Consider the following 72,089-nt stretch of genomic DNA (forward strand, 5'->3'; position numbering starts at 1 on the left):
AAGAGACTGATGGAGATATTAGCTAATCATATCACATCATATGAATTTATCAATCAATACCTTGTACACCTTACTCTTAAACACAATGTTACATGTCAATTATATCTCAATAAAACTGAAAGGAAAAAACAACCTTATTTCAACTTCTTCATCAGTAACTGTTCCTTTAATTTACATTTCTTTGTAGTAAAATGCCTCACATGAATCGTTGGGCATCACTAGCTCTTAATCTCTCTTTTCCATGATATCTTAAATTTGTCCAAGTCAGTCCTTTTTTCCTCGTTACTCCATTGAAAATGCTCTTGTCAGAGTCAGCACTGACTTCCACATTGCCAAATCCAAGACTTAATTCTCAATTTTTGTCTCATATGACATAGGGGCAGCATCGGATGAAGCGGTCTCTCTCTTTTTGAAATTGTATTCTCTTTGCTTCTAGGTGACTATATTCTCTTGGTTTGCCTCCTATAACACTGCCCATCCTTCCCAAATTGATTGGCTGTATCTCATTTGTAATTCCCAACATTGACATTAGAGTACATTGATGTCTCGGTTTTCAAGGCTCCTAGCCCTCCAATTTATTTAATAAAACCTACATTGAGACACCATTATCACCCAGACTTCATAATGTACATCAGGGTTAACTCTTAGTTTTTGTACATTCTATGGGTTTGGACAAACGTGCAATAACATGGTCCATCATTACGGTATCACACAGAGCATTTCCATTATCCTAAAAATCCCCTGTGCTTTGCCTCTCCATCTTTCCTCTCAAATCTTGACAACCACTGATCTCTTTACTATCTCCATAGTTTTGTCTGAAACAATAGTAATTTTACAGTAGGAAAATCTGGTAGATGTTACCTTAACCAAATGTTCAAGATTAATACCACAAATTAGAAAACATGTTGACATCATGCACTGGGAAGAGCAGTTCACCCCTGATGTTATTCTTTTCCTAAATGTGTAACCATAATCTACTCTTAACAAAAAAGAATCAGACAGATCTGAATTGAGTGACATTCTACATAATACCTAAGTGTCTACTCTTCAAAAGCATCAAAATCATGAGAGATAAGGAAAAGTCTAGAAAACCATCACAGATCAGAAGAAACAAGGAAATATCTATAAAAATAAATATATAAGTGGAAAGCTTGCCAAATTATTCCAAGGTGACCCAAGTTTGAGAACCAATGATACAATCTGAACTCTAATCTTACAAATAAGATAAACATCAAATAAATAACTTGCTCAGTTTATACAGCTTGATATTTGAACCCAGATTTCTTGATCCTTGCAAGTAATTTTTTTTTTTTACTTTGCCAATTCCTGCAGAACTCATTTAAAATAAAGTACATTCTTAGTACATATGGTTGAATGGTAGTTTTGTTTAGAATGCTTCCTACTATCCACCTTTCAAAACAAATTAGAAGACGGACTTGAATACCTTTTTAGATTTTTAAGAACATACCCTTAAGATTTTGTTGTTGTCAATTATCTATTTTTATAACAGAAGAAACTATTTGTCATGGCAATGCCCAGATGATTTGACTTTGTGTGTGTGTGTGTAACTTTAAAATCACTTCCTCATTATTTAGTATTCACTTAGGAGTGAACTGAATTAGTACCTCTTAATTACACTAAAGATAATTCAATCACAAAATATTGAGCATTTGAAAATGTAACACTCTAGAACACATTAATGAATCCCTCACATATTTTTAAATATGTTTTAGACATAAGTGGCTGAATCAGTTAGCTAGTGTGCAATGATTCAATCTTCTCTTTGGTATTTATTATCAATTTCAGTTAACATTCTTGAATGCACCTCCATTTTTTTAGCTGGGGAATACTAAGAACTGAATCCTCCCATTAAGTCTTGAAATTAATGAGTTAACCACCTTAAAATTTCAAATAGTATTCCATTTTATCCATTCTGTCATTCATTCATTCAATAAATATTTTAATGAGTATTTACCATGTGGCAAAATCAGTTTTCTAAGGCTATCTGCAATTGCATGACAGACACTATAGATAAAATATATGTTCATTTGAAATATGTCAAAAATATTTGCTTATGATACTATAAAATAGCTTTCAATATCATTTGTGTTGTTATTTTTATGGAAATATTGGCTTCTTTTTTCCACAGGAAAGATCATTATGTGAACTTTTAACCTCTTCTGTTGTAAAAATTTGAAGACAAACAATAATACATGAACAACTGGAGCCAAATATGTCATCATTATTGATTTTGATGTTAAAATATGCAAAGGACTTTGCATATTTCATTGATTTATTGTCTGGTTGTGTTTTAGCTTAAAAAACAATTGATTTTTGGGTCTTTGGTTTGTTTAGGGTCCAAGTGTTAAAATGCGTATTCCAGAAAGGGAAAGAGATATATATGCAAAGAAGACAACGTTTATGAAAGTCAACATCTTCCAGGATAATTCCAGAGTAATACTTTGTCATTTTGAAAGTCAGCAGGAGGAGTCTAGAGCTGGAAATTGTTTTACTGGGGACACAGCAATCACCTGTTAAATTGAGAGGTACTTCCTATCACATCAGGAACTGAATGTTTATTATTCCCATTATTTTTGTTTTTATGATGCATGTACTTGTTTATTTATTTTTGGTAGATGCTAGAGTAGTGATGTCAGAATCACTTTGAATTTAAGATATTTGCCAAGTCAACATTCTCTAAAATATTACTTTCCAAGAAGATAGGAGGGATGGGTCTTCTCCTTTCTGGGACTGAGTAACCACTAAAATGGAATATGAATGCCAAAGAAAGTTGGGTTAGTGCTAGACATAATTCCTTACATCGGAAGCCTTTTTTCTTTGCTCAATGCTAAACCTAGAACTGGGTATTTTCAGAAAGTCCTGTAAAAATAATTTAGTTTCCAGGCCTAGAGCCAGCCCAGATAACATTACCCTGATCCTGAGTTATTTCCTTAGCCATATATCAGGATTCTCTGAATTCCTGGAAGAGCATCACTTAAAGGGAATAATCAAGTGGAAAATTAGTGGCATGGTCAGTGAAAAATTGACATATTCTCAAAAATTATTGCAAAACTTACTTTGGATAGCAGTAATTCAATGATTCATATTTTAGGGTGCCAGAGAAAAGCTCAAAGAACAAAAGCGATTATGATAAGTATCATATGTAAGGGGGGAAATGCCATCTATACCATTAAGTAGTATACAAGATATCCTTAGCTGTCATTGTCATCTTGAAGTTAAAGATGATTTATTCAACATGGTCTCACTCCCATGTGGCACTTCTGCTTCCCGCAGGAGTTATGTCAGTAGAATTCATTCCCATGGACAGGAACGTCTGCCTATAGCTCCTGTGCTATGGGAGGCCCAAGAAACTCACACCATCACAATGAACTTAAAAAGGAAAGAGCCATTAAAAGATCCAATTCATGTACTATATAAAGTGGACGCACAGAACAATATTCACATTTTTGTGAATATGAGGTTATGGTAGGTTATACAAGCTTTTGATCACAGAATCTATTACAGGACTAATCCTGGAAGTCAATTCTATTAGTAAGTCGGTTCTTTGTAGTATCTCTGTTAATAACAAAAATGTACCACACATTCAAAGGCAAGCTGATTTTTTAAGGGGGGCCCTGAGTAGCTCAGTTGGTTAAGCCTCTGACTTTTGATTTTGACTCAGGGCTTAGGTCAGGTCATGATCTTGGGGTCATGAAATGGAGCCCTGCCTCAGGCTCCCCATTCAGTGGGGAGTCTGCTTGAGATTCTCTCTTCCTTTGCCCCTCCCTTCTGCTTGTTTGTGCCCCCCCTTCTCTCTAAATAAAAGCAAAGTTGATTTTTTTTAATGTTGAGTATATGTGTCTATGTTTCTCATATACACTTTTCCCAAGTAGAAACGAAGATAACTTTTTTACAAATACTTTTAGCAGAAGTACGCAACATAATCTCAACGTCAAGAAACTGGCTCTTAATTATTTGAAAACTGAAACAAAAAATGCTCTTTGGAGTATAGCTTTTTATATTTTTAAATTAAATTAGTCTAATGGAATTTTAAATATCTTAGAACAATAATGTTTCTACCTAGAGTTGTTAATATAGGATATTCCATGGACTTAAAATGTAATGAAAAGAAAAATAGCAAAATTATGTGCTCAGAAGAAAACTATTTAAGTAAAATGTATGAGCATTTCTGGATCTATAAAAAGAAGAGGGGGAAGGAATTAATATTTTGGGTGCATTTACCATTAAACTGTAAAAATGTAATTGGCCAAAGTGTGTGTGTGAGTGTGTGTGTGTGTGTGTGTGTGTGTGTGTGTATACACATCCATGCAACCTTAGCCAATTACATTTAAGGTATTATATATATTATATATTATATATATATGGGGTGAAATACTATATTTGTAATTTTCATGTTAGAAAAAGCAGCGTTATTCTTTGACAAGATATGAAAGGGATCCTGCTTGGTGTCTGAAAAACAATATGTAGATTTAGTTCATTTGAATTCATTGCACTTTTTAATCCATGGACTTTTTTTTTTAATTCCAGCAGAAAAGAAAATATGCATTATAAAATGACTAGGAGCTAATGAACAAGTTCTAGGTATCTTTCCATCAGAGAGAGAAGGTAGGTAGGGACTTCAGCAAATTAACTTGAGAATACAACCAAATTTTTTTGATTTAAAGGTGGACGACGTATGTGCTCCATTGTTATGGTGAATTAGACAATGCATATTTCACTTCTTTTACAAACAATAAAAAATACTGAAACAAAATGTAATCTATATGGAAATTCATTTCAACAAAAATGTATAAATATTAATTCTAAGCTTTCATTATGTTGTAATTGATAAACTGACATAATATGATTTCATCTAAATATACAAAAGGTTGTTAGAACTTCTTCATAATGAACATGAAGAAATAGGACTGAGTGTTTCTAACTTTCCCCAGAGCTATTGTATTCTAGAGTCACTGACTTAAGCAATAAACTAAAAAGGTCATACATTGAAGGTATTGTATTTTAAAGCAAACTGCTTCTTTTTATTTTCAAAATGGAATAATTCTTTCCCTCTCTGAGTTCACTCAACCCATCACTGAATTTACTTGTTGAAATAAAAAATCGTAAAAGCATAAAAAAAAAAAGATGGAGAGTTAAATCTAAAGCATTTTCTAGATAATTTTCTAGTCCAACAAATGCCAACTCTCTGCTAAACATTAGCACATAAATAGGGTTTGTAACGGAGGACACTTTTCTAAATACGAACAGAAACAACTTAGATGCACCCATGATATCTTCAAGTTGGCAATTTCCCTCAAAGAGCAAACATGTTAGTGCTGGACGAAAAAATGAGGAAAAGGTGAGGTATTTGAGCGACCAGGACAGAAAAACTGGAGACCTACGTGTAAGGAAACAGTTACATTATTCCTTTTCATTATTTCTGGATCTTGATAACTTTTCTATTAGTCAGCCAGTAAAGTCAGGAGTCGTCTGCTTTTCCATGTGCAATCATTTTATTATATGCAAATAATATTGTCTAAGTTAGATTCTGTGAATATAAACATCAGCTAATAATAAAATTTAAGGAAGTTCTCACTCTTCCCCTTAGGAAAAAAAACCTATGTGAGTCAAGTATGTCATGTTTGAGTAAATAAAGAGAATCACTATGGTTTGGTGGCCAACGGATAAAGATTTTGAATGTTTGTCAGTTTTGTTTTTCTGCAAAATTGAGAGCTCGATTTCGGACAAAAGTATAATTGATCTTCTACTTTCTACTTCTGGACCTAAAGAAAAGAGAAATGCTTTAGTTTCTAATCTATTATTTCTTATGGGAGATCGGGGTGGGGGAGAGGTGGGAGACAGAAGCATAAGGAGGTGTGGAGACTCTCAGAGATAGGCTTCCTCTCCTTTCTGTTACGCTTTCCTGGAGTTAATCCAGGCAACTTCCTACCCTGGGAGTGGCAAAGAGATAAATCAGCAAGGAAGCATTGACCACAATGACTGGCATAGAAACAGAACTCTATTTTTTCATTCATTCTTTCATTGATTCATTCAAAATTCCTGTAATACTTAGGAGGACAGCATCTTTTTCTTAAGTTTTAATAAAACCATGCCATAAAACTGGAATAATAGATTTGTTAAAAATTCCCCTTGAGACAGATACCTTTGAAGATTAATGGTTGCTAGATATTACGATATATGAAATCATTATTGATCATTACAAATCTGAAGATACAACGAGGAATCTTCCAAGTTTACGATCCTGCGTGAATTCAATCTTATCTCACTGGAGTTGACAGAGGATAAAATAAAACAATTTTAATAGAGAACATTCTATAAAATATAAAATGTAAGGCAAATATTTGTTTGTATTAATTCCTTCCTAATCATTCACTGACCGATTCATAGGACATCATCAGGAACCATGTGACATACCAGTGCAGAGGGTCTTTTTTAATATAATGGTCCAGACTCCATTTTCATGGAGTCTGACTGGATATTACTAGTCAGAAGTTACAATCAGAATATGGACACCCCTGGAAAACCCATGATAATGGCAGACTCACAAGCTAGTAGTCTTTCCCAAAACATTGCAGTGAATCCAAAGTGGATAGAAGGCTTTTGAAAACTTTGTTAGCTGTTAGAAACAGTGAAGCAATGACAGCAGGTTTGGTTTTCCTGAGGCCTCTCTCCACGCCTTATGGAAGGTCACCTTCTTGCTGTGTCCTCACATGGTCTTTCTTCTGTGCGCGTGTATCCCTAGTGTCTTTCTGTCCAGATTTCTTCTTCTTATAAGGACATTAGTTATATTGGATGAGAGCCCACCCTAACAGTCTCATGTTAATTTAATTACCTCTTTAAAGCCCTGGTCTTCAAAAACAATCGCATTCTGAAGTAGTAGGGGTTAGGGTATCAGCATAGGAATTTGGGGAGACCTAATTTCTCCCATGACATCTGTAAGAAGGAAGGGCAAAGTCCATGAAAGAAGTGAGTCAGAGACTGTCGAAAAGCTCTTGGTCTGTCTCAGAATACACACTTTTTTTTTTTTTTTTTTTTTTTGCTCATGCCTAACTTGAATATCAACTCCTCTAAGAAATAACTTGTTCTGGAAAATGAGGTTTGGAAATGATGAAAAACATCATCTTGACAAAATAAAAACTGTAATATCCTTATTGACTCAACCAAATGGAAACATCTCAGGGTCTGGCAAAACCAGCTCTACTTTAATCAACAGTAAAAAGGCAGAACCACATTATGTATTTGGAACTCTGAAAAAATTATCATCATCATACTGTTCTGTCATTATCTATAAATCCGATGAAAACCCTCAGAACCATCTAAAGATGAGCACGATCATTCTGTAATCCTGCTTGTGAAAGGGACTCTCCAGGTCGTGAAACACAATCACTTACCTTCCCGGAACCTGGCAAAATCCCTGATAAATTATGCAGTTCCATATGGTCTAGAATGGCTCCTATTACTTTCCTCATCTTTCCAAAATGAGGCCAATTTTGGAAAGTGATTTTTAATAGACATTATGAGCAATTTGATTTGTTCTTGACATATATATACACACACACACACATCAAGAAATACAAATAGATATATTGTGTATATATACACACACTATTTTTGTTTTCTTCTTTCCTATTATTTCATCAAACATCATATAAGTCAAGAAATTATTCCTCTATTTCTAAACTATCATAATTTTTTTGTAAAAGCAAATGAGCTGAATTCCTTGCCAAGGATGAAAAAGCTGTCATTTGAGGAAATGCTAGCATCTAGAATGGGTTTGGGACAAACAGATTATGTATTACAGATGCATAAATGATGGTTAACCTTCAAAAGCTACAACATCTTAGGTAGAAAAGTTTGTTGTCTAAAATCAGATGAGAAGTTGGTTTGGTTAGGCTTATGCAGAAGGCTCTCACAGTGTATCTACTAGGGATATACTTGAGAAAGTGTGTGCCTCATTTTGAGTTGGGGCCTGCACAGAATGGCCCACCCAGTCATGAGTCCGATTACCAAGATTCACCTTCTACCTGAAGGCGACTAGAATCACCATGAGACTCTAACATGATCTGAGAATTGTCTGATCAGGAACACGGTCTGAATATTCTCATCAGTAATTTTGTCTTAGTCTTTAATTGCCTAAATCCAAATCTTAATCTTCAATGTCTTCACGCTCCATATTCCTGCTATGCACATACTAACAGTTTTTACTGAGATATAAATCAGATAAGCAATCTCCAGTACCTCTTGGAGAAGTCTTTCTTTTATTACCCCTTTATTTATTTTCACGTATGGTATTATCTACTTTTTTCATCATTCCCTTTTAAAAATTGAGAACAAAAGTGTAAGTTTAGGAAGAGTGATGGATACAATCTGTTCCCTACATAAAAAAAAGTCAAAACAACCCCCCCAAAAAAAATCTTGGTAAATTTTTAGAACCCTAGTATTACGTAAATTAAGAATTTTCTTTCTCACTCAAAATGAAGGTCTTGAAACAAACCAAACCTAAGGACAATTGGACTACATTGTTTTAAAACCACAAAACTGTGTAAGTCAGGGAACCACAAGCTGTATTTCCTCTGAGACGTATGATGATATGCGTCTCAGAATGTTCCAAGGAAAAGGCTAGGGAAAAGCAGCATCAACTACTCTTTTGAGCAATTAAATATAGTGTGTGTGTGGGGGGGGGGGTGATGATTACTGTCCTGTGCATTACCCAGAGTAACATCACCCCTACCATATTCTTTTTTTGTATTTATTTTTACTAAATGACATACAGAAAATAGTATGTGTTCTATCTGGGCATGTTTCTGAATGCTCACACAGTAGCTCACCTGTATAACCATCTCCAGAAGATCAAGAACAAGAACAGGTCCAATACTCAGGTGCTTCTTTTGCGCCCTCTTCCAATCACTACCCCTCCTCTTGACATGTACCAGCAGACAGTGGTGTTTCTTGGTTCATGTAAATGTATGTAGGTAAATCAGATCATACCGTATTTGCTCCTTTGTATGTGGTTTCATTCATACTGGTGCAGAGAGCTGAAGATTGCACATTCGCAGGGTCCCCAGGTGTTCCATGACATAAATATACCCTTACACTGGTGATGGGTATTGGTTCAGTTTCCAGGTCTTCAATGTCGCAAATATTGCCACTGTAACATTCAACAGTATGTGTCTTTGGTACACATAGCTATGCATTCTTGTGGGTTTCTATCCAGGAATGGAATTGCTGGAACATGTCATATGCTTTAGCAGACATTGCCAGTTTTCCAAGTGTGTTCAAAGGGGGTTTTACCAATTAATATTTCTTTTTTTAAAAAGATTTTATTTATTTATTTGAGAGAGAGAGTAAGAGAGAGAGGGAGAGCACAAGCAGGGGGGAAGGATAGAGGGAGAAGCAGACTCTCTGCCGAGCAGGGAGACCCACAGGGACCTGATCCCAGGACTCTGGGATCATGACCTGAGCTGAAGGCAGACGTTTAACCGACTGAGCCACCCAGACACACCAACTAATATTTCTGACGGCAGTGCCAGGGACTTTCAGTTTGTCCATAGTCTTGCTAACATTTTGTGTGATTCCTTTGTTTTTGTTTTTGTTAATTTTGCTTCCTTCTCCAAAGCCGTTTGACGCTACATGGCAGGATTGTCTTCCAGTTCCGGTTTGCATTTCACTGATGGTTAATGTCTATTTTGACTAATACTTCCATGTTTTACCCTCGCCCCAGCCCCTAACAAGCACCAGTCTATCCTCTGCTTCTATGAGTTCAGACCACTTAGGTTTCTCAAACAAGTAATGTGATGTACTTTTTTGTCTTTCTGTGTCTGCCTTTTTTCACTTAACACATGTTCTCCAGGTCCATCCATGTTGTCATAAATGGCAGGATTTCTTTTTATTTTTGAAGGCTAAATTTTATTCCATTGTATGTATTACTACAAGTATGTATTACTGATGGATATGTTTGTGACATAGATTGTGATGATGGTTTCATGGACGCACACTTAGCTCTAAACTCATCAAGTTGTGTACGTTAAATATGTACAGCTTTTCATATGTCAATCATACCTCCATAAAGGGGTTTTAAAAACCAAGAATCCATTTTCACATATTTACTGATCATATGGTTATCTTTTACAACATGTGTGCTTACGTCTTCGATACTTTTCTAGAAGGCAGTCTGCCCTTATTGATTTGTAGAATTTTACTATATATTCTGGGCATGTACATTTGTTGAATAAATGCATTGGGAATGTTTTCTTTCACTGTGGGTTGCTTTTTCAATCTCCTCTTGGTGATTTCTAATGGATAGAAAATTTGAATTTTAATATAATTCAGTTCATCATATTTTCCTTTACAGTAAGTGATTTTGAGTTTTATTGGAGAAATCTTTGCCAACTTTGAGATTGGAAGATGTTTCACATTTTTGTCTTTTGGGGTTTACCTTTTACGTTAATATCTGGATGCCATCTGGAAGTGATCTTTGGTATGATTGAGGCATATCTGATCGACTCAGTACCATTTATATAAAAGACTGCATTATTCCCACGGAGCTGAAGTGTTAAACCTACATAAAATCCAGGCAAATCTTTATAGACATTATATATGAATAGGTTTGGGTCTGGTCTCTCTCTTTTATGTCAGAGATCATTTTTTCTACTCATGTTACATTACCACATTGTCTTAATAATTATAAATGCATAGTAATTTTTTAGTATCTGGAAATGTACATATATTACAACTTTGTGTTCCTTTCAAGATTTCTATTGGCTACTCTTGGCCCTTTGCATTTGTGCATGAATTTTAGATTCAAACTATTGTATGGCTTTACTCCCAAACAGATTTTAATTTGATTTATTTTGATGTCACTTATTATTTCTGTTCAATAAATTACACATGCTACTTAGTGATGTTATTTCTATAAGCTCCAAAAATTAAATTGGTCTTTTTTATTATTATTATAATATATATAAATACATAAATGTTATATATACTATGTATACATATACACACTATATATATATATATACACATTTTATATTAAATACACACACACTTTTATTTCTTTAAATGGTTAATTCTTATTGCAGGATATCCTATTTTTAAATGGCTAAAACCAAAACTTTATATGTGGAATTTTTCTGCCTCCACAGAAAAGGAATATAAGGGTATTTCCTCAAGCTGATATAACGCATCAATGGGAAAACCACATGCTTAATGATGAACTCCTTAATGGTGAAAATCCAAAAGCTTTCCCACCAAGATGAAGAACAAGACAAGAATGTCCATTCTCAGCACTTTTATCCAACATCATACTGGAGGTTCTAACCTGGAAAATCAGGAGAAAAAAATAGAAATCATCCAGATTGGGAAAGATAGTAAGTAAGTCTACCTGTATTTACACAGGACATAATCCTGCATAAAGACTCATAAGGAATATACTAAAAAAATCTGTTGCATTTTAATAGATAAGTTCAGAGAGTTTGCAGGATTCAAGATGAACATTTTAAAACAGCAATTGTATTTCTTTTTTTAAAAAAAATATTTAATTTATTCTTAGAGAGAGAGAGGGGGAAAATGAACAGAGGGAAGGACAAAGGGAGAGGGAGAGAGAGAATGTCAAGCAGACTCCACACTGAGCATGAAGTCTGATGCACAGGTTGATCTCGACCCTGAGATCATGACCTGAGCCAAAATCCAGAGTCTGAAACTTAGCCGACTAAGCCACCCAGGAACCTCAGCAGTTTTATTTCTATACACTGCATAAAACTATCTGAAAATAAAATTAGGAAAACCATTTCATTTATTACAACATCAAAAAGAATAAAATATATAGGGTCAAAATTAACAAAAAAAATGTAAGACTTCTACAGTAGAATCCACAAAATATTCTTGAAAGATATTAAATAGTTTTATATGTGGAAAGATATTTCATGTTTATGGATAGGAAGACCTAATATTATCAAGATGACAATACTCCCCAAAATTCATCTACAGATTAAACACAACACCTTCCAAAAGCCCAGCTTGTTCTTTTGCAGGAATTGACTAGTTTAATCTTAAAATACACAGAGAACTACAAGTGACCTAAAGAGTGAATGATTTTGAAAAAGAACAAATTTGTAGCACTCCTATTTCCTGATTTTAAATTTAATACAGAACTAGAGTAATCAAGATTATGTGGTCTTGGTATAAAGTTAAGCATATAGATCAATGGAATAGAATTGAAAGTACTGTAATAAAACACTGTGTTTATGGTCAATTGATTTTTTACAAGGGCACTAAGAAAATTCCATTGGAAGAATAAACTTTTTAAAAAATGACTCTGGACAAATGGATATCTACATGCAAAGGAATGAAGTTCTTTACTCCCTATTAAACACATTTAACTCAAAATTGATTAAAGACATAGATGTATAAACTGAAACTCAAGACCTCTTAGAAGGAAACATAAGAATAAATATTCATGACCTTAGTTAGAGAATGTTTTCTTAGGTATTATGCCAAAAACACAAGAAACTAAAGATGAAACTGATAACTTGGATTTTATCAAAATTAAAAACTTCTGTATTATAAATTTAAACATCAAGAACATGAAAGACAACCATTACAAATATTTTTAAATAATTTGTTTGATAAGGGACTTGTATCCAGAATATATAAAAGGTTTTAGGACATCATCATCATAACAACAATAAATAACCCAATTTAAATAGGGGTAAAATATTTGAATAGATATTTCTCCAAAGAAGACATATGAATGGCTGTTAGGCACATGAAAGTATGCTTAACATCACTAGGTAATACAGAAATGTAAATCAAAACCACAATGAGATCTCACTTCCTATCTAATAAGATGGCTAAAATAAAAAAAGATGGACAGAAACAAGTGTCGACTAAGATGCGGAGAAATTATAAACTTCATACAATACCGTTGAGAATGTAAAATGTTGAAGCTACTTTGCAAAACAACTAGAAATTTCTCAAAATGATAGCCATCATTACAATCTAAGCCAGCAATTACACTCCTTAGTATCTATCAGTGAAAATATATGTCCACTCAAAAACTTGTATAAGAATGTTCATAGTGACATTATTCAAAATGATCCCAAAGTGGAAACAACTCAAATACCTATTAACTGACAAATGGATGAACCAAGTAGATCCACACCATAGAATATAACTCAACAACAAATAGGAAGCAAGCACAGACGCATGCTGGAGCGTGCATGAACCTTGCAAATAACGCAGTCTCCAAGACCACATACCATACGATCCCTTTTTACAAAAGGTCTGAATAGGCAAAGCTATGGGGACAGAAAGATTATCCATTGCAGATCTGGGAAGCAGGGCGAGGAGAGTGGAGGGACTGCTAATGCTTGTAGGATTTCTTCCACAGTGAAGAAAATATACTAAAATGAGATTGTGAGAATAGTGGTCGGACTCTGTGACTATACTAAAAACTACAATTTACACTTTAAAGGGGTGAATTTTATGATATGTGAATTATATCGTAATAAAGCTGTTAAAATACATGAAGTAAAAACTGATAAAACTGAATCGAGAAGTAGAAAACTGACCAATTATTCTTGAAGATTTTTAACACTCCCTCACAGGAATTGGAAGAAGAAGCGGACAATAAATCATTAACCACATAAAAGTTTGAAAATATTCTGGACTAATCTAACCTAATTGGCATTTATAAAGAAAGCTACAGCAGCACATCAGATTACACATTTTCGAGCTAATACAGTGTGCTTACTAAGATAAATTACATAGTAAGATATAAGACAAGTTTCAGTATTTTTAAAAGTATCTACATCATATGTAGTATGTTTTATTTATTTTGGATTTTACCATAATTAAGAACTTCTGCTTTTTGAAAGACAGTTTAAGAGGCTGAATAAACTAGTTATTTACTTGGGTAAAGTATCTGCAATTTACACACGCAGAGTATATAAGGAACTCACAAGCTCAATAATAAAACAAAAGATCCAATTAAGCATCAACAAAGGAGCCAACAGATTTTTTACCAAAGAATAAGAAGTATGTGAGAAGATGCTCAATATGATTGTTCTTTAGTAATTTGCAAACATATTAAAACCACAACGAGATACCTCTGAACACCTTTCAGAACGTCTTTACACTTAAAGGTCTGACCACATAGGTTTTGTCCTGCTGTTGAGAAACTGGAACAGTCATACACAACTGATGAGAATATAAAGCGGTGGCACCACTATGGAATATAGTTTGGTAGTTTTTAGGATTTTTTAAAAAAAGAATTTAAACATTGTCCTGCCCCATGAAGCAAACATTTTGCTTCTAGGGATTTACGTAAGATAAATAAAACCTTATGTTGATACAAAAACTTGTTCATCAATGTTTCCAGCAGCCGTAAGTAGGATCATCCTCAAACTGGAAATATTCCTAATATCTGTCGTCAGGTGAATTGGAAAACAAGCGGTCGGATCGGATACCACTCAGCAGTAAAAGATGAACTATTGATGCACGTAACATGGATAAATCTTAAAATAATTAGGCCGAGTGAAAGAAGCCAAAAACATAAGAATGCACACTGCATGATTCCATTTATGCACAACTCTAGAAAAGAGAAATCTATATGAAAGAATGCAGATCAATGCCCAAGGATGCCTGGGTGTCCGGGCAACTACAGAATTACAAATATATATGAGAAAGCTATTGGGCATGATGGATAGGGCCATTCAAAAAAATGGATTCATGTATTTGCAGATTTCTGTGAGTCCCCATTTAATGTGCATTAATACATTCATAGTAAATTAACAATCTACTGTTCGGGGGCACATACTAATTATTCCATTTTATCTTTAGGCATATGGCATGGCTAATGATGCCACCCTGTCAGTGTAAATTGATTTGGATGGAATGGTCTTTTTGGTTTTTTCCATTTGAAAGAAAAGGAAAAATCGTATTGTATCAATGCCCTAGAGAATAAATACTTGAGGATATTTTGTGTCTGATACTACCAGGCAAATGGAGATCATTCTTTTCAATTGCTTTTTGTAATTTTTTAAAAGTTGATTCTATATCCCAGTTAGAAGGCCAGATGTTGTTATTTTTTTGTATTTTTAATACATCAGTGACATTATATTTACATACCTAGATATATCTGTGTCTTAATTTACGATGAAATGATAACCTCAAATGAAAGGATCAACTCAAATTTTCCAAGTATAATTCCCATTTTTTTAGACATTTAATGGAGGTTTACATTGAATAGTGAAATTGCCTAACTTTATATAGCTCATAAGGAATTATTTCTAAAAATGCATGCTAAAAATAGAATTACTTGTCCATTGATATAAAATGCATTCTGGCTGAAAGTGTAATTTCCCTTAAGTAAAGGATATCTTGTTTCAGAAAACTTCCTTCTTGATGATGAACTAAAAGAGATGACTTGTTACTTTTCAAACAATAAGAGAATGGGAACTTAGTACCTAACCCATTGCTAGCATTATTTTGATATGATAGGAGAATAAAGTCCATAGGAGAGATTAAATGGTTCCTTTTCTCAAATCTTATCTATAAAATATTACATTTAACACCGTCCAGGCGTTAACATTTGTATGTTTCTGACTTCAAAGGAGAAACTATGCACTGTGTATTGATATCTTCTGCCATGCCATAGTGGCATTTATCCCTTTTTCTGTAATCTTTTCCATCATGTACCCCCCACCCCCACACATCTACCAACTCTTCTTTTCACATGGAAACATTATAGAGAAAATGTTGGGAAACCAGGAGAAGCAGTTGAGCAATTTGGATCTTCTAAGAAAATACTGGAAATCCGGACCTACCTCCACAAAAAAGCAAGCAAGCAAGCAAGCAAACAAAACCAAATACAGAAACAAAAATCTTACTTATTTTTCAAACTGAAAAGAATCTTAAATTTGGTTAGACTGAAGATTTAAATTTGAAATCAGCAGTACTTAATGGGCTGTCCAGACTATTCTTTCTTTACAGAGTCTTGTTCCTCTGTTCCTTTTAGATGGTTCCTCCAGTATTTGCTTGCATTTTCCATAATAATACTTAGGTAGCAATTTCTTGATTCAATAATTATAGACAAGAGCTTTTAACTACCTGTTTTGGTGCCTGAGGTCTCGGTGGCTTCCACATCCACCACACTCCGCCTAGAATAACGTGTTTTAAAGAAATCAAAGCTTCTGCATAAAAACTAAATACTTAGGTATTGTGACTCCTCAAATATTTTCACTGCTGATTCAAGTGTTTTATATGATGATGATGCTTCTTTGCCTAAGTGTCTCCATATTTAATAATTCATTCGTGTGTGTTCATTTGATTGGTATTCTGTGTGTCCGATTTTAGTTCCTACCCTCCAAATTCTAAAACACACCAACAGATCTTTCAAACTCTGGGCTATTTTTCCCAAGCCATTAAACACTCTAGACAATACATGACACTATATTTACATTTAAATTTTGGTTTGCTCTTAAACTTGTTATCTTAGATACCTTTACAAAGTATCTGAGACCCAGCTCTTTTCTTGTTCTTGTTAATTGATACACATTAAGATGGCCTTTCTTTTGCAGGAGGCAGCGTGGCAATGAACATCCTTGTACACTCTTTATCATTCATATAATGTTTTCTATAGGATTGACTTTGCAAGTGAGAAAATGAGTCAGAGAAAGTGCACAGTTAATAATTAATTGAACTGATTTAAATTTGAGAATCAATCATGTGCTAGTTAGTCTTAGTCACCGTTTTGTATGGTTCGAGGACGCACTAGAAGCCATGGCAGACACGTTTGCTTTACAATGAGACTATAGTTGCAGGGAGGTATTTGTACAGCTCTCCTCAAAGCTGGCAGAATGAACAACCTCACCCACAGTTGGTATTGTTAAATCCCTTGTGGCATGGCCGTAATCGTGGAGATCTTCTAAAATGTTTTATTTAATTTTACAAATCTGATGGGTAAAGAGAGAAATATTATTATTATTTTGTTTTGATGTCTCCTGACCCTAAATGAGGTTCAAGGAAGTTTTATGCAATTACTGGCCCTTTTTATTTCCTTCTAAACTTCCTGTTTGTCTAGTATGCTCATTTTTTATTTGGTCTCATTGATCTGTAGGAGATCAATTATATTCTGTCTCAATGAAATATTTCTGAAATGTTAATAATACCACCTTATATCATTTTAAAAAATAGTTTATCTGAGACTATTTCTTGCCTTTTCACTCCATGGCACTCTTTTCTTTTGAGATATTTTGTTTCAGTAAGGTTAGGTCTGAGAATTTTTATTTTTAAAAAATCACTACACTTGACTTTGTTGCTGATACAAATTTGAGAATCTCTGATTTACATAATTCTGTATCTGCCTTTTTATTTATTCTAAACACAAATACACACCTGAAATTATATTTCCCCCAAGTGTAACTGAAACATTTGCAATTACCTCTTAGTGTTTTATAATAAACAATGTATGGATACATTTTTATCAACTGAAAATTTTCAGAAAATTCTACATAACAGTTCATATGGCTTGGCTCAGTCAGAAAACTTATCCAAAGAACTTAGGAATAAGTTCCCAAGTTATTCTAAATATTAACTTCAGAGTTTACTTTTCTTCTCAAATTTTAATATTCCTTAGGGTGGAATAGCATAGTGGTTCTTTTTTTCTCAAACAATGTAAGTGCTTTTAAAGGTCGTCAATGAGAGTTTGATCAATATTGCGGCTCTTTGCTGGCATTATAATGATCAGAGGCTAACATGTTAGTTGAAATGAAAATTTTTTAAAAAAGACCTTTTTATCAATGTGACAGATACACATGTCTTGAGCACTAACAAGGCATAGCTAATTACTGATACAGTTGCCAAAAAGGTATTCTGACAGTCATGATAGATGAACAAATTTGTCTTGCAAGTGACAAGTCAAACAGAGGTTACTGGAGTCATGGGCACTGCCAGCCCAGTGGGTGGGTTACAGCAAGTGTCTGTTCATTCATTTTCCTTTGCTGGGGGGAATATCGTCTACCATCATCTCAGCCTGCTGAGTCTTTCATGTATGCTCATACTGTTTCATTAAAAGTCCCAATATTTCTTTCCACAACTGTTCCCAAAGGATTTGAAAAATCCAACTGTTAGTTAGTTTTCCTCTGAAGTCCCTGCTTAAATTCTTGGCATCTGCAAGATTTATCTGGCAATATGTCATTTGTCTAAATTATATACATTTAAATCATGCATTAGTCATGCACTTCCTCTATAGATGAAAGTATGTAATTTAACATATATAAGGAATAATAAGTCTTACAGTATTTGATCACTGTAAAATTTCCTAATTACTTCTCAAATCCAGGAAATTGTAAGTCATATGCAGAATATTAGAAATTATTTGCTATAAGCAAATGGCTATATATACATATATATGCATGTTTGTGTGTGTGTGTGTGTGTGTGTGTGTGTGTGTTTCAGTGAGAAATGATTGCATAGAGAGTGAAGCCTATATTCAGAACATTATTTTTTTACTACTAGTTCAGGTTCCTCTATGCTAAAAAAAAAAAAAAAATCAAATCTCTGTTATTCATCAAAAGTTTTCTGAATTTCCCCATTTCCATAGTGCTAATGTAACATTCACTAAATATTAATCATTTAATAAGAAGAACTCCTTATTCTTATAATGAATTATTATGAAAGAATAATCTGGCATTAATAGGTTAATATTCCAATGTTACTATGAAACCAAGGCCATGAATAAATTATAATACAAAGCAGACACACTGATTTTAAAATCTGTCCAGTTTGTTCCAATCTACATCGTATTACTTGCCAAACAAGCACTCCGCCTCTTTTGTGAAGGTTTATCTTTTTTAGAAACAGGGAAAAGATTCAGTGGAGAACTATACTTTGTATGCCATCCATGTGCTATGGCTTGTCTGGAATACAACGCGGCACAACGTCCTCTGCGGTATAAAGAAATAAATAAGACTATAAACAGATATGTTTTATGTACCCAACACAATTTCCCACTTTTATGATGGAATAGAGAATGCTCTTTTCAAGCCTGAATGAGGTCAGAGGGATGCTGGTGGTGGTGACGGAGAGCTGCTAATATGCCAATGTGGGTGGTGATGCTGGTGATGGGAACAGTGATAGAGGTTCCTGGACGAAGGGCAACTAAGCCGACCCATGAGTAAAGAATAGGGTTAGCTGATTGAGAGCAGACAGGGGAGGGTGTCCAGGCAGAGAAATTAAATCTAGGAGTTTACATTCTTTGAAAGGACATCATAAGAGATGTTCTATCTCCCATCTTCACCTACACTCCCATTCCTCGGTGTCTTTGGTTTAGGGAAGATAGGCTGTTTTAGAGAACACGTTCAGTCCTGTAATTTGTACATACAACTACAGTAAGCATTATGTATGCCCTTCCTGTTGGTTGTTCACTTTCATCTTTCTTATTAAGTGGGCTACTTATTTATGCAGGAGAAAAAATGGCCTATTAGTCATTTCATCCTCGGTACTTAAATAGATTCCACCCCATAGTAATTATACGATACATATTTCATCAAGAGGAGATATATCTTTATTTATTTTATGTCTGGACCCCTGTGATAACTGATTTTATGTGTCAGTTTGACTGGGCTAGAGGATGAGCAGATAATTGGCAAAACAATATTTCTACGTCTGTCTGTGGGGGTTTTCATGGAAGATATTAGCACTTGAATCAGTAGACTGAGTAGAGATCACCTTCACCAATGTGGGTGGGCATCATCCAACACATTGAGGAACTGAATGCAACAAAATGGCAGAGGAAAAACAAACAAGCAGAGAGATTCATTTTCTCCTACCCTCAGACATAGGCCCTCCTGGTTCTTGAGCTGTTGGACCCAGGTTGGGACCTATACCATCAATCTCCCAATTCTCAGGTCTTAAGACTCAGGCTGAATCATACCACCAACTTTCCTGGTGTCTTGCTTGCCAAGGGCAGATTGTGGTATTTCCTGGTATTTCCAGGTCCCCGTAAGCATAAGCTAATTCCTACAAAAATTCCCCTTCCATATGTCCTGCTGGTTCTGAAAAACCCTAATATACCCCTAAATAATATTGGAGGTAGCTTACAAATAAGCACATAGGTCATAAAGATAAAAACTTAAAAATAGTGCGAAAGGAAAAACAGAAAGCGAAATGTGAAAAATAAGATTGTATACAAGCAGAATGAACAAATGGCACTTCAAAGACCATAAATCTATGTATTTCCTTTATGCACATTCTACCTCAATATTTGTGAATGCGTAAGTTTACCTGCCCATAAATCAATCAAACGCTAGCTGTACATTCATTTAAATGTTTATGTATTCCTCAGGTGTTATAAATATCTCATGACAACATTTTAGACAGATTTTATTTTTAGTCCAGATTACACAAGACAGTGATATGCAAGGCCTAGTTGGAGCAGCCAAACACTGCAATGCTATTTTCACTGGGAAAGGTTGTGGGAGTTCAGCAAGAGCAGCAGCGTGCCCTCTGGCCCTGTAGGAGAAGTAAGGTGAAGGACAAAATGAACATGGTTGGTGGTCCCTGGGAAACACAGAGGTCCCTGGGAGACACAGAGGTCCCTGGGAAACACAGAGGTCCCTGGGAAACACAGAGGTCCCTGGGAAACACAGAGGTCCCTGGGAAACACAGAGGTCCCTGGGAAACACTGGAGGTCCCTGGGAAACACAGAGGTCCCTGGGAAACACAGAGGTCCCTGGGAAACACAGAGGTCCCTGGGAAACACAGAGGTCCCTGGGAAACACAGAGGTCCCTGGGAAACACAGAGGTCCCTGGGAAACACAGAGGTCCCTGGGAAACACTGGAGGTCCCTGGGAAACACAGAGGTCCCTGGGAAACACAGAGGTCCCTGGGAAACACAGAGGTCCCTGGGAAACACAGAGGTCCCTGGGAAACACAGAGGTCCCTGGGAAACACAGAGGATAAAAAAGAAGGGAGGAAGGATAAGACATGAATAAATAGAAAAAGTAAAGAAAAGGGAGGAGTAGAATAGAGTGTTTACATTTTGGCTTCCTCCGATAGTTGTCTGTAAATATTATCTTTGAAAATTTTTTACTCTTCCTTTGCTTTGTGGTCATAGTTTGTTGATTTCACAGAAAGTCTTGTGTACCTTGGTGAAATAGAGTTTTGCTTGTGTGTTCATTTGTTTTGGTTTTTTTAACTTTTTCTGAGTAACTGTCTTCTTTGAATATTTTCACCTAGAAACCAATTCCCTACAACAATTCTTCAAGGAGATAAGGTCATCCTGCTTGAAATTAAAAACAACAACAGAACTACTTAGAAGACATATGGTAGATATGCCACGGATAACTTACAAAGTTCCTTTCTGAAATCAAGTTAAAATTTAAAAAAAAGAAACATATAATCCCATAAGAGCAAAAGGATAGAGCAGACTTCAGCAAAAGAGAGATTTCTAAAATTTCAGGAAGAAGGAAAGCTGATGGGTAGTCATTGATTGATAAGGTTAAGTTATCTTAATATGACCCAAGGGTTCTCAGCACAGATGACAGACCCCCAAAGAGGTGTGGCTTAATATATCAGATATAAGTGAGGGACTCTGTGCAGAACACTTAACATCTCAAATCTGATCATATTTTACTAAACAGAAGTAACATAGCCATGTGATCATACCCAAGGAAAAAAGGGATGTTTGCTTTCCAAGCAAACTGAAGAAAATGTCGAGAAGATTTGAGTACCTAGTTGGACACCCACAACAACGTGTTTCTCTGCTTGCGTAGGAGCGGTCTTCGGTAGGATGTCTGGTTCTATTCTAAAGCAAGAATAGATGTGAACAGATGATAAGTCTTGTCCATATTTACAGAGTTACTAATGTACAAAATTCTATGGCCACATTTAAAAATATCTATGGGAAAACAATGTTGGTTATACATTCAAGGAAAGCCTGAAACAAGAAAGAATAAGTCTGAGATAAACAAAAAAATATCCAGAGACAAATCCTGCAAAAATAGAGATGGAATTATCAGAGATATGATAAGAAAATTTCTCCAAATTAAAGTGACATAGACATTTTCAAATTATATAACATTTACTAAATAAAATCATGAAGAAAGCCATACTTAGTTTCATAATTTCAAGATATCAGAATGCTTAGCAATAAAAAAGAAAATTTTCTTCTAATTCATGGTGCTGTGGGTTGAACCAATTCCCCCAAAAGATTTTTCAAGTCCTAACTCCCAGTACTTAAGAAAGTGGTCTTATTCAGAAATGGGGTCATTACCTAGTTAAGATGAGGTCTTACTATAGGGTGGACCCTAATCCAATGACTAATTTCTTCATAAGAAGCAGGGGATTTGGACAGAGAGGCACAGACACATCAGAAAAACACCTTCTGATGACAGAGGCAATGTTTGGATTGATGCCTACAAGCCAAGTACTACCAAGGATTGCAGACAACAGTAGAGGCTGGAAGGAAGCAATGAAGGATATTTCTCTAGACCCTGCAGAGGGAACGCAGCCCTGCCAACACCTTGATTTCAGTCTTCTGGTCTCCAGAACAAATTTCTCTTGTTTCAAGCCACTCGTTTGTGGTGCTTTGTTATGACAGCTCTAGAAAACTAATACACAAGGTGTCAAGAGGTGGGAAACAAGGCAATCTCAAAAAGACAGAGAATAAAACTGGAATCGGGCTTTTAGTCACAATGCTGGAGGGTAGGATACAAAGAGAAAATGTCTTCAAATTCTAGCATAATCCTTTTCTATCTAGAATTCTGCTGCGAGACAAATTAAGTTAGGCAGAATAAGGATATTTTTAGAAAATGAATGATTCATACAACTTAACCCTCTATGCCATTTCTTCCTTGAAGATGTACTTCAGACAGATGAAGAATTAACTCCCAGAATCGGAAATATGATCTCTAGAAAATAATAGAGCGTATTGAGGAAGCAAATGTTCAGAAATCTCAGGACAGTTGTGTAGATTTAAGAAAGCAACCAGTCCAGATTTCAAAGGATGGAGACTATCCGAATGAAAGTCTCTTGGGAAAAAAATAGATTTGTTATTATGCTTGAAATGTTTTAAAAAGTTGAAATTGGATACTTTGATAGTGAAAAGAACAAAGCAAATGGCAAATAAAGCCTCTCAGAAAACAATGCAGAGCAAGAAGTCAGGTGTATTCATAATATACTCTCTGGCTATGCACTAAACAGAAGTCACATGAAATTATGTAAATATATATAAATTCACATTTATATAGGTGTAACATGAGTACAGAGACACCACAATGTAATTATTTAAGTATATAATTTCTTATCTATCAAGTTGAAAGTTCATAACTTACTATGTTATAGTAAATCAACATTTTTGTAAAGACCAGACTGACAGAATGCTGTGCCTCTGTATGTGTGTGCATGTGTGTGCATGCGTGCGTGTGTGTATGTGTGTGTGTGTATAAGTGTACCTGTGTGGATTCATTGGGTTGGAGATTCCCCAAATTAATTATCACAAAAACAAGGTAAGGGAAGATTTGAAATAATTGGACACGCAATGATAGTATCTGAGTGCTTTTAACATACAACAATGACAATTTCCTATGGTTAAATTTTTAGTTTTCTACATGGCTTATATTAATCAGATCTAAATTTAGAGACCTAATGAGAAAGAGTCAGAATATTTCCTTCTAGTTTCTATAAAACTGTTAACGTTGGGAGAACTAAAAAAATATATATTCATTTCCATTCATAGAATCCATGGGTCCAAGTTGTTCTGACTTCCCTGTATTGTCACCCAACCCATGTTGGGTTGAAGACACAGATCCTCTTTCATAGGTTATCAAAGATTATCCTTATATCTTTAAGCCAAGTCTGGATGCTTAGTGACTCAATGAATCCTTAAAGTATCACCAAAAGGAAATCCTGTTCAGATAAAAAGGAAAAAGCAGAAAGCCTGCCCCTTCTGGGTCTGTTGAGGTCCAAGTTGAAATCTGAGTGGGCAAGTTGGGGAGTAGGTAGAAATAGAAACCTACAAATAAGCATGAGACAAACCAAGAAAGCTTGCCTTGTTTTATTTACCTCCATGTCCAACATGTGTGATAACACAGCAAGGGGGAGACTTTGTCAAGTAGGGGATCATGAGATCACCCTACTAATTGTTGTTGGCATTCAAGAAATCAGGAAGTTTCTGTGTGCCCTCGCGAGGCCACAGTAGCTGCTGAAAGATTCACTCAGTCTGCAGACCTGGGATGTCCCAGAGACCTGGGATGGGTTGCATATGGCCAACCATCAGCAGCAGTGGTTACCATATAATATCAAGAGGACAGATGGACGTATGGATCTTAGCTGATGACATTAAAGAGGCCAAGCCGCCCAACATCCAATGGCAAGGACCAGTCAAGAAGGACAGCACTAAGATTACCTATCCTTCCTTACCTTGTTGCTGGGAAGTGTAATCACACTTCACCTTGAATATGAGAAAATGTAAAAACCTAATTGGACTTAAAATGAACTGAAATTTGACCAAAGGAAACTTTTTAAACAAGGTAAAATCAAGATAAAAGTAAAGGATAAATCTAAATTTCTCCTCTACTAAGTGGACTGGGGACTTATAAGGAAGATTAAATGACTTCTAGAATTTTTTTTTTAAGTTGACTTTGTATATTAGATTTGTGTGATTAAATTTTTGACCTTGACTACATTATAATTTGTATAAATCTGAGTTGAAGGTTTTCAACAAATGGCTTTTTCTCTAAGTTTACAATACTTAAAAGATCACAAGGATAAGATAAAAAAGGGAAAGTCTCAATTTCTCTTTTCTCTCCCCTTTGTTATTAATCTGTAGTTTATAAGTCAAGCAAGAGAAATAACTCAAGTTTAAGACATAATCATAAAGACAGTAAAAAGCAGTTCTTTGTATGTGGTCAAAAGTTTAACTGGTCAAAAGTAGATGGATTGAGTCTTGAAATTCATAGTGAAGTTAGCTTCTTATCTACGGGCACCATCTTGAATCTTTGAGAGGCTGAAACTCAGTTTCCATGTGGTACATACATATTTAAATGACTGTCACTAACCAAACCTAGGAGAAACATCCATGTTGATCATCCCAACCACGTCTTAAACCTAATGCTTATTTCACTTTATTATAATCCTTCTAGACAAATTTAATGTTTTTTTCCCCTGAACAAAATAAGACCAGTCCTCATTAAAAAAGTACAAAAGACAAAACTTACTAAAATTGTTTATAATGTACTAGTGAGTCTCAGGGTCTGCTATGTGATGCAATAAATTACCCTACAAACAAAAGCTTCATTTACATTTAAAAATGCCAGCACAGCATAAGCAAATGCTATGATTATCTTATGCATTATGGTAACGTAACTAAAATAAACTACCAGGCCAAAATAATTTACTTAAATACTAACAACCTGCCTATGAATAACAATCACTGCCCTTAATTCATTTGTTAGGAAATGAGTTTTCATGAACTCAAAATTAGGTGGAAAAGAGGGCCGAAATTTAGATAAGTACTTATCACTGCAGTTATTTTTCCTCAATTAGGAACACAACTACCAACCTGACATGCTTATAACTCAGCTGTTCAAATGCTCTGTACTGACAACCAGGGCAATTCTCTTCCGAGACAGTTAAGGAACTAATCTGCCATAAAATTCATTCCTATATTTTATCATTCATTAGGTGACGGAGATAGAGTTTAACCTAGGATTATCGCTTGAGTTAAGATTTATAAAATTAGAAGGAAATGTGCATATGTCTCTGTTAGCTATTAGAACCATATTGATATGGTTATGGGATACAAACAGTGCCATATAGGAATTCATTACATGTTTGGTATTTTTAAACTTGTAATTACTGTTGTAATGATTAGACAATGCAGGAAACAGATCTCATCATCATATTATCTTTGGGAAAGAATCCATGAAGGGAACTCCTGTAGAAATGTTTTAAGGCATAGTAAAAAAGGATAAATCAAATTAAAAATAGTATTTGCAAAGGCACATCGAGAATGGTCTTTTCATTTACTAAAAATTTAAATGATCTAACTGACATCATTCAGGTCTAAGCTATTCTGTTTTATCTCCGATTCCAATTCCAATTCTCTAATTGCCAAGAGTCACTCAAACACATTTTAATATTCATTATTGACATTTTATTGAAAAATCAGCTGATTAAAAGCTGTACACAGGTATTTTTTCCCTCAAAGCAAAAGGAACCAGGAGGAGCTAGTAAAGGTCAGGTTTCTGTTTATATTGATTGTTCCCAAAGTAACAAAGCAAAACACCAACACCCAAAAATGAGAACCAATGATATAAATAATTTTTTTCTGTATGGATTCTGCTTTCACTATGAGATTTTTAAAATTTTTTTAAATGTTAATATCAGACTCCACAGCCCTGCAGGTGCTATCCAAAAACTAAGATAAGAAGAATATAATTATGATATTTAGTTGTATGAGAGAGTGTCATAATAGTAGTGACCAATGTATTTCATTAATCCAGAACTGAATTTCTAGAGCGAACTTGTCATATTCCTTCTTAAACCTATTATCATAAAGCATCTATCTTTAAACCAAGCCCTGATTACATATTCAATAATAGCTGGAGGCCAACAATTTTTTTTATAAATTAAAACTATTTAAATTATGTTGTTATCAGAATAGTAGATTTTGTCACTGTTCGCCAAATAACCAAATAACAAAACAGTATTTGATGGCAAACAGGTTATTTATTCAATGGCCAGCTAACGGAGAAGGGGAGTTCATGTTCTAAAGGTACCTTCTCCCGAGTTAAGTCTCAGGGTCATGGTTTTATGGCGTTAGGGTAATTAAGGGGCCGGTGAGCAAGTTGATGTGGGGTTTTTCTGGGAAGGGAGAGAAGGCTTAATGGGCAGGGATGAATCTATCAGGGCCCAGGTAGGTGTGGTTATTGTTATTACAATCAGGTGATAATTTCTGAAGGTCATCTGGAGGGTGAAGGCTTAGTGCTATATGTGAACTGGATCGCACTGGTCAAAAACTGGGTCCTGGGCGCTTATATGGCACTTGTCACTTCTGGCATCTGGCCTTAGTTCTGGTGGCCAGCAGCACCCCTAAGCAGGTCTAGAAAACTGGGTTATTATTTGGCTTGTGAACTAGTCCCTGGTGACATTTTGATATTGATTTCCCTTACTTCTTTGATATCTGATTTAAAAAACACAAACAAAATATTATACAAGCGGACTGACTCTAGATGCATCTCTTGGTTTATGAAGCGAATATTATTTACCCCTTAGACTCATAAAATGTCCACTCTTTATGACTTCCTAATGAGAAAAAAATTTTTAACGTTGCAATTTGAAGCCACTTGAAGTCTTTACTCCTCTGATTAAATAGTTTTTGCTTTTCTGACTCAAATTTCGTCCCACGTAGGAAAATTGATTTTTTTGTTGTTCTCATTGAAATATCATTCTTTTCCAGATAGTAATTTTGGTAACCTGGATTTATTCAGTGTTCCTACAATATGGGATTATTTGTTTTTTTCATATTTGCAAATTTAGTATAAGCCTCATGTCCACTGGTATCAGATCAAATCTTGCTGCTTTTTCACTCCGTGTTTTTTTAAAGTGATCAATCATGTAGTTTACAGAATAAATTTCAATTCATATCAGCAGTAAAAGAGGTCAAACTCTGGCAGCTTTATAAATCCACTGAGGTTAACTTGGCCATAAAAAGTCAAAGCTGAAGTGTTCATTTCTCTGTCTGCTTTATTACCAACTGATTCTCTTTCCTATTTTCCCTATTTGATTACCAATTTCTTCAGAAATGAAAAGTTATAAGGAATTTTGAGAGAAAAAATCAAACAAAAGAACTCAACCCCTACCTATGGAATTTGTGGATAGGAGTGAAGTGGCAATGTTATTGCATAGAGGCCAATGAAAATGCCTCTACTGACACTCATATACATTCAGTAAAAAATAAAGCTGACAGGATCCATATATTTTCTCATAATTAATTTTGCACTCCAATTTCTATACAGAGCTCACATAGTCCTGGACTAAGTATAGAGGCAAACAGCTATTTGAATACTAAATGGTTATTAAAGATACAACAATATTTTATTGATCTCCTGCCATAAATGTCTTTGAATTATAGAATTTTAGAGTTGAATTTTATAGAAGAGGCATCTACCATCTGAGATGAGAGGAAGGAAGGGACTGATTTTTGTGGTGAGCGGGGGAGTTTGACGTCTAAATAATCCGTAACTTCAAACAGGCATTTTGTGTAAAAATCCCCTTATTGCTTAAAGAAATAGAATATGTTGTATTTTTTCTTGCGTCTAATGCTTCTCTTCCCTCATTCTCATTTTTGCTTTCAAATACGAGTGCGGCCACTTAATTCTAGCAAATACGTGATAAATGGAAGAGACACATATTGTTTCTTTTTTTTTTTTTTTAAGATTTTATTTATTTATTTGACAGAGAGAGACAGCCAGCGAGAGAGGGAACACAAGCAGGGGGAGTGGGAGAGGAAGAAGCAGGCTTCCAGCGGAGGAGCCTGATGTGGGGCTCGATCCCGGAACGCCGGGATCACGCCCCGAGCCGAAGGCAGACGCCCAATGACTGAGCCACCCAGGCACCCCGACACATATTGTTTCTAAGCTGAAGCAGAGGAGAGCGGGATACACTGTCTGATCCCTGTTGTCCTAGTGTGGTGGTTCTGGAAGTCACATGGTACAGTAGAGGGAATTGGAAGCAGACTGCGCTGCAACCTCACTTCATGGAGAAGGGCTTCCCCGAGAAGTCACTCAGCTTCCTTCAGGCTTTGCGTGAACCAGCAATACATGTTAAACTTCGGTGATTCATTGATTAAATTAATATAGCCGTTCAACTTTCACCATGGAGACTAACTTACTCTACAAAGTCTTCCATTCCACTCTCTTGGGCTGCTGTTCCTCTCTCCTTCCCTTTCATCACCAGACTCTTCCTACAATAGATTGCTTTACTATGTTCAGTGTCACGCAGTCCCCTACCCCTTTCGTGTCTCAGTGGTTTGTTATCGGTATATTTATTTTCTTGACATTATTCTTATTCAAGCATTATGTCATAATTATGAAATCTATTTCATGCTCACTACCTTGCAAGATCCATTGACATTTTCAAGCACCTTCTCCTTTAAAGGTATTTCTAGTTTCAATTACATGGCAAACTCTCTGCTGGTTTTCTTGGTCCTTAAAGCCGCTCTTTCCCTGTTCTTTCAACATAGAAATGCAGGTCTTTCCATAAAGACCTGATGTTAGCTTTCTTTTCCCTCTTTCTTTACAAAAATATATGCGTCCTTTGTTTTGCATATGGCCTCATTTTCTTGAGTTTGGTATCTGTCTATAAAATAAATAGTGAAAAACTCCACTAGAATATTTAGCCATTACCTCAAACTTGTATGTCTGACTGTGAGCTTCCATTTTCTCCAGCATTTTTCTTATAAGCCTGTACGTTCTAACTTCCCATCTGTTTCAGAGGAATTAACATCTATCCATTCATCTAGACTTTAAAACTAGAATTACTTACATCAACTTCTCTTTTGAGCTCCATACCCCATCAATGGGCTCTATACCATGAATTCTACTTCTATATTCTCTTACCATGTCAATTTCTGCTTTCTCCACCCCTACGCCAAGGCATTGGTAGCAGTTCCACTCAGACCTCGAGGCAATTTGAATTAAAACAGACAGTAAGATTAAATACAAGAACTAGTGCATTTTCAACTAGTTGTGGTCTTATAAGCTAAGAATACAATGTGTCTAAAAATTGAACTAGTCTTCAGAAAACCAAGACCTTCACTAATTTCCATGGGTACGCACACACTATTTTTATAGAGTGCATACTTCGATTTGCTGAATATAAAACTAATTTTATACAGGACCATTTAGGGTTGCCTCAGTGGCTCAGTCAGTTAAGTGTCTGACTCTTGATTTTGGCTTGGGTCATGGTCTCAGGGTCGTGGGATCAAGCCCCGTGTCAGGCTACACACTCAGCATGGAGTCTGCTTAGGATTCTCTCTCTCCCTCTCTCCCTCTGCTCCTTCCCCCCTCTCTGTCTCAAAACAAAATAAAATTAATAATAATAATAATAATAATAATAATAATAAAACAAAATCTTAGACAGGACCATTTAACTAAAGCTCCAAACCTCTTTCCAGCCCTTTCAACTTGCTCTCCACACTAGAGGAAGAGGTAGTTTGACTCTATTTGGTATATTACTTGCTATTGGCATTCTAATCCAAATGGACAGCCTACACTGTTAAACTCACTGAATTCAAAAGTCACCACCTTGGGGGCGCCTGGGTGGTTCAGTTGTTGAGCGTCTGCATTTGGCTCAGGGCGTGATCCCGGTGTTGTGGGATCGAGCCCCACATCAGGCTCCTCCGCTGGGAGCCTGCTTCTTCCTCTCCCACTCCCCCTGCTTGTGTTCCCTCTCTCGCTGGCTGTCTCTCTCTCTGTCAAATAAATAAATAAAATCTTAAAAAAAAAAAAGTCACCACCTTGGTTTTTCTTTTTATGCTATTTTCAGAGCTTCATCATCTCTCACATGGACTATAATAACGATTTATTAATTTCGTGCTTTGCCCAATCCAAATTTAACATTTCTAGCTATAATAGTTTTTGGAGGTTGTGCTCATGTCCTTCCTTCAATCCACACCACCACTTGGATCCTTAATATATCTAAGCCTTTACTATAATGCCTTAGGAGCTTTACAATCTGGCTCAAACCTAAATTCTAAATTATAGATATTATATATGCATTCTTGGCTTCAGTTTGCATGTGTAAGTAGGGTGGGTATACTATACAGTTTGTTATAAAAAGTAAGAAACTATTGAGGAAAACAGGGGGTGGAACATAGGGATGACAAGCATAAATCAAAAGGAGCTCAGACACACTGGGATGTATAGTCAACCTGACACATAATCTTTATCTTGCTTTGTAATTTTCTACTTGTGCTCAATGTATCCATCCTCCCCTGAAATGATCCTCACTGAAATACTATTTATATTTTAAATCCTAGCACATATGTAACTTCCCTTGCATTTTTTCATCCTACAAGCATTAAGGGTATTAGGACTTTTTAGGTTGCAAATGGCAGGAAAACTCAGAAAGGTCCAATTGGATTACTTTACTGAGGAGTCCAGAGTTTAAAGAAGACTTAGGCATGAGTGGATGGGGTTGTGGGCCCAGGCTCCTTGAGCTCAGCCTTTCCCCTTTCAACTGTGGCTTATGGGTTTCTTATGCCACAAGTAGAGGAGATGCATGGCTTCAAGAGGCAGAAGCTGATGTTATGGCAACTGGAGATCTAGGAGAAAAGACACGTGACCCACCTCCCAACATTTGTACACAAACCCATAAAGAAGGCATTTTACAGATTTGGCTTTAGCCTTCTGTAGCTTTCTGGGCTAATTATGGCAGCAGAGAGGCCCAAGTCATCTTTGCACCCTTGTATCCAGAAGGGCCATCATTGATCTCCACCAGAACCACAATCAAGGAAGGCTTTCACCAGCAAATGAGAATAGAATTTTGGACGAACCAAATGAAAAGAGCCACGGAGCCACCAGTTAGGGATCAATAACAAATCTTGGTGTTTGGCTATATGTGTTTGAATCTTCACTCTATGACTTGCCAGCTACCTCTCTAAGCTTTATCTATAAACTATGTTGCTTGGACATAAGAGAGAATTTCTTCAACTGCTCAGCTGAAGCACTTGTTATTACTGATACATCAATATCACCACTTCTCTTCCTCTCGATAGGTCGATCATATTGTGCTTTCTCTTATTTGTGTCATTACACGCTGAATGGTCTGGGTGCCTATCTTTTCTCATCTTCCTACGCCCACAACAGCTAGCGTGGGCCGTACACAAGCCAGGCACTCACTACACAACTCCTGATTGTACTTTGCTTTTTTGTAAACCATGCCATGCACATGTACACGTTTTTCCCTGAAAAAGGGCCAGCTTCCCAGAAGCAATGACTTTCACCTCATCCCTTTTTTCTCTCAGAAGAGTTGAGGCAATGCTTTACGTACCTGAGATACGTAATCAACTTTTGAAAAAACTCAGATGAAAATATGGTGTATGTAACACTGTGGACGATGCAATGATCCTGCCATCCTCTCCTCTCTAGAACCCTCGTCAGAAGACTCATCATCCCAGTTTACAGAGATGCATCCGTTCAGACATCCCCTGGCGTGTGCTCTTAGCTCTCCACCCTCTCTAAGCGCCATGAGCGTGCCTTTAAGAATAACAGAGAGCTTCGTGGTGAGATCATTACAAATCCAAGATCATTAAATTTAAAACAAAATTTAGCCAATATGTGTTTATAATGTTACTGAGGGAAAAAATTTCCTCATTTTCCAATTCTTACAGCTGCCTACTTTCCATTCCCACCATCATAAAGCTGCTAACACTCTTCTAATTTTGATTTGTTTAAAGGAAAAAAGGGGTGAAGAGTTCATGCCGTCATTTTTATATGCCACAAATAAAATAACTCTGCTTCTTTTTCAGCACATGCAGAAGTATGAAAAGCCTCTCAGATTCCTGACAGAACTGTCATTGTTTACCATTAGCACTGTCATAGCTGTGGGCCTTGTCATTCTCCATAGCAGGGCAGAGGCTGGCACCCTGCCTGATGCTGATTTGCAGGAGGGAAGCCTCCTGTCTTCCTTCCCAGGATAATTCCTGGGGAAAGTGTGCTCCCTAGTGTTAAGAGCAGCTTAATGGCTGGAGGGTTCCAGCTGACCAGACAGAAAGAAGGTGGATGTTCCTTTCTCAATACTCCCCATTCACACCTTGTGTAGCCGCCAGGTTGCTCAATTTTCTACTAGCTGTGTTGCAGATTTGATATTCCTGTGCAAACGAAAGCATAGAAATCTAATTTTCACATGCTTTCCAGAAATCACCTGCATGTTAAGTTGTTTGATAATTTTTCAAGGAGGTTGACATCTTAGTAGAAAACATTAATAATGACTCCATTTATGACCCAAAAATGAAAATCCCAATTTATTTTCCTTCTCCCTTCCCTGCTTTAAAATTATATCCATAGTGTGGGAGTAAAAGATTCTCCTTTCCATGTATCTTTTCATAGAAAATCAATGTTTTTCTTGTGTCACATTGCAACGTTTTATAAATAACATATTTTACTTATATGGAGATGAAAGATGTCATTATTAATAAAGAAGTCAGTCGTTAAGAGGCAAAGTGGAGTGTACACTCCACTATTTTTTTCTATTTAAGAGCTATTTAATTCAGAGTATTTTCACTGAAAGATTTATTTTGTTGGAGTAATTGCAGAATACAGCTCCTAGAGGTGAACTTTTATTTTATTTTTCCTCAGAAGAAAATTATTATTGATGCTTTGGACTCTTTTTAATGTTATTTTTAATAAATATGTTGGCGTTCTTTATTCTTTCATGCATCTACATATATGGACTTTCCTTATAGAGTAATTTGATTACGGAGTTCCAGTTTAACAGTTCAAAAATTTTCTTCTACACTCCAACATCATGTCACGAGTGTTGATATTAAAAAAAAAAACAAAACAAAAACAAAATAGAACTTAAAACAATATTCCAAAAAGGTTAAGATTGTATTTTAAAGGTCACTGGTAATCAACTGTTAACCATTTTAATGGTTTGATAGTCATCTTCTAAAAAGTCAGTGTAACAAACATCACTATTCTCCAAGATCCTTTAGCAAATATGTTTCTCCCAGGACATATGCTCAAACCTTAATTTAGGGAATATAAATGTAAATGTGATGTCAAATACTTCATGATATATGAAGATTAGAAATATCATCCTGCTATAAAATGAAGAGAAAGATAGTTTGTTCTAGATTAAATAAATGCTTTCTAGGAATCCGATAATAACTTCACCCATCTAAACCATTAAAAAGCATCTGGAAAGTCTAATATTTGGGAGAATCACATGCTAAAAATGACAAAAGCAGGAATGAAATTGAAATGAAATTCTACTGAGTCCCTGTAGCTCATCTTACTGTGTGTAAGGATCCTGGGGGAAAGATCAAGAAATAAATCAATATAGGATTTTCTACATTTAAGACGGAATATAGCAAGTAGAAAAAAATTACTAATATTTATTTGTCAAATATTAGGATGGGCTACTAAGAGTGCCTGCAATTTCTGTCTTTAGCTCTCAGAATCATTCATCTGGTAATTTATAAAAGCTCGTCAGCCTCAGGAATTTACAATACCCTCTCACCACTTGTTCAACAACCTGCCCCTTATGTAACAGTATAAGTATCGATTAGATAAAACTAAGTTAGTATTAGCTTGCAATCAATAAAATGGACACTGTTTTTGAATCTATCATCATAAAACAACTGTTGGATGTAAACATCATTAAATGCCTATCTGGGAATAAGAAGTGATTGAATGATCACTTTCAGCCATAGCTCTCGGTTCTAGGGAGCGGTGATTGTGGGTTAAAACTTAAAATAAGGGAAACATACAGAAGATACTCCTAATTAATGAATAAAATGTCTGTCCAGAAAGAAACCAAATGTGTTATTTGCATTCAGCATCTGACTTTTATCTTCCCCACTCCAAGAAAGTGTTACATAGATGAGTTGATTGATGATGGATGGAGAGGAAACTTAAAAATCATACATATAGGATTAATCTTTTTTGTTTGTTTTAGTGTGTGTGTGTGTGTGTGTGTGTGTGTGTGTGTGTGCATGTATTTAAGATCATATGTATCTACTTGATTTTTTTATTCCTTTTTTTTTAAAAGATTTTATTTACTTATTTGACAGAGAGAGACAGCAAGAGAGGAAACACAAGCAAGGGGAGTGGGAGAGGGAGAAGCAGGCTTCCTGCCAAGCAAGGAGCCTGATGCGGGGCTTGATCCCAGGACCCTGGGATCATGACCTGAGCCGAAGGCAAATGCTTAATGGCTGAGCCACCCAGGTACCCCTCATTCCTTTTTCCATTAACAAAATATTGCTGTTTGGGGAATAAACACATGACAACATTTTTCAATTAAAGAAAATCACAAAAATTAGACAGATGGAGATGAAATATTACCTTTATTACCAAAAAAGTCTATGTTGGAAAAGGTGAATTTGCTAATAACCACTTGAGAAATAGGTGTTCCTTTCCCAAGTAACACAAGAGAAAAGCAGAGAGAACGAATGCCCTCTGTAGGTAGGCACATACCAGAGAGGGGAAGAGTCACTCAGCCCAGCAGCTGAGCCTCCTCTCACTTGGGAGTGGGATACATCACATCTCCCCCAGGAGAAATATGAATGAAGAGCAGCGGAAGAAAACCAAGGGTATTGCTCGAACAGAGAAGCACCGCCCTCTCCCCAATCTTCAACAACAAAAATAACAAAAATAACATTCCCAAGCTAAAATGGAAAGAACTCAGATTTCTTGAAACTGCTATACTTTTTTTTAAATTGGGTCAAAGTTATAATGCCATAAACATTTTTGTTGTAAAAAAAAATCCACAAATATTCTGGGAAATTATTTCAAATCCATAATAGACAAAGCCAGACAGGTCTTATACTTGCATTGTTCTGCAACAGATTAATCCCTTGAGTATCAGAGAGCTACTTTGAGTCTAACAGTCTCACTAAACTCTACAAGAATTCAAATGGCAAAATGTGAGAGTTAAGTAGAATTTGTTTCTTTGCTTTTTGCTTTCAACTCCATTTATTTTTAAAAACATGCAGTCATAGATATTTAGACTAATGTTTGCTGCAAAAATGTAATGAATCTACCATTGTCATTTGCACTGATAATCTACAATCCCATATGAAAATCCATGGTTTCCTTTTTTTTTCCAATCCAATATTTCAAATAACACACATTATAATTTATCTGTGGATATTAAATAACATTAAGATCTACTTAATAGCATCAAAATTCAGTCTGCATGTCTTTATCATATCCATATGATACCATGGAAGATTTCTGTCAAGAGTAGGACTGAAAACTCTTTGAAATACTTCCTTTTTGGGAAAGATTGCTCTTGGAATTAGACAATAGTCTATCTTACTGACATGGATCAATTGGCCCCAGCTGTAAGGACAGGACAGGATGCAGATTATGAAGAGGGCTGAATGTGTCACTTTCCAAATTCGAGATGATACCAAACTGGGAGGAATAAGCAATATAACAGATGATGACAGGATTGAGATTCAGGTTATCTAAAAAGACTGGAATGCTGGATGAATACCAAGAATATGAAATTTGAGAAGATGAATCTCAAGTCATGCTTTGGGTTTTAAACAAGAGAAAAGGAAATGCAAAGTAGTGGATAGTGCAGACAGTAGTTCATGGTTATAAGATCTGACTTGGCCGTACCTCAACGATCACCAGCAGGGCCAAGGGGCTGCTAAAAACAAAAGCATATGTTACATTAGCAGAAAATGAGTATACAGAACTGTGAAAAGCAAGGATCTCTTTATGGAATGTTAAGAATATGCATCCGAAATTCTCAGTTTGATATTTGACCAAGATTTTGATGAGTAAAGATAATATTTTATAGGAAAACAACGGAACACATTAAATCATTAACTTGGAAGAAACAATACTTTCTGAAAAAAACATGATGAGTATTTAAGGGCTTCCCTGTGCAAAGGAATACCTTTTTCTAGTGCTCAAAGGAACAAGACTAAAAATTAGTAATCAAATTAGAGAGTAGATTTGAGTACCTAGTGCAGAGTAAATGCTCACTTAGCAATTGCTGAATGAATTGACCAAAGAATTTTGTCACACTTGAGTTTATGAAACAATGAAACAGGCTGCCTTAATAAGACAGTGTGTTTTCATTCACAGATGGTGTTCAAGTTTAAGCTTTACTAGTGTTACAAATTTTGTTGATTTGGTCAACGGGTTATTCCAATGTCCTTCCTTATTTCCTCTGACATTCTCTTCAGTCTGTAATTATTCTTTTCACGTTTCACTGAAAATTAGCTTTATATAAATTCATGCTTGTTTCCATTTCTTGAAGAGTCTTAGGAGGTATGCTTACAATGGAAAAAATAAGTAACTTCCATAAAAGATTCTTAGTGACTAGAAATTGTACAAGAGCTAGGATCCATTAATTAGAAATCGAGTAATTCTTTATTATAAAATATCCCCAGTCAAGAAAAAAAGATGCCCCCCATCATTTACCCACCATATTTATACCTTAGCAGTGGGATGATCCATTTCATGTGGAAGTTTCCTGACTTTTTTGTGTAACAGTAGATATGGGTGACATCACTAAAGTTTTTCATTAGGATTATCAATCATCTCATCATCACCATTCAACAAAGTTTCATTTGCTGTGTCTTTAAAATGTGCTCTCTCTTTTCCTGGTCTAGTGTTCTGTTAGTACACAGGTTATGGGGCCAAATATCCATTCCTCTTTTCATTGAGACAATGAATTCCCTCCCACCTTTGGTAAAAAGACAGATGATATCAGCAAGGGAGTAAGAGGTTAAAGTTAGAAAGACAAGGAGTGTGTCTATGAATCTAGGGTAAAGTCCTTGAAGTTTTTTCACTGTTAGTCAACTGTGCATAATGGATTAGACTATGTCTGCAGTGGTCTTAATTGGCCATTAAGATGACTTAAACCATTGATTTGAGTGCACTAAGTTTGATGTTTTGGGGACATCCTGAAACTTGCCTAAGGTGAAAAGGGCTTAGGCATACATAATTTATGAATTGATTATCATACTATCCAGATAAACTTATATGGCCTTCAGGCTATTTGGGTGTTACCATATCAAGTGCACCTCATTGAAATGCACCAACTTCCTTTTTCTAGGTGCATGGTTTGCCATCCTGTATGGAATATTTTCAATTAAATAACACTAACAAAATAAAGGAAATAAAATGGACCATCATAAGGGAACAAACAATGATATACTGAAGTTCCACGTCAAAATGATTTTGATTTTTTTATATTGAAAAGGTAATCATCTTCTCTAAGTGATCGGAATCTGTTGATACCCATGCTAAAATAAAAATAATTGCAAGTATCATAACCAATTTAATTTGGTTAACTTGTTCCTCTATAAAAAAAAGAAATGATTCAAAAAGAGAATATATTCATACTGAGAAATAGACATAAAATTAACACAAAAATGTGTCACTTTGGGGAAGACTCAGTAATTTAACTGAGACCTCATTTTAATTGGGGACATGGGGAAAAAAAAAAAAACACTCTTCATTCTCTTCCCAGCTCCTTCATGTGCCAGTGCTGAGACAAATATATTGTTGGACTCTTCTCAATGTCAAAAAGGAAACTACCTTGGAAATATGAAAGGGTTGCCACACTGTCTGCTTCTGCACACTGGACTATGGGACTGACATCAGCACATGCTGTTTAAGGCACAGGAAAGCACAGGATGACCAGTCCAGCTCTGTTCACATGCTGGCACCTAGATTGTCTGTCAAAAGAGCCTAAAACTGCCTGAAAACTTTATTACGGGGAGAAAAACCAAGAGTCTGTAAAATCAGAATTTGCGATTTCTGTTGTGGCACGTGAATTGTGAATGCTACTATAAAAGGCTAATTAAATAGCTTGGCTTGCCTTGAGATTTCTTATTACCCCAATTTTGATTTTTAAATTGGTTTGGAGGGTCTCATCATTCTGTTCATGAAATTGATGAATAATTTTGTTTAGACCAAAGTCCATTAACATTGATAAAGCAAAAATGTGGATATGTGGTCCAAGTAGACAATTTTTAAAGGAGAAGCGTACGTTTATACAAGGGTTTCATCAAAAATGCAATGACTTATACTACTCATTAATTACATTAAGGGAACCTCTTTGTATGCCCTTTCTAGGTAATAGTTACCTACATTCTTCCTTTCTAAGAGAACCTTAGTTTTATTCAAAATGACAATGTGTATGGTAAACATGATACATCTCTTCCCAGATTTGCTTAAGGCTAGGGATAATTATGTGACCCAGTTCTAGCCAAAGGGATGGTAAATGAAATTTAGCAAGGTAGAGTCACTGTAAGCTCATTGCATTTTGCAAAAAAAAAAAAAAAAAAAAAAAAACAACTCAGCACACACCTTTAGTTTTTGTCCTTTTCCCTTTTTATTGCCTATAATACTGATGGAAAACGGGAGATGGGGTGGTCATACGGCAACCATGAAGACAAAATAGCCATAAATAGCCACAATGATGTCTGGGGAGGAAATGAGAAGGATCCCGGACCAGTGGTCACTTCTGGCGAATCGTCTTATACTTCTGGACACTTGGTGAAGGTGGTGGGAAGCCCTGTCTGATTAAGCCACAATCCCTGAAGGTTTCAGCTCTTCTGAACTATAACGTTTAGGCTACTTTTATAAAATTTTTAATGTACGGTACTTACTAATTTGAGCCTTAGGAATGATCATTTGTTTATTCTCAGGAAGGAACGGAGAAGAGGCACTAGGACATAACAGCACTGAGTCAAAAATGATACTAAAATGATTATTGGAGATCCATATAAAATATGGAAAATGTTACAGTTACTGCCCAGAAGTGCTAAAACATCTGAAAATTGTTGAAGAACCAACCAAACATTCTGACCAACCCAAGGGATGAAAGAGTTAAGAAAGGAGAAGGAAGAGAAAAGTAATTGGAGAAAAATTGAACAACTGAATTCCTCCAAATTAGAGGGCATGATGCCCTTGTATTATAGCCTATGTTGTTTATTATACCAATGAATTCAAGTATTTTTTTGGAAATGAATAAGATATGTAGTATTTCAAATTACATTTCAAGTAATATAGCATAAGTAGTAAGCATGCATGTATTAACGAGAATAGGGCCAGCTTTATTTAAAATTCATTTACTTTATTAATAAATTTAGTTATTCAATTCACTCATGAAGTTTCCATTCACAAATATTGAACATTTATTCACTGTCATGACTGTTGGAGGCCTTGGGCACAGAGCAGGAAAGCAGATGGGCGATATTTATACCCTTATCGAACTTGTAATCCATAGGGAATAATAGCCCATGGATAAGCAAATTTATTTTTGTTAAAATAAATCAAAATAAATGTTATAGAAACCAGGATAAGCTGGGTTAGACAGATTCTTCAGGAAGGCTTCCTCTGAGGACATGGCATTTTTACAACATATGTGTTAGAATGGGTATATCAAAATTAAATTGCACATTTTATTGATACAGAAAAACACATAATGTTTCCAAAGTGTGCGTCTCTCTCTCGTATATTTATATGTATGAATAAATGAGTGTCATCAGAAACTTATGCAGTACAACGAATTCCCGTTTCAGACCCTTATCACTGGAACATTAATTTGTCATCTCAACAGCAATGTTGCCTACTCTCCCGCAAGCATTGTGAGACTCCAACGATTTAGAAAATGTACAAAACCAGTTTCTGCCCTAGAGTAGCTCCCATCCCAGAAGGGTAGACAGGCAAGGAGCAGTGATTTTAAAAAAAGGTATTTAGAACAGATGGCAAAATTCCTTGGGAAGAAGACTGTCTTTTATTCAGCAGCACACCGTGACTGGCCACTTTGATTGGCTTTCATTGAAAGACTAGCTGACAAGAGACATCCTTTGTTATGCAGAATAAAATAGAAAACGAAAAACACGAACGCGTGGAGCTGCACTGGGAACCAGAGGCGTGGGTGCAACAGGAGAGATGGGCAGAAGGATAGGGACTCAGCAGCGTGCTGGGGTGCCCCCTCACCCCCATCACTGAGACGTGAGTCTCCTGGGTCAGGACAGGGCGCAGCACGTGTCCATTCAGAGCTTTTACTGATGCCTCCTCCACAGCCTCTCTCCCGTTTCCTCTGCGCACAGTCGTCCTCTGACTTAAGTGGCCTTCAGAATCCATTGTTGAAAGGCACAGTCGGGGTCCCCACCCACAGCGCGGCTGATTCAGATCCTCAGAGCCGGAGCTGGAGAATTTGCATTTCTAACGTGCTCCCTGGTGACTGACACTGCTGATCCGGGGAGTACCCAAGATCTTGCTAGAGTTTCAAGTCTCTGTGATTTCCCCCATTCATTTAAAACGTTTCTGCTTTATTCTTAATTTCTCCACCACAGATCTACAGTCAGTCTATGGCATTCTGTATTCTGTGACACGGCCCAGCTCCTTAATAACGCCTCTCTGGAATTGTTCTTTAGCCATTTTTTCATATATATATATATATATATATATATATATATATATATATATATACACACACACATATATATAGAATATATGTTGAATATATATATTTTTTCTATATATATACATATATAGAAAAAATATATATATATTCAATTTATGTATTTGATGAGGGAATAGAAGGCAAGCTGAGGACAAAGCAGAAGCTACCCCCCTCTCCCCCCCACCTGCCCATGGGATGTATGTGACATGCCTCAGGCTCTCCTGGCCGCCCTAAAGCTAAGGAAAGGAAACACAGTTCACTTACAGAGATCACAATCCTGCAAGACAGTCTCCCTCAGTTTACAGATGTCTTAGCACTTTACAAGAGCAAAGCATTTCTATCAGTAACCTAGCTTCCAGAAGGAAATGTAGATACAATTAAATGTCCTTATAACCTGCAGCCCATTGACAGATACTTGATGTAGGCAGAGTGTAATGTTCCTCCAGGAAGCTCCCAACTATCTTATAGTTAATGCCTTGCTAGAGGGAAAAACAACCTTAACTTGACAATGGCAAGGCCTCCAGTATCCTGTGAGTCTTCCTTAACATAGGGAAATCCATTTGAAACCTCCCTTTTCCTTACCTCCCCCAACCCCATAGTATATACTCAGCCTCCCCTCACAACCCGGGGCAGCAGCTCTTTCTGCCCACGGGTCCTGTCCCCGGGCTTTAACAAACCACCATTTTGCACCGAAGACGTCTCAAGAATTCCTTCTTGGTTGTCAGCTCCGGACTCCACCCCACTGAACCTCCCTTATATTCCAAAACCTCATCATATTCAGTGTAATGTATATTCAGTATACATCAATATAGAAGGATTATATATGTAGGATATATTTAGGACATATATCAATGTATATTCAATATATATCATTATAAAATATTTAATATGAATTCATTTCCTCTCTAGCACTGTTGTCATATATATAGGATATATATACTGATATATATATAAAATACATATATATGTATATGTATTTGTGTGACATATGTATAAAATACATATATATTGATACACACACACACAATATAAATTCATTTTCTGTCTAGCACAGTGGTCATCTAACCTAAGTGATTAACTGAATATAAATACATATGAATATGAATATACACATATCATAGGTACAGGCTAGGGACACTTTCATTTCTCCTTTTGCTTCTCCTATTGCACCTAATTTACAGTAATATATGCAGTACATAATTAGTAGGAAAATAACAGTTTCGCCTAAAAACGAAGTACAGATGCATGCTATGATAAAATATATCGGAAATTGAAATCAGGCACCCGGACTTGAGAAAATCTTTCTAAACTACCTTACACTTTACTGACCTTTATGTGAAATTGTTTCCTCCAGAATCATGTTTTAACTTCATTATTTCCATTTTATTTCATAATTTTTAATTTAACATAGACCAGTTTTTGTGTGTTTTTTTACGTATGTATGTATGTATTTATGTCGTGTGTGTGTGTGTGTGTGTGTGTATTTAAGCATGACAAATGTACAACAATGACGAGGACAGGAAGCCTTCTGAAGCACCAGGATTTGCTGAGGACTGGGAAGGTGCCCCCCATGTCCCTCCTCGGCTCACCAGCATCCCGTGGGAACCACCTCCCATTGCGGAGCTCATTTGTTCTGGTTGGTAAGTTGTGTCACCCACTTTGTAACAGCAATAATGACCAGGGTAAACGTTATTTAGTGAATGCCTGCTTTCACTGTGTAACTGAATCTGGACCCCATAATCATGTAAGAAATATTCTGACTTAGCAGATGAGGAGACTGGAGGAAACAAGTCACACTTGGGTCTGTTCAGCTCCTCCAATGCTGGGTGATCAATGTTCCAAATTCTGCACAATAGCTGAAAAATATTTGCTGAAACAAAAATGATTGTGTGTTTGTGAAGTCACAAAATTAGGATTTAAGTAGAAAACCTACTGGGGCAGTGGATTGTGGAAACCAACAGACCTGAAATCGGTAACTGAAAGTGATACAGATGTTGACTGCAAGATGTAGCGTGACATAGAGACCATTCCACTGGGAGACATTTATTGAACAAGACTTCAAGGAAACATGACACTTACATCCACAGGAGGGGCTGGGCAATGCAGTCCTCAGTTCTTTTGTCTTCTTAATGTTGGTGTAACTCTCACCTTTGTAAGTATTTGTTTCATCATTGTAAACTTACAAATATTTAATTTTATTAAAGGTTTTATTTTTAAATAATCTCTCCGTCCAATGTGGGGCTCAAACCAAGACCCCAAGATCAAGAGTCACGTTCTCTACTTACTGAGCCGTCCAGGCTCCTACAAATGTTTAATTTTAAATATCTTTCTATGTAATTCATCTCAGAGGTTAGTATTTTTTAAAATGCTGACTTTGGCAAATTGCTGAGTCAGTTAGCACCCTCCTTTGTTCTAAGAGTTTAGAATTCTTTCTAGATGTATATAAATTTTGATTTTTGCTTGAACCCATCAGTAGAAGCTTAAAGATTGATATCTATGCATGTTAATTATAATGAAAATATTCTATATAGTTTTGAGACTCTATAAATAATATCCAGCAAATGAGAAGCCTGATACTTCAATCTGATGAGCAGAATTGCCAGAGGTAACCTTCTGATTCCCAAGTGACCATTTGGCAGAAGGGCCATTTTTATAGTACTGCTCTCTCACTTCCCACCTTTAAAGGTATAGTCTTCACTTCTATGTCACTTGTTTAATCCATATTTTAAGAAGAGAAAAGACGAGAAGAAAAGGAAAGGAAGAATGGAAGAATGGAAGAATGGAAGAAAGAAAGAAAGAAAGAAAGAAAGAAAGAAAGAAAGAAAGAAAGGAGGAAGAAAGAAAGAAAGAAAGAAAGAAAGAAAGAAAGAAAGAAAAGAAAAGAAAAGAAAAGAAAAAAGAAGAAAAGGAAAAGAAAAGAAACGAAAAGAAAAGAAAAGAAAAGAAAAAAGAAAAGAGGGAGGGAGAAAGAGGGAAGGAGGGAAGAAAAGGAAAGGTAAAGAAAAGAAAGAAAACAGAATCCATAAAGTTAAATTATGGCAGCAAAAACAGTGTCTCAATAGTGTTTCATCTGTGAAACTTTAAAATACAAGCACAACAAAACAGCAATTATCACAGACGTTATAGAATCTCAGGATTGGCAGGGTTGTGCAAAGATCATATTTTACCTTCTAATTATTAGTGTAAATCTCCTCAACACTATTCTTACACATTTCCTGATTTGAGAATTCACTGTCCACTTTTTTAGAAATTGAATTATCGATACCACTGAAATGAATGGCAAAGTCAGATGTCTGCAGGAATCAGATGAGCACAGTTGTTTCTCTTCCCATGACGGCAGACATTCTTTCTCTGTGCTAAGCACCCGCTCCCTCTTGCGTGGGGCTCCTGATTTCACCATATCTACCCTTCAGAACCAGATTTCACCCCAGTCCTGGAAATATAGATCTAAGGGTAATTATAACACTTTCAAGAGTGAATGACTCAAGGCGTAGATCTTAATTCAGACCAATGAGAGCAAGCAGAATTTTTCTGTGGACTTCAGGGCAAGTTTGAGCTTGCTGTTCTATTAACACTTCCATAAGCAGCCCTGCCTCACTTTTGCTGAGTGATGCCTTTTCTAGACATGTGGCCTGATGTCGCCCAAGACATCAAGCTACCAGATGGAAAAACCAGGCCTCTGAAAGAAGGCGGAGCCTGGAATCGCTTCCATTTACTGCAAGCGAGTCATGGAATTGTACATTTTGGTTTCTTTAGTCCAGTTTCATTCAGGTGAGACAAATACAAACCAGTGAGTTCCTGCGAAAAATTTAAAAGTATGTAAAATAGAAATATATTGCATGTTCTAAGGCTGAGCCTATCTACATAAAGACAAAAGTCAAATTCCCTATGACACATGGACTGACAAAATTCTACTGACACTCTTTTCGTGTTCTGTAAATTTTTTCCTCTTATTCATAATTAAGCACCTGATTTATTGGCTTACGTTCGTTGAGCATCCAATTGAGATTAAAGATTCCCTGCCTGAGCATGCCTAATAATTTCCAACTCTCACTCATATATATTAGTTTCATGAGACACAACTGAATCAACATTTCGGTATTTTTTTCCTTCATTAAAAAAAAGAGTAAATATATTGGAAGTATTTTGAAAATGAGCAAACATAAAATAGCTGAAAAGAGAATACCCCAAAAATAGAACTTTGGGCTGTCTTATTCAGTAGGTGTGAGGAGTGACATTGAGTTCCAGGATATCAGTAGATAAATCTACCATACTAGAAATGTACTGTGAGGCAAAGACGGTATTGGCTTTCCCTACTAGTGTCTCCCAGGTGTCTCTGCTTTTGCTTAAGACCTGGAAAGCACTCAAGACATATTGGTTTAATGAAGAAATGAAATTCCAAGGTCCTGATTAAAAAATGCAGTGTCCCTCATCAAGACCAATATATCTTTATTTGAGTAGAGAGCAACTGGAAGGTGAGATCATCTGCCAGAACATCCAATAGTCCTACCTGCTCTATTCGGGTTTTATGGTTTTGCCATGAGAAATACCAGAGGCGTTCATAAAATGAAATTTCCATCATTGTAGTTCAATGCCCCACTATTTATTTAAACCTTTCAACTACTTGAACTAAAAATGGTGTAGTAAATGAGTTTGTCTGTGCTTAATATCCATATGAGCCCCTGCTTTTTCTTCCTCCCACTGCCTGTACGTCTCGTCTCTTCTGTGGCACCGTCCATTCTCTGCTCTGGGACATGTCTGATAGAAGCACAGGCTTTACAGCTGTTTCCACAAAGTTAAAAGTCCTTGGATCTCTCTCAAGCATGAGAGTCCATATGGCACACTTCCGTCTTGCCCCCTGAGAAGCTTCCTGGCCCCGCCACATGAGAGACCAGGGCACAGGAGACTGGAAGGGAAGGGCTCCATTGGACAGGACCACATGGTGGTGCTTCTGCATCTGTGCCTTCTGGGAGGGGTCATGTTAACTCTTAATCTCACAGGGTGTTGGGGTGGGGTACTCAGAGTTCCCCCACTGGAAACTTACGGGTTGGTGGCAGTCAGTACCTTAGGCTTAGGCTATGGGATTTCTCTAGATCCTCTATTCCAAGTAAAAGTACCCAATGATCCAAATGACAAACCTCCCAATCAATTCACCCTCAAATCCCCCTTTTACTTTATCCCCTATGTAACTGACCACAAAGTCCTGTGGTCTCTAGGCCTTAGAGTTTTTATTGCACCGGGATGTAATATCCCTCATTTTCCTCAGATTCCTTTTATTTTAAAGCATACTTTTGTTTAATATTAATATTACTGTGCTGAATTTATTTTCCTAGAATAATATTTTTATTCTCTTTATTTGAACACTTTCTGTTTTTCTATTTATTTTATTCCCTTTTAAACAATCTAGATTTTATTTTAGTTCCATCTGACTATGTATATCTTCTGAAGTATGTTTCATCCATTAGGATGATTGATGTATTTGAGTTTTAGTTAATTATATTATTTAGCATTTTCTATTTAACATACTTTATGTGGTTATTTTTGTCATTGTCTGTTTTCTATTGAATCGATCAATTTTTATTTATTTCCTTTTAGTGCTACCACTATCTGAGAGTTATACATTCTATAATTGCTCTTTTAATGGTTACCCTAAGTTGTCTATGAGCATCTTGATTTAATAAAATCTTAATCAACTAAAATTTGTATGCACACAAGTGGTCCAATCTCCAGTAACTATCCTTTTATCATACATAACTTTCCTTCCTAATGCCATCTCATGCTATAGTAAATAATTCTGTTCATAATTTACTTCATTCTACTAGCGGTTAGTTTCAGAAACTTTGTCATCATTAGCGCGTCCCCAGTTACTTTGACATTACTTGGGACATGATGGGCACCCAAGAGGCAGACTTTAAAGAATACTTAGGAAATACTATTTGACTTCATTAAATGGTATCATCATATAAGATTGAATAACAAATTTTTATCTTCTTTCCAATTCCAGGTAAACAAAATTTGAACATTGGTTTATGTAGTTTGGTGGCAGTTAATATGGTCATTGAGGAGAAATAAACAGAAGAAAAATGTTATAATTATAATTTACTTCCTTTTTTATAGTGACCAGTTATTCTATATATAACAATTAACTGAAACACAAATTCTATGCTGTTCTTTGGAACAAAATTAATCTCAGGGATTTTTAAATGTGCCATCAAATATTGACTTTATGCCTGACCCGTCCCATACAGTCTCTGATCTTTTGGCTCAGAGATGAGTAAGATACTACTTTTGGCTTTGAGGTCTGCATTGCTGGAAGGAAAGACAGACATGTAAACAGTGACTACAACAGTTCTCGGTGCTTTGAACTTTGGTAAGATGGGCTCTGCAGACAATCAGGAGCTCAGAAAGGTCTCGGAGATGTTTTACAAAATTGTTTTTGGCACAACTCTAGGTTTTTCAGGTGGCCTTAAAACTACTATATAGGGTGAATGTCTGTGTGCCTCAGAATTCATATGTTGAAGCCTAACCCCCAAAGCCATCAATGATATTTGGAGGTAACTCCTTTGGGAGGTGATTCAATCATGAAGGTGGAGTCCTCAGGAATGGGAAGAATGCCCTTATCAATGAGGCTCCAGAGAGCTGCCTCACCCCTTCCAGCACGGCAGGTTACAACGAGAAGATGGCTGTCTAAGAGAGAGGAAGAGGGTCCTCAACACACACCAAGTCTGCCAGTGCCTTGGACTTTCCAGCCCCCAGAACTGTGAGAGATAAATTCTGCTTTTCGTGAGTAACCCAGTCTACGGTACTTTTGTTGTTGCAGCCTGAACGTGCGAACACAGAGAGAACACTCATTCATCTTATTTCAGGGTCTCAGAACTTTCTGCTCTTTCCATCGAAAAACTCTTCCATAAATGATTGCAACCTTATTTACCTTGTGTAGTTGGGTTTCTTTCTCATTGCTTGGTCATCGAGACCTGATCACCTTCTATGGCAGCACATCTCTCCTCACCCCTGCCTTGCCTCATTCTCTGGTACCCATATCCTTACCTGAAATTTTGCCTCCTACTCATATTTTGCTCATCAGTAAAATGCCCATCTCCCCAGTGGGATAATCTCAGGAAATTCTCTTTGTCTGTCTTGGTCAACCTTGTGATCTCATTGGCCAGATCAGTGCCTTTATATAGTAGGCATTCATGATATGTATTCAATGAATGAATAAGACACCCCATATTTATAACAGCTTTATGATAATAAGAAAGGTTTTACCGTGTGTATATAGGCTGAATGAGATGGGCAGCTGTTAGAAAAATAAGCTCACCAAAGCAAATATTTACTCTTTATTGCATTTTGTTAAACACTCCGGAGTTAAGCAAAACAGAAAGTGGAAAAGTGTTGTAGGCCAAATCACATAGTATATTTGGCCTGAGGGATTATGGCCGGAGAATGTTCTTTTCTGCTCATTTCAAGACACTATCCCCAGACTTTGTTCTCCACTCTTGGGACCCTTAAAATGTTCAGAAATGTTTTAAAGTTTAAATATGTTTTGAAGGTGGTTTTGAGGTTTCCTTTTTCCTTATATTCAACACACTTTTATATTCTATTTGGAACCATAATTTACATTATTTGAATACCACCAGTGTATTGAATAGAAAAAAAGTTTGGCTAATTTTGACAGATTGCCATTAAATTGCGCAGATATAAGGAAAATTCGGCACCACATTTTTCATCCCCATATCAGCAAGCTCATTAAAGCACCCCTCGATTTGTCTAGAAGCACTTCCACACATAAAATTAGTGAATTTTATAATAGCTGAGATTTCAGGAACCTTTAAATTTCATTGTTGATTATTAGAATAAATTATCTATTTCAAATATTAATTCAAACATTTGCTTGCATTTGTGCCCAAAAGGTCATAAAAATAAAACAAATCAATAAAAAGTTTACTAAATATTAGTATTTTTAAGCATCACTATTTAATCCACAAGAGAAGAAATTCAACAAGTCAACCAACAACGTTGAATCTTACTAGTAGCCAAAGTCATGCACGTTATTATAATAGCTGACAGTTTGAAAGGATATTGGGTGTCAGACATGGTTCTTAGAACTTGGCGTGAAGCAACTAATTCAATCATCACAGTAGGCCTACTGAAATAACATCATTATCATTATAATTTCCCTTTTATCAATGAGGATCACATGGGTAATAAGTGATGAAGCTTGTACATAAAACCGGGATACGTAGATATGTCGACCACATCCTTGCCCCACTCAGCTCTACCTACTCCTGTTTGCTTGCATAAATACCCTTATAAAACGAACCTTTTTTTTTACCATACAGTTGAGAAAATGAATTTTTGCATTTATCTCACAAAAATAGAAACTAACATTTATGCAAAATCTTGTGCGTAAGTTAAAAATTGAGAACAACCAAAACTTCCCTCAACAGGTGAATGGCTAAACAAATCGGTTCATCCATACCATGGGATATGGCAATAAAAGTGAATGAACTGTTGATACACACAACAAGTGGAATGGCTCTTTCAAGCACATTCTGTTGAGTGTGAAAAGCGAATCTCGAAGAATGTGAATCCACATTGTATGATTGCATTTATATAATATTCTTAAAATGATAACATCATAGAGATAGAGATCAAAGCAAGTGGTTACCAGAGGTTAGGGGATGACCATGGAGGGAGCCTTATGGAAAGGGACAGTCTTATGTCTTGATTGTGGTGATGTTACATGAATCTACACATGTAATAAAATTTCACAGACCTACACACACCCACACATACACACACACTGCTCACAAAAGCCACTACATACAAAACTGGCAAAATCTGAACTCTGCATGTTGTTCCAATGTCAATTTGCTGGTATTGGAATTTTACTATGATTATGCAGCATTTACTACTGAAGGAAATGGTGGGGAGGGTATGTGGGACCACCATCTAGATAATTTTGCAACTTTGTACGAATCTATAAGTATTTAAAATTTAACAGTTAAGAAAACATCCTGGGTCTTGGCTGGCTTTGCCTTCAAATTCTAACTCTTATTTTGTCACTTAACGTCTTTATGCCTCTGTTACTTTCTTTCAATAAATTGGGGGGAAATAACATTTTCCTTTAGAGGAACATTGCTAATTTGACAAAGTAGTTGAGATATTACACACAAAAGCACTTTATTTCTGAGGATGGGGAGCTATCTATGACAAATGGTGCTGGCCTAATCATTTCCATTGCCGTTTTCTCTGTTGCACAAACCCAAGCGATATTTTTATGGAAACTAGAATGCCATATACTTTTACAAGGCGATGAGTTCAATGAATTTACATAAATCTAGATGACAAAGTTTATGAGCAAAAACTATATAAAGTCTGTTTTATTCTACCCGCAAAGGTGATTCCTTTTACAACTATGGCCGCTTTAATTACCAACACCCAAATAATGCTTTTATGAGCAAACAGGATACAATGTTTGAAAGAGAATGCATTCATACTCCTTTAAAAAAATCCCAGTTGATTCAATTAGTGTCCCATGATCATGCAGTTGTAGGACTTTTAATAGCAAAATTACTGCTACATTTGATATATTGCCTGTGAAAACATATTTACCACCAACAAGAGAAAGACTTGGGGATGATAATTTTCACCCAGAAGGTTTCAAAGGGATCTTTTTGAATAGTGTGCTTCTGTTTACAGAGTACACATTTGATGAATCCCAGCGGTTTCCAACTACAAAAAAAAGAGAGAGAGACCTAAACAAATACATTAAATTATAAGCTCAGGGTTTTCCTTCTTAAGAACATTCAGGAAAAAGCAGGACAATAGTAAAGATTTATATTTATAACTGAAGTGTTTTAGTATAATGTGAATTAAAGCTTGCCTCATAGGGATGCCTGGGTGGCTCAGTGGGTTAAGCATCTACCTTCAGCTCAGGTCATGATCCTGGGGTGCTGGGATCGAGCCCCACATCAGGCTCCCTGCTCAGCAGAGAGCTTGCTTCTCCCTCTGCCTGCCACTCCCCCTGCTTGTGCTCTCTCTCTCTCTGACAAATAAATCAAATCTTAAAAAAATAAAAATAAAAAAATAAAGTTTGCCTCATTAAAAATATATATGAGTCTTCAAATATGAACATGTAACCAGACAGTAAGTGGACCATGTTACGTTCTCCATGATGTACTGAGCTGTGAACCATAAATGGCCTGAAACGTACGAGAACTAGACACAAAAAGATTTTCCTTCTAGCTTTTTGATGAGAATGAGTTGATTCAGTGTATTCTGACTTTGAAATAAATATTGTTAGAATTATAAATGAGACAAAACTTGCATTCGTGCTAAAACAGAGCAAGCTTGGGGCGCCTGGGTGGCTCAGTTGGTTAAGCATCCGACACTTGATTTCGTCTCAGGTCATGATCTCAGGGTCGTGAGATGGAGCCCTGCTTTGGTCTCCAAGCCACGCATGGAGCCTGCTTGGGATTCTCTCTCCCCTCTACTTCTGCCCCTTCCCATCCCCCCCCCTCGCTATCTTGTCCTCTCTCAAAAAATAAAAATAAATATAAATTATTAAAAAATTAAGCAAAGCAGGCTTCAAAGCAGGTTTCTGGAAGTTCATGGTAAACCAGGCAATTCTGAGATAGAAGACTTTACCAGGATATCTTTATATAGCTTTATTTTTCTCCTGTCATTATGCTCCCATGCCCTTTCATTTTACTGAAACGCATCCACTTATCGAACCAAAAACTAATCTGAAAATATCCCTGTCAGATGATTTACTTGTGAATAAAATTGTCAGCTTAGTTAATGATTAAGAAAGGAAAAGCCTTCTTAAGAGCTTTTAAGGAAAAATCTATTGTTAACCTTTGACAGTTGAGATAATTGCTCCTGTAAGCAATTAAGAGGAGGAAAGACCTGTGTGTCACAGAGTCGGGTGACACAGACTCGGTGATGCTGCACGCGTGTGACAAGCATGAGCCCTGCTAATTTGGGCGGGGCTCCTCGGAAATGCTCTTTGGAAGACGCGGCGACCTCTGTCTTTTCTGCACAATGTCCTTCTCTAGGACTGCTTTCCCACACACCTGACGTCAGAATCACCTTGGAAGATGTGAGAAGGTGCCGATGCCCAGTTCCCATCCATAGAGATGTGGTTTGTATTGATTGGGATTCAAGCCTGAGCAATAGTATTAATTTATTTTTATTTTTATTTGTTTTGTGTGTATATATATATGACTATAATCGACACACAATGTTACTCGTTTCAGGTGTACAACACAGTGATTCAGCAACTGTATACAACATGTACAGCTACCATACACAACACCATACACGCAATGGTATTTATTTAACAACAGACAAACAACTGTAGCAATAGCAAAACAAACAAACCAACCAACCTAGGTAATGTGAAAAGGCATCTCTGTGATTTCTTCTCACTTAGCTGCAAACATGAATCCTTCCATTGACCAATGTGTGTCTTTGCCTTTCACCTGATGTGTGTGAGAAACTCTGTGGAAGTCAGCGAGAGGAAATTGGCAAGGGAAACAAACTGGTTCAACCCCAACTTGATCAGTCCATTCTGTGAATGGAAAGGTCAGGGAACTAGAAGCGTTAATATGATTTGGATAGAAAAAAAGAAAGTTGGAGAAATTATGCTGGACAATTTTAAGACTTATTAAAAAGTTGCAGTTATCAAGGCAGTATGTTAACTGCAGTGAAGTCAGACAAATATATCAAGGGAATGGATTACAGAACCAGATATCCAAACAAATGTAGGGAGCTGATTTTTCGACAGAGGGGCAGAAGTAACTAAATGGAAGAAGAATAGCCCTTCAACAAATGGTGTTGGAATAATTGGATACCCACACATTAAAAAAAAAAAAAATGAATCTGTACTTGAACCTCACATCATACAGAAAAGTTAACTCATAGTGGAATATAAATCTAAATGTAAAACAGAAAACTAGAAAACATGTAGAAGAAAACATACAAGAAAAGATTTGTCAACTGTGTTAGGCAAGTTCTTGGATAGATACAATAGGCGTAACAATAAATTTGATAGGATAAGAGAGCTTCTGTTGTGAGAAAGGCCTCGTTAAGAGAATGAAAAACTAAGGTGTGCACAGAGAGATACTTGCAAACCTTATATCTGAGTGGGAATATCACCCAGGATTTATGAAGAACTCTCAATACTCAGCATTAAAAACATGAACAATCCAATTAAAAATAAGCAAAAGACTTGAACAGACGCTTCACCAAAAAGAATGTGCAGATGGCAGATAAGCTTATAAAAATATGTTCAACATCGTTATTCATTAAGGGAATGTAAACTATAATGATGAGATAGCACTACACCCTATTAAGATTTTCAAAGTTTAAAACATGAACTTTTTATTAAAATAAATACAATTTCGACTGGAAATCTGGTAGGCGTGCCTCTCTGAAGTATGTGCTGTTTGCCTGTGTTTATGTGCATTATAAATTTGAAGAAAGTAATAAAGTGTTAAAAATTTAATTGCCAAAGTTTTTGCTTTACCTGATTGTACATTTAATTTTTTTTTTTTTTGTATTTGATATATGCTGGTTTATCTACATTTTCTTTCTGAATCTGCGGGAATATATTCAAATGGTTTCAGAAAGCAGTAGAAGTCACGTAAGTTTAGCTAGCCATAAGATAAATAACGGGGTGAGAATAGGCACACAATTTCAGAAATATGAGAACTCTTTTGACAACCAGTAGGAAAAACGAGAGCATTTTACTGATTAATAAGATAATTCTGATCCACTACTCTCATGACTCGCCTTAGAAATATTAGTGACAGAACTTCAGAGGCATAAGAGATGACAGGTAGCCTTGCAAGTGGTTTCTGAATCCAGACACAAATGGCACAGACAAATAAATGACACGAATGAAAGAATGATTTAAAATTTCAAAATAAAGGGGCTCGTAAGTGGCTCAGTCAGTTAACTGTCTGACTTTGGCTCAGGTCATGATCTCAGGATCCTGGGATTGAACCCCCTAGTCTCAGGTGCCCTGCTCAGTGAGGAGTCGGCTTGTCCCTCTGCCCCTCCTCCCACTCATGCTCTCTCTCTCAAATGAACAAATAAAAACTTAAAAAAATTAAAGTAAATATAAACATTAATACATTAAATAGATTTTTACTATGAAATCAGACAGCCACCTAACAGCTATTAAAATATATTCTTAGTAGCTTCACAGGATTAAATCTTATATAAAATATTCTAGTTCTTGTGAACATGTGATTTTTATAGCACAAATGTTATTTTTATAAGAAAATGTCAATAATTTTTTTCCTGTAATGCAGCCAATTGCAACATCACTGTTTTTAAGTGTTGTCTTGAACTGACATAAAGGAGAGGAACCATTACATGTGTTAAATATGAGAGAATATTAGTTTTTCTGTAGCACCTAACACATATTGTTAACTGCCCTTCATGTATAAATGTAAATTAAATATTTGCTCCAGAAGGACAAAGGTTTGAACACAGAAAAATGAAACTTTCCTTTATTATAAAGATACATGAGATTTTCTGTGTACAAAGGCAAAAATTCTTTAAACCTGTTCCACTTTATTTAAAATTACATGTCTTTAGGGGTGCCTGGGTGGCTCAGTCGGTTAAACGTCTGCTTTGGCTCAGGTCATTATCTTAGAGTCCCGGGATTGAGCCCCATGTGGGGCTCCCTGCTCAGTGGGGAGTCTGTTTCTCCTTCTTCCTCTACCTCTCCCTCGCACTGTGCTCACTCTTTCTCTCTCTCTCTCTCACTCACTGTCTCAAATGAATAAATAAATAAAAATCTTTAAAATAACAGGTCTTTTAAAGTTAAAAATAATAATAACGTCCCTTGAAATGATCCCACTATTTGACACAGCTTGGGGTGTATTTGCCTAGAATCTGCAAGAAATGTATTTTCTACCACTGATGGAAGCTAATCCTTTTAAGAGGCAACAAACAGCATCTAGAAAGGATTAGCTGAAGCTGGTTTCCTTGGTTAACATTCCCTTTGGCTGCATCCTTCCCCATAGTAGCACTCAGACAATGCCTGCAACTTGGATGGACGTCATCTGGAAGACAATCTCAGTATCACCGCAAGGAAGCAAAGGCTAGAGTGGTTTTAGTTTTTGGGGAAAAAGATGCAAAGATGGAAAATCTTTTCCAAAAAAAATAATATCAAGTTTTCACATATAAATTAGAGTTTTTGTCCTCTAGATATTAGGCAAAAAATGATTAGTAGAACAATGTTCCTGCATCCTTTTCATAATACGGTTGTTGCTGGCAAACGGCTCCCCACCTGAGAACTTCCTTGACCATCCCTCTTATTTGACTTGAGGCCATAGGACTAGTTCTTACCCATGGAGATGGAATTCAAGTAATGTGCATCAATTCCAGGCCACAGTGTTTTAGAAGCCAGTGTGCTTTCTGGAATCTTTCATCTGCCAGCTGGATGCCAATGTCCATAGTGACTTTGGAATCCACCTCTTGGAGATGGTGGGTATTCCAACACCCTGAGTCTCAGAATGAGCTCCCCACCCTTCAACCCTCCTGATATAGACCCATAAAATCTGGAACATCTGCAGGGGTGAACTATACATTTTATCAATATGATAGCTAATATTTTTCTAATACAGCCTATGAATATTTATGCTTTATTAAACTATTAAAAACACTGATTTATTCTTTATTTATGTTATGAAGAAAAGTAGAATAAATGTTTTATTATTTTATTATTTGTATTCTGAATATCTACAGAGATTGCCATTTAAAAAAAATCAGAACATTTTATAGAAATTGTAGACAATCTTTATGAAGGTGAGCTCCTCTCATGTTTCCACAATTAGAAAATATACTGTATGATTATAACCACCAATTAGAAATATGTTGTAGTTTAGACTTCCCAGAAGCTTATCTTGAGACAAATTTTCTAGCGAGAGTTGTTTATTTGAGATGTGATCCTAGGAAACAACAGTTAAGAGATAAGGGACATGAGACGAGGAAGAAAAAAGAATTAATAAAGTCTGTGTTGATAAACAAGTTATCACTGTGGGCTATTAAAGCTTAGCCCCACTGGAGAACTAGGTGAGAACATATAGAACATAGGTCACCATTATTGCAACAGAGAGACAGGGAATCTAGTGAATTTATCCAAAAATTCTCCATCATGCCTGAATTACAGCATGGGCCAAGTGTGCCCTCTGGCCTAATTAAAACAGCCACAGGAAGAGTTACACATTCATGGTGAATATCCTTAAGTGGGTAGAAAGGAGGGCTAAGGGAAGATGAATGATACTCTCTGAACATCTGCTGTGCTAGGTATTTGCACCTCATTTGGTGAAAAAAAGAGGAGAAAGATTAAAGAGTTGATGATCTTTTTAAAATCACTAATACAATACATCAACAATCTTTACATATTTTTAAAGGAAGAAAATGCACTGTAGAAGAGAACTCCCCCACCCCTAGCTCCCCTAATCAGAGGTCACCAATACAATAATTTGTTATAATTTGTTGATATCACTCTTGTTGATTTTTAAGGTTGTGTGGGAAAAACATGGAGGTTGTGTTTTCACTTCCTGTTAAGATGGAGTAAAAGGAACTGAAACAACATAAAACCAAATAGCATTCAAAACACTTTTCAAGACACTGGACTTCAGGCAACGAAGGACAATGGTCCTTAAGAGATGGGACACAAACACAGTGAGTCCTACAATTGCCCAGCTTGCAGCCGAGAGCCTGCAGGCCATGATGTAGAGGGACTGAGCCCAGAGAAAGCCTCGCAGACATCCTGAGCTGAGAAGAGAGATGGAGCTGAGACCCAGAAACCAAGAAAACTAGAGGTTATAAGACAGAGCGCAGAAGAGGAGATTGCCGCACAGGGAGAGAACTCTGGAGATATGCAGAGAGCCCCTTTGTGCATCAAACATGTTGGAAGGCAGGAAAGAACCTTCTACAATGCTTAAGAGGAAAGGTGCCTATCATTCCCAAAGGCACAGAATAGCATCCATTTTCTCCAGACTGGAAAACCTCATGACTCCTTGGGCACTGGGTGGGGTACACAGGGGTCTTGCCTCAACATTGGCAACTACTTACACTTATAAAGAGCATGCTTACATCCTCCTTTAATACCTCAAAAGCAAGAAACAAATAGATACTCCTGTGTGTAAAAACTGGACCCCAGAACAGAGTCTAAAAAAAGAAAAATATTAAATTAGAAGAATACAAAACTATGTAGCATTCGATGAGATAAAATTCACAATAACTGGCACTCAATTAAAAATTGCCAGCAATCAAAGGAGCAGGAAAATCCACCCCATGATAGGAAAAAATACCAACCATTTTAAACCAACCCCAAACTACCAGAGATGTAGGAATGAACAGACTAGTGCATTGAGATAGTTATTGTAACAATATTCTGTACGTTCAAAAAGTTAAGTAAAGACACAGAAGATATCAATAAGACACAACAGAAACCTGGAAGAAGCAAAATTGAAATGTCTGAGATTATATATATATATATATATATATATATAATTTATATACATTTTCATATATATCCTATATATGATTATAAATATATTTCATATATTATGAATATATGTTTCATATAAATTATGAACATACATGTTTCATATATTATGAACATATATATATATCATGAACATATATATATATATGTATGTATCTCATGAAGTATTTATGTCAGGTGAGAAATCAGAGGTAAAAATTTAAGTGAATTTGAAGATATTGCAATAAAATTAAATACAATGAGACAGAAAGAAGAGATTTAAACTATGGGTTACCAATAATCAGTGGAATACCTTCAAGTACCCTAATATACTTGTAATTTGAGTCTTCAAAGAAGAGACTGGGAAGGGAGACTGAACAACTAATAACAAATAATAATAAATAATGACTGAAAAATTTTCAAATTAAAAGTCTATAAATGCACAAATCTGAGAGACTCTATGAACAAGTCAAGAAAAATGTCGAGGGGTGCCTGGGTGGCACAGCGGTTAAGCGTCTGCCTTCGGCTCAGGACGTGATCCTGGCATTCTGGGATCGAACCCCACATCAGGCTCCTCCGCTATGAGCCTGCTTCTTCCTCTCCCACTCCCCCTGCTTGTGTTCCCTTTCTCGCTGGCTGTCTCTATCTCTGTCGAATAAATAAATAAAATCTTAAAAAAAAAAAAAAGAAAAAGAAAAATGTCGAAAACTATACCCAGGCACACCAAAATCAAATTACTAAAACACAAATATATAAAGAGAAGATGTTAAAGACAATGAGGGGGCACGATATTATATGCAGAAGAAAATAAGGATGATAATTGATTTCTCTTTGGAAAAAAATTCAAGAAGGCTGGAGCATCATTCTTAAAATACAGAAAGAGCTATCACTGAGTGCTCTATGCCCAGCAAAAAAATACCATCTTGCAAAAACTCAAGTGAAATAAAAACATTTTAAGACATACTAAAGCAGGAAGAATCCATCATCCGCTGACCTATATCCCCAGAAATATTAAAGAAAGTGCTGGAGGTTTTAACTGAAGCAAATTCATCCATAATATTTTATTGCCTTGATTGTGGTGATGGTTTCATTAACATAAGCTGATGTCCCAAATCATCAAATTGTGTACATTAAATATGTACAGTATTTTTGTATGTCAATTATACTTCAATAAAGCTGTTTAAAAATCTCATTTCCAATGAGAGAATTGCCATGCTTGCCAGTTTCTCTTAACCAAGTGATGATCTTAAATAAATTTTAATTAACTTCACCTCCATGAAACATCTATCACAGGATGCCTCTGCAACCGGCTGTTAAAAAGTTCTCAAGGTACTTCGAAATGTGGGTAAGATTGCACTAAGACAATTTCATGAATAAGTTTTAGACGATTTAGACACAATTTGGATCGTAAATGACAACCGATATTCCTGTTATCTATAATAATTTTTATTATCTATTAATTGGATATATTAAAATTTATAATCTCCTTAATTTCTCTTTGATGCAGGATTTCTCCACAATGTTTAATACCATTATTTGGCAAATTACACATTTCCAATTTGTTTATTTTCATTTTCATCTATTTTCTAATTCAAGTAGCATATTTGTGTCTCTTGCTAAAGCTTTACAATTGTGGAGTGTTCTTTCACAGTTACTTTCTCTCATTTGTTGCAAGCAAAGTGACAGGCCTTCTAATCATGCAGCTTTATATATAGTCATGTTTGGGGATTTTTTTTCCTTTGCCAAGCCTTATTAACATTTCCCACATGATCCAAAATATCATCCAATATGGGCATGTTACATGAAAATGTGGACACTATTTGTGCTTAGTAGTAAGTTATTTTTTGTACAAAATATAATATCTAAAGTCACTCACAAAATCCTATCATTTTTGTTTCTCTAATTTTATTGCCCTCTGCAAAGAACTATTAAACAATCAGTTTGAATGTTTTAAAAAAGTACTTTCATTTAAAAAAGTATCAAAATGCAAATTTCTTAATTTTTATACTCACAAATCTTAAATTTTTCCAATATTTAAAGCTTTCCTTCTATTTCCTTCTATTTCTATTTCTCATATTTTACTGTTCAATTTCCGCAAGGAAGCACACACTGAAAACAAAGAGATAAATCACTATTTTGTACTCCTGAAACTAATATAACACTGTATGTTAACTAACTGGAATTAAAATGAAAACTTAAGATCTAAAAAAAAAAAAAAAAAAAAAAATGAAAACAAAGAGAATTCTCTGGGATAAATAAGCCAGTCCCAATGAATCAATTCACTATTAAAACTTGTTCTTTTAAAAATCTTCAACTATTTTTTAAAAAATATATTATCTAAAATTGTGCCTTGTCTTTGGTCATGTTCATGGTCTATTAAAATCTTCTACTTTTTAACATAGGTCATTGGTGGCCATGATAGAGGATTATTAAAATGTATTTTAGTCAGTATCTTCTTATTTTCTTGCTCACTGACATATTCACTAGTTCCTGTCATTCTTAACATTTTATTTCCTGGAATTATTTTTTTATACTTCAAAGAAAATTCTTTAACTTTAAAGAAAATCTTTAAAAATTAATTATTTAATTCATGAATCATAATTCCTTAATTATAAATTTGATAATTTTATTTTAATAATATCAATGTTAGAAACTCATTGATTTTCAGATCATTTTTATCATAGTAGGTGCAATAACTGTTTTTCTAGTCAAACTTTTAATTTCCCTTTATAATTCTGATCCACTTCTGTACCTATGTTTCTTCTTTTCCTGAACACTGCACTACTAGGCTTTTAGATGCTGTACTTGTGGACTAATTTTAGTATAGATTTAAAATATATCTATTTTAATTAATGCATGTTTAATTATAGTAAGCATACTATACAATATTTTCTTAGCTTATATTATTTCATACAAGTTATAATACATAACAATCAAATAGGTACACATAAAACTTCTATAAAATCACAAAAAAACAGCAATTAAAAAGAGCAGAAAATTATGCATAGAGTTTCCAGGCATATTTAACGGGAAAAAAAACAGTAGTGAAAAATACTTATTTAAATATAAAAAATGAATAAAAGTGAGCTATTTATTATAGTTTTAGGTCAATGGGTGTGCATACTGCTGACAAGTTTATTTTCATGATAATGAAATGAAAAAAATGTTTTTTCAGGAAATGTTTATTATTAAATCAAATTTTTTATGAAAACCCAGAAATATTAATAAATTAAATTTAAATTACTTAGCAGTGTTCTCCTATATTTTAAGTCACATAAACATGTATTTGTAATAAAATAAAAACTCTCCTCCTTAGCAATCAGTACAGTGGAATACCTCTATAAACAACATACACAACTTGTTACATTCTCTCACAACCAAGCAACGATTCTTTCAAGAAATTGCAAGTGTGAAATTTGTTTGTTTTCTATTCATTTACACTGCATGATTCTCAGGGTCATGAATGTTCAGAGTCAGTTTCTGCTTTTATTTAAACTGTTCATACTATGTTCATTAAGGATATTTTACATTAACTTAATATTAAATATTATCCATCTTCCTAAGTTTTTTGATGACCTGCCCCCAACCCCACCTGCTAAATCTTTTTTTTTTTTTTTTAAAGATTTTATTTATTTATGTGACAGAGACAGCCAGCGAGAGAGGGAACACAGCAGCGGGAGTGGGAGAGGAAGAAGCAGGCTCATAGCGGAGGAGCCCGATGTGGGACTCGATCCCGCTAAGCCGGGATCACGCCCTGAGCCGAAGGCAGACGCTTTAACGACTGCGCTACCCAGGCGCCCCCCCACCTACTAAATCTTATTCCTTGGCCAAATGATTCATCCATCTCACCCTCATCCTGAACCTAGGATTTCACCACTTGGGTAAATATTTAAGATATTTTTTTAATTATTTAAATTTCTTAACAAGATAATTTACTATTTTAACAACAATATTTGCAATGTAATGTGGAGTTTATAATGTATAGAGTTTAAAGGTAGACTTTAATAGCACAAAGTTCAGGAAGACAGATCTATTCTATAGCAAGGTTGTTTTAGTACACATAAAGTCGTTATAAAATCACTTGAAAGTAAGCTGTGATAAGTTAAAAATGTGTACTATAAACCCTAAATAGTGACCGCTGAAACAACAAAACAGAGTTATAGCTAAAATCCAACAAAGGAGATAAAATAGTATCATAAGAAATACTTAATTGAAAAGGTGGCAGTGGAAAAGAAAAAAAGAAAAGAACAGATAAGTAGAAAATAAGAACAAATGGTAGTCCTAAACCTAAGCATGTCGATAATTACATTACATGCAAATGGCCTAAAAACCTTTAATGAAACTAAGAGATTGTTGGATTTAAAGCAAATCATGACCCAATTATATGCTGCCTATGAGAAAATCACTTTTCATATGAAGGCAAATATGGCAATAAAGTAAGCAGAAATAGAAGAAAAATAATACAATGCCAACCCTAATCAAAAGATAACTGGAGTGGATATATTAATATCACACAAAGTAGACTTGAGAACAAAAAACATCATCATGGTAAAGTGGGTCAGTTCATAATGATAAAGATAACAATCTAAAGAACATTCTAAAACATTATGCCTCAAAATGCTTGTGCGTAGATCTCAAAATGCTTGACGTATAAATAGATGGAACTTCATGGAGAAAAGAACAAATCCACAATTTCAGTTGAATATTTCAATGTCTATTTTAAATATTTTATGGAACAACTAAAAATCAGTAAGGATGTAGATTTGAAAGAGACAATTTGACTGAAGTGACATTTTAGAGCAATCCATCAAACAGCTGTAGAAAATATATGTATTTTTTTTTTTTGCACATGTAATGTTGACCAAGATAGGCCAAATATTAAAAGAACTCAAGTGACACAAAGCATGTTTCTAACCACAGTGGAATTAAATTATAAATAAAAGACAGATTTCTAGAAAATCCCCATATACTTGGTAATTAAACAGCACACTTCCAAATAACTCATGAGATAATAAGGAAAAGACTAAGGGGAAATTAAAAATGATTTGGAACCTAATGAAAATAACATAACATATGAAAATGTGGCCACTCTAACAGGCTGCAAATCTCATATCTGATAGATGACTTGTACCCAGGTTATATAAAGAATTTTTAAAACTCAATGAGACCAAAAAGAAGTGAGCAGAAGTTTGAGTAGACATTTCACAAAAAAATATAAAGATGGCAAATAAGCACATGGAAAGATGCTTAACATTATTGAATAGTAGGGAAATACAAATTATATCCACAACAAAATGCAACTAGATATCTACTGTAATGGCTAAATTTAAAAAATTGACCATGCCAAGTATTAGTGAGATTTGGAGGTGATAAGAATATAAAATGGTACAATCACTTTGGAAAATACTGTGTTGATTTATGAAGAAGTAAAACAGACACCTATAATTACATTCACTTCACTCCTACGTAATTCAGGAAAAGAAAATAAGTATATGCCCATACAAAGACATTTACCTGAATGTTCATGAAAGCTTTATTTGTCACATTCAAAATCTATAAATCACCTAAATGTCCCCCAGCAGGGTGAAAAGATAAACTGTTGTGGATCTATATAATAGAATGCTACCCAGATATATATATATATTTTTAAAATAGATTATTGGTGCATGCTGCAGCATGGATGAATTTCAAAATAATTATGCTAGTGTTGGACAAGCAAGAATAATTGATGTTTGGTGCCATGACCAATTGTATGGGGGATTGCTATGCTCATAACTTTTACCAGAGTGATGTTTTTACACTTGATTATGTATGCTGAAACATCAAATTTTATACCTTAAATATTTGCAGTTTCTTGGATATCAGTTGTACCTAAATAAAGCTATTTACCAGAATAAAGAAAGAAATTTAAAATTAGTGCTTGAAACGAGTGTTCTAATTGAGAGTCTACGACTCTCCTGATAAGTTTGTGACTTTGGTCAAGAGATTTGTTGTATATGCATTTGTTTGCTCATGGGTACAATGAGCAAGACAATACTCATCTCATATCTGGGGATTACAGAAGAGCAGCATCTAATTTAGAGTAAATACAGGATGGGCCGGATTTCACCAATCATCTGCATCTCAGATTCCTGGTTAGAAGAATTATAATGCTTCATTAAGTGTGATAATACTTTTTAGAGTTGATTTCTATGTCAATGTGCTTCCAAACTTACACACACTTTGTCTTTCAAAATGGGTCTAAGGCCACATTTTGTCATTTTTTAAAATCCATATACACAACTGAAAAAATAATGAATTTTACACAAAATTCTCCTCTATCAAGCTACATATCCAATAATAGCCACAGGTATGCTGATTTTGTATCGGTATATATAAACGCACATTGTGCACTGAACATATTAGGAATTTATTAATAGAGATTTGGCTGCATGCACGCATGAATGACAGCACCATTTTTTTATGCTTTCTATTGCGATTTGATCATTAAGTCTCAAAACATCTCTAGTAAATATCACTTGGCAGAATGCAGTTAATCTAAACATCTTTGAAACTTTTATTGAGTGTGCATGTTGTGAATGTGAAATTTCTGGAAACTGAATCTCTAGCCTCTTAGAGCAATGGTGGGACAGATGGCCAGTTGTTACATAAGGCAGTCGTTGACGAATTTGCCTCTCAGCAACCCTCTTAAGGCTAAGAGTAAGCATCTGGTGGGTATGCACAAGGTATTAAGTGGACTACAGAGTCTGGGAAGAAAGCCACTTGGCTGTTCTGAGCTATCAAGGCTTTCTTAGACACAGCACCATATGGATCTATATTGGGAGAAGGGTAACTCAAATGGGCGCTGAAGAAAGAAAGGAGCTAAAGTAAATTAGAAACAGAAGTTAAGTAGATTTGTGAAGAACTAAAATCAGAGACCTCAACTTGAGTTCATAGTTTTTTTTCATTTATTATACAATGTGTATTTCATGACATTTCTCTGCCAATGCAGTGCCATTTAAGGGCTGACACAGTGTGATTCATGTATTCCTACACACAGAGCTATTTTGTCATGTTTTGGATGTGAGGGTCCATTTGTATATTTAGTTCTCTACATATATGTGTCTTTCTGAGACCAACCATTTCATTTATAGTCTTGTGTGACAGAAAACAAGAATTACCATTTTTGTTAAGAACAATGTTTTGCAATTAAAATAACATGCTTCAAATTGGTAAATCTTAAACAAATCTATGCCATTTGCTTTGATTCCAATTATTAGAGTTTACTGGGAAGAGCACATTCTTTTAAGTTTCTTCTTCTTAGTAATCTTTTACTGAGCAGTTACTATACACGGGGTTTGGTGGTGGATGATAAAGATACAATATTGAACAAAAGTGTCTTGCCTCTAGGATCTGAGAGTTACCTGGGATAGATGGACATGTTAAGAGACTCATGTGACATGGTGGTCAATTCTATAATGACGACATGTACATGATGGGGGGGGGGGAGGAGCAAACATAGAGAACTACACAAGCCTGGAGTGATTGGTAGCGGAGGTCAGAGAGGGGTTCCTGGAAGGGTGTGTATCTCAGCTGATAGCAGTTAGCCAAGTCAAACTCATGTCAGAAAAACATAGCATCATTTGCGGAGATATAGAAGCTTGACAGAGCCAAACATTTTAGGAAATATGGCGGGCCATAGGGTTATTGGTGAAGTATCAGGGATTGAGTTTAGTGGGACAGGTAAAGGCTAGCTGGTAACAAAACCATTCACTCTCTGCTGTGGGAATCTTGAATGTGACAGAAGGACATTAATTTCTTGTAGTCAGGGGAAAGATAGAAACAATGACAATTTTGGTAGCATAGTGGAGAAAGGCTCTCAAAAGAGGAGAGTGTGAATACTAAGAGAAGTATTAGTTTAGCTGGCCTTCTAGCTGAGTGTCCTCTCTAGAAACCAATGCTCCCCAGCACTTATTTTTGGAGACAGGTAAAGCTCAGTGACACAGAAAAAGAAGTGGCTGTGAGAATGCCAGGGTCTCAGGGTCCCAAAAGTCAGGAAGTGGGCTATCAAACATGTCTTTCTCTAAAGGAAAAAAAAAAAAAAAAAAAGCACAGCTCAGCAGGCAAAAGCTGACCGACCATAAGATCCAACCTGATTTCCAGACTCTTGTCATTAGTCCGTGGAAATCCCTAAGTCTCTTTTCCAGCGTGAATCTCAGGTGAAGATGTTAATCACAGAACACAGCACTGACTAGACATGAGCCATATTTAAGCAAAATGATTGTAAGTTCACTTTTAGATTTAAGGGCAAACTACCTATTACGCTGGGCCATTTCTCCCCACCTTCCCTGCCAGGGAAGTGTTGGTCACAGACTTGGACAGTGAGAGCAACTCAGCTCTGGTAGATGTCAGGGTGCGATCCCCCTTGTCCTGGACGCTCCCCCTGTAGGAGTTCCTCCCCCTTCTGCTGAGATCCTCAGCCAATGGAGGCCAACCTTCCTGTTGCAACCCTCATTCCTCAGAAGAGAATCTAAATCTCTTTTGCGAGGGAAGTAAGACACTTCTACTTGTTCTGGCTGTCCTTACCTGCTAGCAGATAGTTTTCCTTTGAATGAAGTACCCTAGGGGCACCTGGGTGGTTCCCTCGGTTAAGCGTCTGCCTTCAGGTTATGTCATGATCCTGGTATCTTGGGGTGGAGCCCAGCTTCTCCCTCTCTGTCTGCCCCTGCACCCCCACTGTGCTCTCTCTCTCTCTCTCTGCTCTCTCTCTCAAATAAATGAATAAAATCTTAAAAAAAAAAAAAAAAAAAACAGAATGAAGTACCCTAGAGGCAACCTGGGCGGCTCAGTTGGTTAAGCATCTGACTCTTGGTTTTGGCTCAGGTCATGATCTCAGGGTTGTGAGATCAAGCCCCACATTGACTCTGTGCTCAGCAGGGAGCGAGCTTGGGATTCCCTCTCTCCCTCTGCCCCTCCCCCTGCACTCTCTCTAAAAATGAATAAATAAATATTTTTTAAAAAAGCAAACAGAGAAGTACTATAAAGATGGTGAGGGTCACTGAGAGGAAAAGAATGACTTCTTCTGTTCTCCTCAGCCAGAGCGATTCCATAGCCTCCGGAACCCACGCTGGAGCACCCCACCCACCCCGCTAAGGAAACATTGGAGGCCATGTAGACAATCTTAAATGGTCCAGTAGCCGCATCAAAAAAGTAAAACGAAATAAAATTAATTCTAATGGTATTTTTATTTTACCCAGTATGGCTAAAGTAGTATCATTTCAATATGTAATCCATACACAATTATTCATTAGATATTTTTACCTGTGATTTTTTGCATTTTGAAATCCAGTGCGCTTCCCCCAATGGCAGCCTTTCTCAATCGGAATCCCATTCAAGGGTCTGATAGGCACGATCTAGAGGAAGAAGTAACGTGGGAGGACGTTTTCTTCCCCGTTCACCCAGCTCTGCTTCCCGTGCTCTGTGCCCTTCCTGGTGCCCCTGGACGGCCATCGGGACCCCCAGCTCCCCCAGACCCTCCGAGCAGCCCCCCGAGGCACCTGCGCCCCAAACCTCCTGTGCGATCGCGTTCCGGAATAGCTGCGTCTGCGGGCGGAGGGCTCGTCAAGTTCCGAGGAACTGCACTGACCCTGTGTAAGTGATGCAGATATTTTAAAGCTTTTCTGAAATCGTACCACTTTTGAGCGCATTTACTGTAAATTCGGCCAATCTTGTTTGAGAAGGACAAAGGTGAAAACTGGGAGTGAACGGATGGTTTCTTTAGAGTTTGCAAGTGATGACAGCCTCACAATGTGGAAACGAAATACTGAAGATAATTTGGGTATCTTCAAAGTCCGCATTTTCTCAACTCACCTTTCTTTCACCTCTGAGCTGAGCTTTGCTTTGCTCGCTGTTGTTCCCCAATCCGTGTTTTTGGTATCCGCAACGGGGCTGAGGACGGGGCTTGCCAACGGAAATGCAGCTTGAGCATCTTGCTTCAGGCAATTTAACATTTTCTCTCAGCTCAAAACGGGGCAGATGAGAGCCGCATTGTCGGCTGAGAAGAGTGTATTAGCCAGCGTTCAAACTGCAGTACACAGCGCACAGCGGCTCTCCCTCCATGGGGACATCCAGGGGCAGGTTTCTGAAATCCCGCGCATGGACTCGGGGAGAAACGGAAGCCTCAGATCCTACTCCAGGTTTGCACAGCGTAGCCCAGTTCACCTGCTGGCTAGGAGAGAGGAAATGCGCGTGCAGGGCTAGAAGGAACCCCGCAGCCTCAGTCTGCGCATTTTAGATGGGAGAGATTGGGGCCTGGTAAAACTTCGCCTTGTGGAATGGAATTATTAAGAGCACATTATCACTCCTATTCAATATTCCTAGGATCTTTGCAGCTCAACCAGTCGCTTTGATTATAGGTACTTAAAGGTTAATTTTAAAGACACATAGCACCCGAGAAGGAAAGAATGCACTGTTTACTGAATAAACATCTTCTAGATTACCCATATTTGATTTTGGGAAATGGGGTATAATTATTATTTTTTATAATAATAATTTTTTATTATGTTATGTTAGTCACCATACGGTACATCCCTAGTTTTTGATGTAAAGTTCCATGGTTCATTTCCTGCGTATAAAACCCAGGGCACCATGCAATACGTGCCCTCCTTACTACCCATCACCGGCCTATCCCATTCCTCCACCTCCCTTCCCTCTGAAGCCCCTCTGAAATGGGGTATAATTAAACTCTATCGAACAACGGAAACTGTAGTAGAAATAGACATCAGGCAAAGATCTTCGGTAGAGATAGCAGAATATATTCCAAATAAGACAGGCACTGCTACTAAAATCTTCAGTGGGAAAAAAAAGAAATATTATAAACGAAAATTAGACAAAGGCTCTAAAGGTCTATATGTATACAGAACTTCCCTCTATCAACTCCACAGGTATTCCAAAATTTTACAACTTTTTAAAAGATTTGTTTATTTTATTTTATTTATTATTTTAAAAGATTTTATTTATTTATTCGACAGAGATAGAGACAGCCAGCGAGAGAGGGAACACAAGCAGGGGGAGTGGGAGAGGAAGAAGCAGGCTCCTAGTGGAGGAGCCTGATGTGGGGCTCGATCCCAGAGCGCTGGGATCATGCCCTGAGCCGAAGGCAGACGCTTAACCACTGTGCCACCCAGGCGCCCCTACAAGATTTGTTTATTTTAGAGAGAGAGAGACAGAGAGCAGGAGAGGGAGGGGGGAGGTTCAGAAGGAGAGAGAATCTCAAGCAGACTGTGCACTGAGCACAGAGCCTGACATGGGGCTCTATCTCAGGACCCCAAGATCCCGACCTGAGCTGAAATCAAGAGTCAGACACTTAACCAACTGAGCCACCTAGTGCCCCCAAATTTTACAATTTTAATAGAAAAGTACAAAGATACTTTTATCATTTACAGGTATATGTATATACATAAATTTTGATATATTTAACTGAGGCTTGTTTGATGAGAGATGTGAACACAACCAGTAGTTTATAAAATTCCTGCTTTTTAAAAACAGAAATTAGAAATGAGTGGCCATAAATCTTTTGCATGAGAACTTCAATAGTTTTACATACATTACAATAGGTAGTATTTTCTTCACTTCCTTTGCCCCACGGAAAATATAATTATCACGTTTCATCCTTCACACCCACCGTCCCTCCTTCATGATGAAGTGATTTCAGAGTAGGAGGATCAGAAGTCTTGGATGTAGGGGAATTCAGGCCAGGGCTACAGGGTCTCCCCCTCCACCCTGATCCAAACTGGAAACCATTGTAATATGAAGGCATTACCATCATAGGAAATCAAGCACCAGGGTGGTGAGCCACAGAAATTCAGAACAACAGGTCAAAGCACGGGAATGGGAGAGGTCAACATGTCAGAAACTATTGCTCTGAGAAGTCAGGGAGTGATCTTCCTGAAATGCTTGTGGAGTCCTTTCATGACACCTGTTAGGGCTTTATGCTCCACCTTTCACTAGCGTTTGCCTTGGGCAAGTCCCTGAACCCCTAAGAACTTCAAATCCCCTCACCTGTAAAGTCATAGTAATAGCTTCCACGTATTCAATATTTTCCACCGTCCCATCATCATGCTGATACTTTACATGCCTTCTCTATTACTCTTTTAATCCCATTTTACAGAAGAGATAAATCAAATTCAAAAAGCTTCAGTGATTGATCCAAGTCCACAGCGCTCTGAAATGGCAGAGCCCGAATTCAGGTATATGTACTTGTAAATTTGCTCTCTTCTACTCAGCTTTTTACACCCCAAAGTGTACTGGTTGAGCACATTACCCAGTTTTCATTTGAAGTTCTTACATAACACCATCTGGCTGGTAACCACCGTACTGGACATATTACTTTCTTACCTTTGTCCAGAAAAGATTTCATCTTTACCTCCAAAAGTAACCATGACTTTGGTTATTCACACTCCATGTTGATCGAGGATCTGGTATCACCACATCCAAATTTTGAAGGACCTCAGCCCCAGTCAAAGCCCCACAAATTACCCAGAGCCTCTCAATGGATTGATTTCTTTCTACCTCCTCTTGATTATATTTTGTACTTCCTTACTACATTTACTCTAGGCTTTTTTTTTTTTTTTTTGCATTACAATTATTTCGTATTCGTTGGTGTCACCTACTAGACTGTGAGCTATTGGAAGCCACAAACTGGGCCTCCTTCGTCTATGTATACCCACCCATTCAGCTCTTAGTTCAATGCCTTCTATATAGCAGGTAATTGACTACTGTCAAAGGACCGAATCAAATTGCTGGATAAGAAGAAAACAGTAACATATTTGAAAAATGGTCAAATTTTAATCTATGTTATTTGTTTGATGTTATAATGCCTCGATTTAGATGATATTTTAAGACCGACATCCATGGTGATGCCAAACATTTTCTGATATATTTACCTTCTAAGACACAATAAAAAAAGTGGCTACAAATGAAAACGTCTGAGGATTCTGCCGCTAGCATCCAAATTTGCATTGGAAAATCCATTATTTATGTTCTTCATAAGTGCATGTATATTTATTTCGGTAACCTACTCATAACTTTATCATATGAAATGACATTTTGTGATGGTTGCATTATGCTAGGTAATAGAAATCACATCTATGGAAGGTAATTTCAATGGATCAAGCAATCTACATATTAAGAAATGAATGTAGAAGTAAGAAGCAACAAACCGGTAAATAGCTTATACTTCCATCTCACACAAAGGAATGTCATAATTTTTATGGCCATTGACTGTAAAAATTATGAATATTCACATACAATCTCTGTTAGGGAACCAAATGAAAAAACAAAAAGATTTTTCAAATCAATAAGCAACAGTGAATCAAGCTAACGTGATGACATTTTGATGTCAACTGTATTTTAAAATATCCCTTTAGGTAAAACTCACAGCATTCTTCCCTGTAGGCCTGCATCGAAGATGCATTTTTACTTCTTTTTGTTCATTAAGTCAAGATCTAGGGTGTTATTTTTTTTTAATTTAAGAAAGAGAAATACAAGCTATTTTAGAGCTTATCTTTAATTGGGTGTTTGATATCAATGCAACACAAAAACAGATCTGAACACATTATTGTAAGAGAAATCATTGTAGTTTTTCCATGATTTATAATATCATCCATGAAAATATTAGAGTCAATAAAATGTAGAATGATATTAATAAAGAAGTATCCGGTTTTTTTCCAGTTATAGATAGCCATTGTTCTGACTATGGACATTATTTCCAGATTCAAACGTTTGTGTGGTACATGTAGGATTTCTCTGCAACAATAAAAGGATCGGATCCTAATGGTGCTCAGAGTACTACTTGGCCATAAATTCAAGAACAGCACTCCTGATTTTCAATTTTTTCCCCACATTTCCAAGTAAAGTTGACCATATTTTTTACAGAAGATTTGAGGGGGTGTATTTTTTAATACAAGGTCCACATAAACCACTAACAATGTTTCTAAATACGTAGACTCTTAAATTGTTTGATGTTAAGATTACTTTTACCCTCACATCTCTTAATTAGTCTTTGCTATCATATTTTCTGTATACTTATGCACTCAAGTGTTTCACTAAATTTTCCTTAAATATGCTATTACCTCCCTTAATTTTCCTTTTAATTATTCATTGTTTTTTCAAGCAGGTTTATAAGTTTCAAAATCAAATTATTTTACATGATTATGGAAACCAGAGTCTCTGCCCCTCTCCTCCCAGCTTATAACAGCACATGGAAGTAATCACGTTGAAGAATTTTCCAATCTTTTGTCAGCCACTTAACTCCATATCTCTTAACATTATTTGTGTACCACTCGTTCTTGATTTTTCAGATTTCAGCACGACCCATTGATTTCAAATTATGGAAAAA

This window comes from Ursus americanus, chromosome 10 (assembly GCF_024610735.1).
Source record: "Ursus americanus isolate L20-20 chromosome 10, mUrsAme1.1.p, whole genome shotgun sequence".
NCBI lineage: Eukaryota > Metazoa > Chordata > Mammalia > Carnivora > Ursidae > Ursus > Ursus americanus.